General features: G+C 43.7%; 5 protein-coding genes across 5 annotated transcripts; 1 reads left to right on the top strand and 4 right to left on the bottom strand.

The window, feature by feature from the left end:
- Positions 1-41,599: 41,599 nt before the first annotated feature.
- On the top strand, positions 41,600-41,983 carry LOC310962487 (histone H2A; the record flags this gene model as incomplete). The annotated part of the gene is made up of 1 exon (XM_083934965.1): positions 41,600-41,983. The coding sequence occupies one exon, from the start codon at positions 41,600-41,602 to the stop codon at positions 41,981-41,983; it is 384 nt and encodes a 127-aa protein (XP_083791091.1).
- Positions 41,984-43,403: 1,420 nt separating this feature from the next.
- On the bottom strand, positions 43,404-43,814 carry LOC310962484 (histone H3.2; the record flags this gene model as incomplete). Its single annotated transcript, XM_083934962.1, has 1 exon — positions 43,404-43,814. One exon carries the CDS (start codon positions 43,812-43,814, stop codon positions 43,404-43,406), a length of 411 nt encoding a protein of 136 aa, XP_083791088.1.
- A 1,538-nt stretch (positions 43,815-45,352) lies between these two features.
- LOC310962489 (histone H2B-like) lies at positions 45,353-45,727 on the bottom strand (the record flags this gene model as incomplete). The annotated part of the gene is made up of 1 exon (XM_083934967.1): positions 45,353-45,727. The coding sequence occupies one exon, from the start codon at positions 45,725-45,727 to the stop codon at positions 45,353-45,355; it is 375 nt and encodes a 124-aa protein (XP_083791093.1).
- A 1,809-nt stretch (positions 45,728-47,536) lies between these two features.
- Positions 47,537-48,127, bottom strand: LOC310962663 (histone H1-like; the record flags this gene model as incomplete). Its single annotated transcript, XM_083935179.1, has 1 exon — positions 47,537-48,127. The coding sequence occupies one exon, from the start codon at positions 48,125-48,127 to the stop codon at positions 47,537-47,539; it is 591 nt and encodes a 196-aa protein (XP_083791305.1).
- A 2,015-nt stretch (positions 48,128-50,142) lies between these two features.
- On the bottom strand, positions 50,143-50,454 carry LOC310962913 (histone H4; the record flags this gene model as incomplete). Its single annotated transcript, XM_083935525.1, has 1 exon — positions 50,143-50,454. The coding sequence occupies one exon, from the start codon at positions 50,452-50,454 to the stop codon at positions 50,143-50,145; it is 312 nt and encodes a 103-aa protein (XP_083791651.1).
- Positions 50,455-67,500: the final 17,046 nt, after the last annotated feature.

Here is a 67,500-nt window from a genome sequence, read left to right as displayed (position 1 = left end):
CCTTTGTGTTTATTTTAATTCAAGATTCAAGAAGCTTTATTTATCCCGAGGGAAATTATTGTGCAACAGTTTCAATACAAAGGTGGGAAAGGATCAGAGTGACAATAAGCTTACATAATCAAATCAAAATAAAGCTAACATCAAATAAATCAAACAATAACTAAATGTGCAACAGACATTGTGGTTAAGCGTAGGTATATATAATATACAATACGCAGCGTGCAGTTTAGCAGCATGTTGAAATAAAATAAGTACAAACTAAATAAGTGATAAGGAGCGATAAGTGAAACAGTGTTGAAAATGTAGCAGTATTTCTGACAGAACTAAGTTACAGTAAAGTACAGTGAAGTGTAGCAGCCTTTCTTACTGAAGTAAGTTAGTTACAGTAAAGTACAGTGAAGTGTAGCAGCCTTTCTTACTGAAGTAAGTTAGTTACAGTAAAGTACAGTAAAGTGTAGCAGCATTTCTGACTGAAGTAAGTTACAGTACAACTAAATAAAGTGATGTAGTGATGATATAAAGTGACAGTGTCTCCACTGTTCCTTACCTGACCTGTAGATGAATTATACAGTTTGATGGCCACCGGAAGAAAAGACTTCCTCCGGCGTTCAGTGTTACACCGGGGGAGAATGAGTCTATGACTGAAGGTGCTTCTGCTGGAGGTCAGCAGCTGGTAGAGAGGGTGAGAGTAGTTGTCCAGGATGCTGTGCAGTTTAGACAGCATCCTCCTCTCAGACCACCAAAGAGTCCAGTTTGACCCCCCAAGACAGAGCCAGCCTTCCTGATGATCTTACTGATTCTCTTGGCGTCTGCTGCCCCAGCACACACATACATTGAATGACCGTAGCCTTCTCAGGAAATAGAGATGACTCTGGCCCTACTTGTAGACAGCCTCAGTGTTCTTGGACCAGTCCAGTTTGTTATCCAGGTATACTCCAAGGTATTTGTAATCCTGGACAACATCCACAGTCACGCCGTTGATGGAGATGGGTGTGGGGGCAGATTTACTCCTGTGGAAATCCACCACTAGCTCCTTCGTCTTGGTGGCGTTTAGAATCAGGTGATTAGCTGAACACCAGTGGACGAAGGAGTCCACAACCCCCCAACAATTGCAAAATCGTCAGCAAACTTCTGCAACTGTTGAATCCTCTCCTTCAGCTCCCTCTGGACCTGCCTCATCTGCTCTCTGTCCCCATCTCTGAAGGCCCTCTTTTTCTCATTCAGCAGGACCTTAATGTCGCTGGTGACCCTAGGGTTGTTGTTGGGGAAACAGCCTACAGTCACTGTAGGAACAACGCTGTCCACACAGAAATTAATGTACCCTGTTATGCAGTCCATGAGATCATCAAGGTCCTCTCCATGTGAATCACAGAGCAAATACTAGTCCGTAAGTTCTAGTCAGCCCTGTAAAGCTTCATTGGTCTCCTGTGACCATCTACTCACATTCCTGGTGGTCACAGGAAGCCGCTGGACTTGGGGCTTATACAGGGGCTGCAGGTGGATGAGGTTGTGGTCTGATCTTCCAAGAGGAGGAAGGGCAGTGGAGCTGTAAGCCTCCTTAACATTAGCATACAGCAGGTCCAGTGTCTTGTTTTCCCTGGTGGGACAGTCCACAAACTGCTTGAAAGTGGGCAGTTTTGCAGCCAGAGTGATGTGGTTGAAGTCCAATATATTGCAATGAATGCGTCTGGGTGCCGTGTCTGAAGGCCCCTGACGGCGGTGTGGATGACGTCACTTGCGCGCACCGCGTTTGCAGTCGGAGGAATGTAAACAACCAGAACGATCACGTTTGAAAACTCCCTCGGCAGATAGTATGGCCGCTGACTCACGACGAGCAGCTCAATGGCTGCACACACGCTGTGGGGATTTCAGGCCTCTCCCACATCAGCGCCCTTGGTATTAGCGACAACAGCTGTTCACGGGTCTAAACAATGGAGCCGCCGCATTGTTGCGTCCAGATGGAGACGTGGTCAGCGAAAATAGTCCCAAGAATGAGACAAATGGTCAAAAAACATGTAAGAAAGTTCACAAACATAGTTGGCTAGGGTTGGTACGACAACTTACAGGAAAAACAGCACAAATAAAAAGACAGTAAATAAGATAAAATAGTTGCTGGCTGCCGCTCGATACAGCGCCGGAACCAGAATTGTGCTTTATCAATAAAACTGGATTGGATGTTATGAAGAACTTTGCTTTGGCTTTCAGATCATGTGCCCCCCATTGACTTGTTTATTTCTGTTAATATAAAATATAACAACAATAAAGCTTGCCCTTCAAAGACTGAGACAATATATAGCTTTTATTAATGATGCACAAGCTGAGTCTTAAATGTTGGAATGATCAGATTTAATGCATGTGAAAACAATGTAAAACAAACAATTATTGTAAAAGAACACATGCAAACCCTTCATAAAACCTATCTGCATACAGGGAACACAAGCACACAATATATAAAACTCTATACAATATAATATATAATAACAATATAAATAATATATACAACTCTCTGCAGAACCTGTTCTGTACGTGGTCCCTAAACCTATTTCGCTGCTCTCTGTTCTGCCAACCACTCAGCAAAGGATTTGCCATTTGAGGCACGTAGACAGAAGGTGGCATTGCCATGACGACTGTGTCCAAATTCCTTGGTTTTGGGCTGCCCACAGTGGCCACAGGTGTTGTAGGTGACCTCTCTCACGTATTTCCTCTTGAGGACACCATTCTCCTACTTGAGGACTCGTCGGCGCCTGTTTCTCTGTGTGAACCGTGACACAGGAGCAGCAAATGTAGGAACAAGGGGAGCTGTGCCGGATGTCGACACGCCAGGTGTTTTGACACCGGGAGCTGCCAGCACGCATGTTAAAGTCCTTTCCGGGTTGAGGATGAAAGGAGCTGACACAAGCTGTGCAGTGGGGCCAGGTGCAATGCCGTGCTCCCTGGTGGTGGCAGCAGCATGCCGTCGTCCTGGCCGCAGCATAGGAGCCTGCCCTTCCAGATTTTGAGGGAGGACAAACTCGTGCCGTGGGCCTGTTGGTTGAGGAAGGAGCTGCAGTGGTTGCTTCGATGGTGGAAGCTGGTGAGGTGCAACAGCTATAGGTTCAGTTGGAGCCATACCCTGCGAAAGGACACTCATCTCCTGAACCTTCTGCCACCTTTGAAACCTGAGAGAAAACAATGTGTTCATGTGTTAGGTATGTATTCATTAGAGAACTATTCAGGTAATTTAAGGTAAATAATGTATGACCTACCACTGTATGAGTGTCCGCTGATTAAGCTCAAAGAGCTGGATCCTTGTCCCCGCCATAACCCTTGGACTGCTGAGGACCAAGTTCCGGATGTGGTGGTAGTCATGCAGAATCTTAGTCCATCTGGGGGCGGAATCTCCAGCCTTCTTGGTGGCCGTCTTGTGCAAAGTGCACAGCCTTATGCACATGGCTTCAACCAAGCGGCTAGTGCTGGGCCACTGAGCTGGTCCCCCAGGATGTCCTATCAAGCAACGCTTGACACTTTCTACACCTGGGGTAACTCCAGACCGCTTGGGAGCCTTAAAACGGCCACTCGTAAGCCGCTGCTGATGCCGAGGCTGGTAGTCAACCCACTCCTTGTCACCTTCAGGGAGCACTCTCCACAGCTGTATGACCTGGGTCACCTGAAGCTCAGTGAGATAAGGCGCCTCACGGAGACCCACCAGGTAAGCAACGAGATCCTGGACCTTGTCCCACCCAGTGATCCCATCTGGTCCAATGACTGCTCCCTAAAAAAATGGATTACTTAATATTAATAAATGGGAAATAAAAATTGTCATTGAGATTGGATTGAAATAGCCGTCTAAGTATCTTACCTGAGCGTGAGAGGGACCAGCGTGAGAGAAGCCAGTGTGAGAGAAGCCGGTGTGAGAGGGGCCAGCGTGAGAGGGGCCAGCGTGAGAGAAGCCAGCATGAGAGGGGCCAGCGTGAGAGAAGCCAGTGTGAGAGAAGCCAGTGTGAGAGAGGCCAGCTTGAGAGGGGCCAGCGTGAGAGAAGCCAGTTTGAGAGAAGCCAGTGTGAGAGGGGCCATGCAGCACTGAAGGGGTAGCGGTAGGATGTTTTCCTCCATCAGGTGACGTGAACGGCAGATCAGGCAGTGATGCAGGGGCCTGAGGTCTCGTCGTAATCGATGAGGGCCTGATCTCCACTTGACGATAGGGGTCATCCTCATGGAGCACAGGAACTGTGATGTCCTCCGTGCTCTCTTCTTCAAAGCCCTCATCTTCCACCCCGGCATCATTGACCTCTTCCACCAGCCTGTCCTCCTCCTCTGGGTTCTGGAGCACTGGAGTCAGTGTTTTGCCGGTTTGGTTGTACAGGTACTCCATTCCCAGCAATTGACCTGGGAAACAGAAAAAAAAGTATTATTATTATTATTTTATCTAATACATTTATGAATAGTCTTATTAAAAACCAAATTAATTAAGTAATTCTTTCTGATGTTGAATGAGGGATAATTGTTTGCCTGTTTACACTTCAGGGGTGCGATACCGCTCATCCCAGCATCTCCCTAGCACCTTTTGGCTGAGCTGGTCCACTGCCTCTCTCAGAGCACTGCCATAAGAGCGGGTTGAAGGTGTTCCTTTTACGGCATCCTGCATCCGGTCATCATTCCAGCACATCAGCCCTTCAAGGAGGTACGCCTGGAAATGTGAATCACTGGCACTGGTTACTGAAAGTTAGATAAACAAAGAAGGGTTTGTAACAGTTGAATAAGATAGTCACATGATGAATATGATAAGGCTGCCTTTCCTCCTTTTCACCTGGTCCTATTCCCATCATTGTTAAGGTATCTGTTTAATCCTTAGTTCAGTACAATGTTTAAGATCATTTGAAAATGATTAAATGATTTGTATACATTTTACAGGCCTGTAGTTGTTTATTTGCCTCAGTTTAATTTATTTGGAGTTGTTTTATTTTGTGCTTTGAGTAACCTTTCTCTTGGAACTAAATCATACATTTTTGCACCTATCCTGTGCCCAGACAGGAAACCCTTTAAAAAAAGTTTCTGGTGCACCAACACTTCATCATCTGAGTGAGGTGGCAACACCCGAATGAAGATGGTATGAAGAATGTAATAAAATTGATGTTACAACTAGACACACTGAGAAAAAACTGTAATATTGCTGTGAACAGAAACTAGTCACACCTATGTATGCAATACCTGGAATGAATCTGTTCAAGTGGAGGTGGAAGGACTCCAGGGAGGTAGAGCCATGGGCTACATGTAGCAGCACAGCTCCAGACCACCTTTCTTCAGGGTGCCCGTGTTTGTGTAGAGCGGGAAGTTCTCCGGGTCTTGGATGCAGCCCACGTGTCTCTGCTGCTCCTGCCATATCTGCTGGGTCCGTTCGTGGTCCAGCAGAGGAACGCCCAGAGTGTCCTTCCCACTTGCACTGTCAAACAGACTGATCAATGACCCAATCAGTCTGATGGTCTCCACCACTCTGGTCCTCCTCCTGCAGTGCAGTGCCAACTCCCTCCGGGTAATGCAAGTGGTCACCGCCTCCTCCGAGATGTGGCCAACCTTCCTCGCTACCAACACTCTGCTTGGCATGGCGAAGAGCGGCAACATCCTCCGGATCCCACTCAAAAATGCACGTGGACAGTCGTGCCATGAAAGTGCCATACAGGGGGTGAGCCTCCGTTGTGACGCCTGCAGAAAACCTGCACATGAAATGCCATATATCAAGGCACAGTTGAAGTCCATCCCACTCTGCAAACATGGCCTTCACCCGACAAAGGCCATGCTGACTGCAGCAGTCTTTGTCCACGTAGATTACTTTTGGTTGTGCCTCTCCTGCTACCCTTTACCGCTTCATTAGGCCAGCTGCCATAGCGTCCAGTGCTTGTCCCTCACCAGCTGTCGGGACCGAGACAAGAAAATGACCGTGCTCATTCCCCACATTAGTGCACAAGGCAGCTGTACCTGCAGCAGCACCAGCAAGCTTCTTGGTGACCTTTTTGGTGGAGTCCATCTTTAGGACAGAGCCAAAGATGGACATTATTTTGGCATGCATTCGCCCAAGAACATCCCTGGCATACACAGCTAACATCCGCTTTGGCTTGGGAAGGTCAGGGAAGACGGGAGGCTCAGCAAATGCAGGGGGGCGCACAACAGAAAGCCTTGTGAATGGTTCACAAGCTGTCAGGTACTGCAGGACACGCTGCATCCACGCCTTGCTGTGTTGTTCCTGCAGCTTCTTGTACAGCTGAATCACGCTGTTGCCCATAGTCCTCTCCCTCATCATCCTCATGAGTATATAAGGAAAGAAGAGTGTAAGAGCGGTCTAAAAAATAACACGAAGAATACAAAGAAAAGCAGCTAATAAATGACATTGATTATAAATTACCTGTATGTCAGCAAAGCTGGAAACTGGCTGCGGTGGCCCATATCCAGCTGTCCCAAGATGTCCTCGGACCAAGCAGGATATTTTTTAGAGCAGTGTTTGCACTCCAGGTAGACAGTGGCAAGGTTATACCACCCGTCAATGTCCAACACCCTGCGTACGGGCCGGTACAGACCTGCTGTTGTAAGGTTGTGCTTGCCACAGGCTGGACGAACACAGACGAGGGGAAACAGCCACATCTTACGGGGCATCCATAAGAAGAGAGGCCTTTGGAAGAAGAGGACAGGTGAGGCAGGAGGCTGGGTGTGAATGAGGAGGGGCTGAGGAGGATACCACCAAAGTTTCAGCTGGGCCACTTACTCTGGCTTGTCAGTTCCTGGGTTAGCCTTAATTAGTGTTCGTCAAATCCACTCCTGCTGGAAAGAAGGAAGTTGATCCTTCTAGTGACTAGGAAGTTCAGCTGGTGGCTGATGAACTACACGACCTGGTATTTCTGCTGGAGGGTTATCAGCACAGGCATCTTGATGCACAGCGGATGCAAGAGCCAATAAAAGAGAAATTAAGCAAACAGGCAGCAAAACAATATTGCTTCACTGTTGCATATGATTGTAATATGCCATGAATGCAGCTCACAAACAGGCAAAGAGCAGAAAGTCAACAGATAAAATTATTTGTACAGAAAAATATGTCTGAAATCTAAACATTTTTCCACAAAATATATTCTCAAAATATTTGCATTTGCGTCATATGTCACACCTGTATTTAGATGTGCATCATATTGTGATGCAGAAGATACCAGTTTCTCATCATCTGGCTCAGCGGTCCCTGGAGAACAGATGTTCAAACCATAAGGCTTACGGTTAATTCACAGAGAGACAAATGTATGCAAGATGGTGTATAATTACCAGCAAGGAAAAGCTGCCGTTTGGCCGAGTGTTCAGTCCTCTGTCTGGCAGGCGGAGCTGGAGCTGAAGCTGGAAAAAAAGTGGACAGGTCTGTTAAGTAAACTGGAAAAGTCCAAAATCCAAAATTCATACTCCTACTCACAGGATTTAGCTGGTGACATCAGCTTTCTTGCCAGCTGTGAGGGAGACAAATATTTGCCTAGCGCCAGCAGCGCTTTCACAGTGGCAGACTTCCATGCACCTGCTTGGATTCCTTCAGGTGGAGGTCCAGGCGAAGGGGAGGCTACAGAAGGAAGCAGAGAGGTGCTGGCAACTGCAGGTGGATGTGCAGAGGTGCTGGCAACTGCAGGTGGTGGAGGCAGAGAGGTGCTGGCAACTGCAGGTGGTGGCGGCAGAGAGGTGCTGGCAACCGCAGGTGGACGTGCAGAGGTGCTGGCAACTGCAGGTGGACGTGCAGAGGTGCTGGCAACTGTAGGTGGTGGAGGCAGAGAGGTCCTGGCAACTGCAGGTGCTGGAGGCAGAGAGGTGCTAGCAACTGCAGGTGGTGGAGGCAGAGAGGTGCTGGCAACTGCAGCTGCACGTCTCTTCAAGACATACGTTTTGAAAGGCGCCATGTTGGTGTTGGGCCGGGCATCTGCTTTTACTTGATAACCGATGAGGTTCTGGGCCTTGGTGGTCTTGTCCTCATAGAGCTCCTTCATTGAACGCCCCTGAAATTCTCCAAACTCCACTATCAACCAGCCGTTGTCTCCAGTTTCCCTCCCCTTAGCCTGCATCTCCTGCTTCCTTTAAACTTCTGCTGTTCCTCAGGCATCTCCCTGATCTGAGACATGTACTGCAGCAACAGTTGTTTGTTCTTGGACAGATGGCTGGCTGTTGCACTCTCGATTGAAATGCTGTGCATTAAGTACAGTGCATATCCAAGATTGTTTTCCAGCAGCCATATAAATCTCTGGCCCTGGGAATGTCCAAACTGAAGCTGGCAGTGAGCCAGTACCAACAATTTGTCAGTGGGGTCTCCACCGTGGCCACTGACAAAAACACTAGCCTCTGCCATCACCTCCTCTTGAGGTTTTGCCCTTGTAGCAACACCTTTGAAGCCATTTGCCTCCAGTCAGGTTCAAGCAACCTAAAACATCCAAAATATAACAAAAGAGAGAAAGACAAGAGTTATATGTTTTACTTGCAAGGAGAACGGACAGAGATGCATTCAGTTACAATCTCCTACCGCTCTGAAACACATTCTGCCGAGCCCTTTCTTTTCGTTTCCTTTGGTCCCTAGTTACAATATGAGTTATAGCTGTAAGGGAGATTGGACACACAACAGCAACTCTTCACATGTTGCTCAATTCATAACCTCATGAGTTACATACTGTAAGGGAGAGGGGGCACATGTTGCTCGTCCTTGAAACATGTTCTGTCTTTAAACAGATGAGCAGTTTCTGTTTTTGCACAGATAGTTCTTTTGTAACTCATCAGCAGTCATGCTTATCTCATTTCTTCTACCTGCAAAACAACTCTGCACAAATTAGCTGTTCACACACACCAAGTAAGATTAGTTTATATGTAAAGGCAATTGGAGTAAATATTAGATTACTTTATGTACAATTATTCCAACACCTCCTCTGAGGGCACCATCAAAAGTCGGGTTGACTCGGCTGACTGGCTGCGAAACCCTGGATACGCATGCATTTTCTGAATAAAAATAAGAAAAAAGACTGTTACCTCTAATCATCTAAAAATACCTGTATATTCAAGTGTGTAAATTTAACTTTAACAGAGGTTGCCTGCCCTCAAAAGCATCATTCGTTCATTCAAACAATGGCTGCTGCTAATGCTAACGAACAATAACATGTGTGTTAACACATGCGTTTGCAAGCTATGTCCACCAAGGCATGTAGCAGAAAATGTGTTTCTTACCTTTATTGATAAATGGATGATATCTGTTAAAAGAATCATTCTTTCATATATTCATTCATTCAAACAATGGCTGCTGCTAATACTAACGAGCAATAACATGTGTGTTAGCATGTGCGGTTGTAAGCTATGTCCACCAAGGCATGTGGCAGAAAATGTGTATCTTACCTTAATTGATAAATGGATGATATCCGTTAAAAGCATCATTATTTCATTCATTCAAACAATGGATGCTGCTAATGCTAACGAGCAATAACATGTGCGTTAGCATGTGCTTTAGCAAGCTATGTCCACCAAGGGATGTAGCAGAAAATGTGTATCTTTCCCTTACTGATAAATGGATGATATCCGTTAAAAGTATAGTTTGCAAAGAAACAACAGCACAGACCGTCTTTGTCTTCTTTGTCTGTCTGTCTGTCCTCTTCTTCGTCTTCGAGTTTTGTCGTCTTCTTCTTCAAGGTTTCTGGCAGCAACTGAAAGTCAACGACCTAACAACTCGATAGGTCAAAAGTAAGCCCAACTAGAGAAACGTGATTGGTCAAAAGTAAGCCCAAAGTAAGCCCCACGGCAAAACGTGATTGGCATGTGGGCTTACTTTGGCGGACCTGCTGGAATACAGTAAGTGCAAAGTGAGAGGTAGCGGGATCAACGCCCGCATTCTCCACAATACTTTAGTATCAGTTGAGTGAAAAACAGTGTGATACGATGTTGGATGGACAGTGACTTCCTCAAGCCATTGGTTTGCAGAGCTGATTCCTTGTAGTATGTACTTCTGACAAGAATCAAGTCCGGACATAGGGTGGAGTTTCACTTTCACACATGATAGCACACAACAGGAGATAGTCTGTCTCAGATGCGTTCTCACTGACTGAAAATACTGTTTGGTTTTAGCGAGGGGTGGCGTTGGTTTGAGCATGCAGGAGGCAGGACATGGCCGCAAGAGAGTGGGTCCTTAGCGACAGAAGTTCCCAAATCCCGTCCTTCCACAATTTAGACAGTTCATTGTAGGTTTGTAGTACATGTATGAATCGGCTGCACATTGCTCTCTGGTTGAAAGGCTCAAGAATGTTACACTTAAAGAGGGCAAGTTGGTTCCCTGTGTGGCAATACCAGTTGAACTGCGAGTGGCAGATCTAGAGAATCAATATAACACCGACAACGCCACCTTAGGACTTGCACCTAAAGAGTATACTCCTTTAACTTTAATTTCTCTGAGCATTTCCCAAAAACCACCCAAATACAGGTTCCTACACAAATGAATACAGGCACAATTTAAAATAATTTAACAACCTAATTAGTCACAATAAAACAATTTCATTTATCAAGTTACGTCTAAAATATTTATATCATTATTTTCTTTAATCTCTATCAAGTGATGTTCCACCTTCACCAATACAGTGGTTAAGTCAGGAACTGAAAGGCAGTACACCACGGCTAGCCCTGGTAGAGGCCCTTGCACTCAAATAATTCAAAAAGGAGATGTAGGAACCTCAATAGGAAGTGCTCTTTTGTGAACACACTCTGGACTCCCTTTCTCTGCTAAGCGTCACAAGAAGGGAGTGTGAGATAAGACGTTCTTATACTTGTTTCAATGTGAGATAAGGTGTTTTACAACCTCAAACCCTCCTAGGGTAATTCATTCCCAGGACTCCAGGACACTTCCTCCAGGATGGAGGACCCATTATCTTAAATCAACGTCAAATCTGATCGCAATTTTAACTGAAGGGTCGGTCTCTCTCTCACCCAGGAAACAGAGTGACATTCAGTGATAAGGACAAGAAACAGAGCTTGGAAAGTTTAAAAAACAGTTAAAGTTTGCTGTTTCATTGCAACTGGCTGTCCAAAGACATTCTTTCAAATGTGTAACTGTGTATGCATTATTTGTATATTGCTTGTGATTATGCTTATGTGGTTTCAGAAGTGCAAAGTCTCTGGCTAATTCCTGAAATATTCTGTGTTTTAATAATACTTCCCTTCCCTCAGTAAGGTTATCTGTTAAAACTGCCTGCCTAAAGATTTTGGTTAATTCGGATATCAGAAAGATTAATAACGGAAAATCACCCAGAGATAGTTTAATCTTCCCTTTTGGAATGCTGGAATATAAAGCAGCTAATTTGCTTAGAACCAGAGGGTTGGGTTAGGCCAAGACCCCCCTACTTTATCTTCACTTCATCTTCTCTTCAACTCACTCTCTCTTCTCTGCCCCTCTTCTCCCCCTCTTCTGCTTGCTGCATTTTTGTTTTACTTTTGTTTCTTTTGTTCAACTTTGTTGTCCAAAAGTTCGCAAGAGACGTTACTTTATACTTTGTTTTCTTACTAAAGTATTTTCGTTTATTAATCTATTTTTATCGTGCGACTTTATACGTTTTCTACGACACGTTTTTATCTTTTATAATCATAGTAAAACCCCTCGAGCTGTCTTTGCCTTTTTGTCCGGCCGGCAAATTGCATCGAACTCGTGACACCAGTCCACAGAACCGGTCAGAATCTTTTTGTCAACCAACAACAGCCAGAGGCAAGCGACGTGCAGAGCTGCAGTCACCTGAAGAGCTAAATCCAAGCCGGGACAGGAGCAGACAAGCCCCACCGATCCAACTGCTCAGCTGACCCAGTCTACAGACCAGAACTCAGGTCCGCCAAACACCGGGACTCGGACCTACGGAACCTGCATCGGTACTGTAAGACGCCATGGCGACTGTAATATCAACGGCAAAGTAAGGTTAGCCTTTTAATACAATTCCTGGTTGAAAACGTTGGTGATAATTAAGTTCTGATCCGAGTTCTGTTGACAGGCTAATTTGTCACAGCTCATCTCTGCCTCACACTCTGCACCTGCTTCAATCTGTCAATCAGACACACCCCCCCTCATCAAGCAAACTCCACTCACCTGTGCTCTCTGCTCTGGCTGCATTTAAGCCCCAACTCCACACTCACTCATTGCCAGATTGTTCTCGATGCTTGCATCAGACTCTCCAGCGTTACTCTGCCTGATCTCCCGGTTTCGACCCAGCCTGCCTCTGACTATCCTGCCTGACCGATCTCCTGGAAACCACCTCAGCCTTCCGTCCCTGACCACGATCCTCGCCTGTCCCCTTCTGGATTCTGCCTGTCGGCTCCTGTGGCTAACTGGCGGTTACCTGGTTCAGCTCTTCAGAGTGAGTGTAACTCAAGTCTCCTCTATGGCTACCTGCAGCGGCGTGACTGATTATTCCCTGCATCAAACCAATAAAGTTTGTTACCAACGATACCTGCCTGTATTTGTGCTGCTATTGGGTCCCAACCATACCCGTTACAGTACAATCTGGCCATGATCGTGGACCCAGCGCACAACCCGGATCCACTGGCTCGCCTAGACCGGGTGGAGACCCAGCTCCAGCACCAAGAGGTGATGTTAGCCTCCACCACGGCTAACATTCAGGTAGCAGCAGCTAACCAAGAGCAAGCGCTAGCCACGCTATCCGCCCAGGTTCAACAACTCACCGTTGCACTTGCCCAGTCCATCCCTCTGCCAGACCCCACGAGTCATCCTCCTCCACCAGCTCCGGTATATCCTGGTCCCGTCCTTGAGTCTCGAGTGGGAGTCCCAGAACGCTACGCCGGGGATCCAGAGGGTTGCAATCCATTTATCACAAACTGTTCAATCCTCTTTGCTCTGCAACCTCACACCTTCGCCTCCGAGGAAGCAAGGGTGGCGTTCACAATAAATAACCTGACTGGTCGCGCTCGGCTGTGGGGAACAGCCGAGTGGGAACGCCACACACCTGCTTGCCTATCCTTCAACGCCTTCTCCACCGAGCTCCGCAAGGTGTTTGGTGTAGCATCCAGAGGTCCCGACGCTTCTGGGGGTCTTCTGGGTCTCAGACAGGGAGGCTGCTCGGTGACTGACTACGCCATTGACTTCTGCATCCGGGCTCGGCGGAGCGAGTGGAACCAGGCGGCTCAGGTGGACGCTTTCCTGCTTGGACTGGCCGACTACATCAAAGATGAGCTGGTGTCCTACGACCTTCCTGCCTCTTTCAACAATATCATCGAGCTGGCTTCCCGTGTGGACAGACGGATTCAAGCCAGACACTGAGAGAGACGTCAGGGACGAGGGGAGGGGCTTCCGACTCCTCGTTCTCCAGCTCCTGCCAGGTCACTAACTCCGCTCACCAGCACACTCGGGAGGGATTCTGAACCCATGCAGATTGGCCGGGCCAGCCTAACCCCACAAGAGAGAGAGAGGCACCGCATAGGAAACATCTGCCTCTACTGTGGGCAGCCCGGACACTTCGTTTCCAGCTGTCCAGTAAAAGGTCAGGCTCACCAGTGAGGAAGGAGGTCCTGGTGAGTCACACCTCTAAACCCTCCTTTGCTTCACGTCCCCTGTGCCAGGTTCAACTACTGCTACCCCAAGGCTCTCAGACTTTTGCCACACTCATAGACTCTGGTTCAGACGCTAACATCATCGATAACAACCTAGCACTTCAGCTAGGCGTTGGTCGAATTCGTCTGCCAGTTCCTGCTCCCGCCAATGCCCTGGACGCTCACCTCCTGGGAACTGTCACCCACCAGACAGTGCCCATCCACATGCTCCTGTCTGGCAACCACCATGAGACTATCCAGTTCCATATCCTGCCCTCTCCTCGTCATCCACTCCTCCTGGGATTTCCTTGGCTCCGGCGTCATAATCCACACATTGACTGGACCACGGGGGCGATCCTAGGTTGGAGTTCTACGTGTCATCAAGTCTGCCTTAAACAAGCCACCGCTCCTCAGTCATCTACCTGCTCCAGCCCTGCTCCAGATATGTCGGGGGTCCCCGCTGAATACCTAGACTTCCGAGAGGTCTTCAGCAAAGCAAAGGCAACCTCTCTTCCCCCGCATAGACCCTACGACTGTGGCATCGACCTCCAGCCTGGTTCTGTTCCACCCAGGGGTCGCCTGTACTCTATATCCGCCTCTGAGAGAGAAGCCATGGACACTTACATCAATGACTCCTTGGCCGCAGGCATCATCCGACCCTCATCATCTCCAGCAGGGGCGGGTTTCTTCTTTGTGGCTAAGAAGGACAAGACGCTCCGCCCCTGTATTGATTATCGAGGACTAAATGACATTACGGTGAAGAACCGTTATCCCCTGCCCCTCATCGCCTCAGCGTTCAAGCTCCTGGAGGGAGCCACCATCTTCACTAAGCTCGACGTACGCAATGCCTACCACCTGGTCCGGGTCCGAGAGGGAGACGAATGGAAGGCGGCATTCAACACCCCTACCGGCCACTACGAGTGCCTGGTGATGCATTTTGGCCTCACAAATGCTCCTGCTGTCTTCCAGGCCCTGGTGAATGACGTACTCAGGAACATGCTCAATAAGTTTTACTTCGTCTACCTCGACGACATACTGATCTTCTCCCGTTCCATAGACGAACACATCCACCATGTCCAGAGGGTTCTCCAACGCCTTCTGGAGAATTCTCTCTTTGTAAAGGCTGAGAAGTGTGAATTCCACGCTACTTCCGTCTCCTTCCTGGGGTACGTCATAGGGAAGGGGACCATCCAGATGGACTCTGCCAAGGTCTCTGCTGTCACCTCCTGGCCCACTCCAGACTCCGGTAAAAGTTGGCAAAGCCCAGAAATCGTTGAAGCTGCTTACGGGAGGTTCATCAGAGGGTACAGCACGGTGGCAGCCCCTCTCACAGCCCTCACCTCCTCCAAGGTGCCCTTCCAGTTGTCTTCGGCCGCCAATGAGGCTTTCCGGTCCCTGAAGACACGTTTTACAACAGCCCCCATCCTCGTAATGCCTGACACCGAACGACAATTCGTGGTTGAGGTGGACGCCTCCGACATGGGAGTAGGGGCTGTCCTGTCTCAGAGGGCCGCCATCGATCAGAAGCTTCACCCCTGTGCCTTCTTCTCCAGGCGGTTGACCCCGGCCGAAAGAAACTATGATATTGGTAACAGGGAGCTACTAGCAGTGAAGTTGGCTCTGGAGGAGTGGCGTCACTGGTTAGAGGGGACCAAACTGCCGTTCCTGGTGTGGACGGACCACAAGAACCTGGAGTACATCCAGTCAGCCAAGAGACTGAACTCCCGCCAGGCCCGGTGGTCTCTCTTCCTCACCAGATTCAACTTCTCCCTCTCATATCGCCCGGGGTCCCGCAACGTCAAGCCTGATGCCTTGTCTCGGCAGTTTCAGGAGGAGTCTGTATGTTCCACCTGACCTCCGGTCCGAGGTCATCCAGTGGGCTCACAGCTCCAACCTCACCTGTCACCCTGGGATCCAGCGGACGAAGGAAGTTGTGCAGCGTCGCTTCTGGTGGTCCACTCTGGCCGAAGATACACGGAGCTTCGTCAACGCCTGCCCCACCTGCAACCAACATAAACCCACACTCCAAGCTCCTGCTGGTCTTCTGCACCCACTACCATTACCTCATCGTCCATGGTCACACATCTCCGTGGACTTCGTCACCGGTCTACCACCGTCCAACGGCAACACCACCATTTTGACGGTGGTGGACCGGTTCAGCAAGATGGCCCACTTTGTGCCCCTGCCCAAACTCCCTTCTGCCAAAGGGACTGCAAGACTGTTGCTTAAACATGTTGTCCGCCTCCATGGTATCCCAGTAGATGTGGTTTCTGATCGGGGCCCCCAGTTCGCCTCTGTTTTCTGGAGAGAATTCTGCTCACTCCTGGGGGCCACTGTCACACTGGGGATGGTATCCTGATGAGAGACTAACGGTCAGACGGAATGCAAAAATCAGGAGATGGAGACGGCACTCCGCTGCATGTCATCCCAATCCCCCTCATCTTGGTCCGAACAGCTCCTGTGGGTGGAATACTCGCACAACACCCTGACCAGTTCCGCCACAGGCCTCTCTCCCTTCCAGTGCTATGGCTACCAACCACCTCTGTTCCCGACCCTGGAGAGAGAGACTTCTTGTCCGTCCGTCCAGGCCTTCATCCACTGCTGCCGCAGGACCTGGATCCGAGCTCGAGCTGCCCTCCTCAAAGCCGCTGGACGCTATGCCTCTGCCTCTAACCGCTACCGCTCCCAGGCTCCAGAATATCAAGGTCAAAGGGTTTGGCTCTCCACCCGTGACCTTCCCCTGAGGGTGGAGTCAAAGAAGCTGGCTCCTCGCTTCATTGGTCCCTTCGAGGTGATCAAAATCATCAATCCCGCAGCGGTGAGACTCAAACTCCCCAGATCTATGCGTGTTCATCCCACCTTCCACGTCTCCAGAATCAAGCCGGTCCGAGAGAGTGCCCTGGTCCCCGCCATCCCACCTCCTCCACCTCCTCGTTTCATTGACGGAGGCCTCACCTACACGGTCCGTCGTCTCCTGCAGTCCCGCCGACGTGGGAGGGGCCTCCAATACCTGGTGGATTGGGAGGGATACGGCCCCGACGAGAGATCCTGGGTTCCTGCCAGACACATATTGGATCGCCAACTTGTCAGGGACTTTCATCAGCGTCACCCCGATCAACCCGCCAGAACCAGTTACATCCCCAGACCACGGACTCCACCTTCCCGGCCACTCCATCGATCTGAACAATTGGATGATGAGTTCGATAACCCACCCTCGGATGCAGATGACGCATTCCCTACAGTCAGGGATGAGGGGATGGAGGTGGACGTCTCTGACGAATATTAACCCTCCTCCGGACCCCCTCCACCCACCCGGCTCTGCATTGGGTTGTTTGGGTCGCCAGGAGTCAGCCCCTTAAGGGAGGGGTTCTGTCACAGCTCATCTCTGCCTCACACTCTGCACCTGCTTCAATCTGTCAATCAGACCCCCCCCCCCCCCATCAAGCAAACTCCACTCACCTGTGCTCTCTGCTCTGGCTGCATTTAAGCCCCAACTCCACACTCACTCATTGCCAGATTGTTCTCGATGCTTGCACCAGACTCTCCAGCGTTACTCTGCCTGATCTCCCGGTTTCGACCCAGCCTGCCTCTGACTATCCTGCCTGACCGATCTCATGGAAACCACCTCAGCCTTCCGTCCCTGACCACGATCCTCGCCTGTCCCCTTCTGGATTCTGCCTGTCGGCTCCTGTGGCTAACTGGCGGTTACCTGGTTCAGCTCTTCAGAGTGAGTGTAACTCAAGTCTCCTCTGTGGCTACCTGCAGCGGCGTGACTCTGATTATTCCCTGCATCAAGCCAATAAAGTTTGTCACCAACGATACCTGCCTGTATTTGTGCTGCTATTGGGTCCCAACCATACCCGTTACATAATTAGAGCCAGTTTAAGTCCGCCAGTAATATTATAAACCAGCCCCGTAGGTCTGAATCAGTCTGGTCTTAAACTTTTTATATCCACATTTAACCCCTTTTCACTCATCTATTTTAGTGTTGCACTACTCTGTATTATCCTTGTTAGTTCACCAAATAAATGTTTATAACTTTACGTTGTTGTGAAAGTATTCCCTTCTGTGCAGAAATTGATGGTCCCTGATAAGGCTGTGGTATGAACTAATGCGTTCGAGACGAGACTGATAAAATTTAAACAGACCCAATTACTTTAAATTACTAAACCTTCACAAAAGTTTAGTAAACATCCTGTCTTATTTTGGTGTGGTGCCCTACTTCGAGGTAAATTAAATCCTAAATTTTAACGAGTCGAGTTAACTCATAATTAATTCAGCGACTAATATATTCTAGCCATAATACTTGTAGGCTTAGTCTCCTACAGAGAAAACAAAACAATATTAATGCACATATCATTGCAACTCAAAATGGAAGGGGGAAAAACCATACAAAAAAAAAGTATAAATGTGGCAGGTCCTCCACTATAGCTGCTGCATTAACCCCACCCACCCCCACTGACGTCTCGCAATCGGATTGGGGCGTGGCACACGTGAACTCACCTACACTCCAGAGATTTAGCGAGTGTCTATACGAAGACGGAACAACTGTTTCCTAATTAGCAAGGCAAGGCACACAGAGAAAGTAGAGAAGTTGGAGGCAAGTTAGAGACAAGATAGAGACAAATTAGAGACAAATTAGAGGCAAGTTGGAGGCAAGGCAGGGCAAAGAGCAGCCTAACACCAAACAAGCTGGATCCTGCACACATCAGTGCTTGTAGCTGCTAGTGGCTACGGCGGCAGTGCTAGAGGACGCAGACGGCACATACACACCACCCCGGCCCGACACGTCAACCTGTAGCACTACAGGTGCCGGTAAGGGGCGTGTTGCACACCTGCCACGATCGCCATACGTGCTGTAAAATAAATAGAATGAGGGACACCAGGTAACTGAAATGCATACAGAATAAAAACCATTTGGTTACACCTGCAAGATGTAAAGATGCAGGGAGCATCTTGTGAGAGTGTTCATCTTTCCTTCATGTCTGGACATAGGCCAGAGTTTTTCCTTTCACACATGGTTGCACACAACAGGAGATAGTGTGTGACATGCATTCTCACTGACTAAAAGTACTGTTTGATTTCAGCGAGGGGTGGCGTGGGTTTGAGCATGCAGGAGGCAGGACATGGCATGGATTACACCATGGTTACATTGCTGGTTAGTACCTTGGTCACAAGCAACCAAGCCTCTTGCCGTTACTTGAATTTAACTGACGATTTCAGGGTGGGTCCTTAGCGACAGAAGTTCTTGTCCTTTCTCCATTTAGACAGTTCATTGCAGGTTTGTAGTACATGTGTAAAAGGGGCTGCACATTGATCTCTTGTTTAAAGGCTCAAAAACTTAACTCTTTAAGATGGTAAGTTGATTCTCTGCAATTTCAACCTGTGATTGAGCAGACAGCATCTTTTGAGAGTTGTCATCTTTCCTTCCCTACCTTTTTTGGATTATTGTGAAGATTACAAAGTATATCAAAGATTTCCTCAAACACAAAGCAACATTGTGGCCACTGAGGATGCAGCAGTGTGGCGACGAGGTCATTACTCATCTGCTGTTCAGCCCAGTGTATCAGTTAGAACAAGAGCAGTTCTGTGGGAGAAACATATCTTCCAATGGAGCCAGTTATATTGCAGGGTAAAGTAAACAGAATTTGTTTCTAATTTAACATCAATTATGTCTGGCAGAGGAAAAGGAGGCATTTTTGATTAACTGAGTTCTATAGTGCCACACAAAAAAACTGACTCGCTCTTGGGAACTTTACCTCTTTCCGCCAGGCTGGGCAGAAGCCAACATGGCTCCACAATACTCCTCAAAGTTCAGCCAGTTCTAGGTGCGTCTCAGGTACACCGGAGAAGGCGAACCTCCTGGCAGGGAGGTTCAGGCCTTGAGCGCCTCGGACTCCAAGTGGAGAGGCTGGGCAGTTGAATCCTTGGTCAAAACTGACATGATAAATGTGGTGGTTAAATTATGGACAGGCCGCATACCTGAGCAGGACATCGAACTGTATTTGCACAGATATGGGGAATTATACAACCCGTAATTAAGCCTGTGGACAAATTCGGGATCTGGTAAGGTGTACGTAGAATCAACGTTCGTCTGAAGAGAGATTCAGACGGCCACTTACTCCAGATCCCAAACTCCATCTCCCTCGGTCAGTACAGCGGAGGTATTATTTATCCCGGTGAGTCTACGTCCTGCTTCACCCGCGGCTCCACAGATCGCCAGGTGAGGCAGTGCCCGAGCATGAAATGCTGGAGGTGTAGCAGCCTCGGCCATAGATCCAAGGACTGCTCCTCCGAAGCATCCTGCAGTTTGTGTGGCGAAAAAGACCACACTTTCGTCACCTTTCCACAATCCTTCGTTAATAAAGCGAAGAGCTCCGCTCGGCGGGGAACCCTGCCGCTCCTCGCTCTGCCCCACAGGGTGATCCCCAGTCTGAAGCCCAGCAGCAGCAGCAACCACAGCAGCAGCAGCAACGACAACAGCAGCAGCGGCAGCAACAGCAGCTGCAGCAGCAGCAGCAGCGACAACCTCAGCAACAACAGCAGCATCCGCGAAAATCACAGCAGCGCCAACGACAAACGCAGCAACGAGAACCGCAGCAGCTACGACAACCACAGCAGCAGCAACAAACGCAGCAGCATTAGCAGCAGCAGCAACACGCACCAGACGTCCCATGACAGCAGCAGAAATCTCATCTGCAGCAGCCTCGAGGCCAGTCCTCAGCCAAAGTGTCTCCACCTGATCCCGGCTCCCGACCAGAGTCCCAGCAGTGAGCCCACTGCTCCCCCACCCGGCAGCCTGCAGATTCTTCTCTGGAGGACTCCAGCCCGTCAGGTGAGGGCAGCTTAAAAATTGCAAGCGATTGTGAAAGCAGTTTCAGCGAGAGCCGCAGCTCTGACATCAGCTCCACCGGGCTGACTGAGGCTCAGCGAGCCCGCGGCTCCCCGCTGCACCTGCAGGTTGAAGCAGAGAGCTCCTCTTTCTGCAGCAACTCAGACTCCTTCTCTCCTACTCCTGATTTCCCTCCTGAGCGAAACGATAATAATGATTATGATGATGAAACTCCATTTGTAGAAGAAAAAAAGAAAAGAAGAGCTCGTAGCTCATGTGATCAAACAAATAATAAGCGTCGCGATGACAAACCCACACCATAGTTTATTTTCTCCCTCTAAACATCCATGACCTTCTTTAAAGTCTCATCCTGGAATGCCCGTGGCATCCAGTCCAGTTCTTTTAGACACAAAAAAATGAAATATTTATTAAAAACCGACTTTGATATTTTATGTTGTCAGGAACTGAGACTGACCACCAATACAGATGTAACGGAGGTATCCAGCATGTGGAACATAGGTTTAAGTGTTCTCTCGATTGGGGAAAGTAAAGCTGATGGTGTGGGGATCTTTTTTTAAACTAATGACGTCATTATTATCCGTAAAAGAGAACTAATTCCTGGTAGACTGCTCATGATAGATCTAGATAACAGAGGGAACTTGATACATACCCTGAAGGTTGGACAACAACAAATCCAAAATAAATGTATTAAATCCATAAAAAACTTAGAAGGTGATGTAATGTATGATATGAAACAAAAAAGACATGTGATCAGAGAATTATGTGCTGAAGCATATAAAAAAAAAAAAAAACCTGGTTGTGTAAATATTTTATGAGGAAAAAATCCCTCTTATTGCTCTCTGAATTTCACAGAACTCATAGGAAACATAAGAAAAGATGAAGTCATGCAGGCCATTCAACAACTGAGCGTGGGAAAAAACACTGACAATAAGATTCTAGCCAAAGTAATTATGAATAGATTAAATGATATATTAGATTAAAGTATGGGAAAAGACCAAACTTGTGGCATCAAAGGCCATTTAATGTGGGTCAATCTGTGCACATTAAGAGAAATGATAAATAAAAGTGATCAGAAAGACTTCTTTATAATCGGGCTGGACCAAAAGAAAGCCTTTGATTATTATTTCCAGAGACTATCTCTGGGCTGTGATGGAGTCATATAGTCAAGTGTCTGTATGTTAAATCTAATGTATGTGTTACTGTAAATGGTGTTTTAACTGAGCCTTTTAAAGTAGAGCGCGGTGTGAAGCAGTGCTGCCCTCTGAGCGCTGCTTTATATGTTTTAGCCATCAGTCCTCTTCCTTAAACTATAAACTCTGATAGCCTTATATCTGGTACACGTGTCAGGTGCGCTCCTAAAGTCACTGCAATGGCCTATTCCGTCAATGTAGTTATAAAAAAACAACCGGAGATGGATCTGTTAACTAATCATTTAATCCTGTATGAACTTGCTTCAGGAGCCAAACTAAACCATAATAAAACAGAAGGAGTTTGGATTGGATCAAAAAGTAACAGGAGAAATATTAACATTACAACATAACAAGTAAACGATGAGATTAAAATTTTGGGTTTGACCATCTGTAAAAAAAAAGACTGCAGTGAAAGAAACTGGAAGGGCAAACTGTCTGAAGTTAAATAAGAGGTGAAAATAGGAAAACAAGAACACAAATTACAAATCAAGAGTTAACATTGTTAAAACCTTCATCCTTTCCAAACTCCTGTTCCTAGCCAACATCTTTCCTCCATCGAAAACAATGATAGTGAAACTAAACAAACAGTGTGTGAACTTATTTTGGGGACCAACTCGAGAAGTGACCAAAAGAGAGCTCCTGTTGAAAAGTAAAGAATATGGGGGGTTAGGAGCAGTGGAGATAGGATCAAGACTGTGTGTTGCCTTTGTCAAAAATGTCTCTGCTGCCATCTCCAGGAATGCACTCTGGGTCGGTGATCTCCCCCTGTGGAGAAAAAGGAGAGGGAGAGCTTGAATAGCTCCAGAGTACAAACTTATTTATGGTGATTTCCTCTCTGAACATCAGCACCTTTAAATAGACTGGACCGGCCTCCCGAGTAAAATAATAATAATAATAATACATTTAATTTGAGGGCGCCTCTCTGGGCACTCGAGGACACCGTACAATTGCAAAATAGATAAAAATAAATAAAATAGATAAAAACACTAAGAAGGAAATACAAAACAGATAAAAAAAGACAATATGGATGGTTAAGTGGGGTAGGCAGTCCGGAATAGGTGAGTTTTTAGTTTTGATTTGAAGTGTGTGAAAGAGTCCAAGTTCCTGAGATCCGGTGGAAGTGCGTTCCAGAGTTGGGGGGCAGAACGGCTGAAAGCCCTGCTCCCCATGGTGACAAGGCGGGCGGGGGGGACAGAGAGGTGGACAGAGGAGGCAGATCTGAGGGAACGGGAAGGGGTGGTGATGTTGAGGAGTTCAGACAGATAAGGAGGGGAGAGGTTGTGGATGGCCTTGAAGGTAAACAGGAGTATTTTGAATTCGATGCGGAGTTTGACCGGGAGCCAGTGGAGTTGCTGCCGAACAGGGGTGATGTGGTGGATGGAGGGGGTTCTGGTGATGATCCGAGCTGCAGAGTTCTGAACCGGTTGGAGTTTATGGAGGTGTTTGTAAGGTAGACCGAAGAGAAGGGAGTTACAGTAGTCGATACGGGAGGTGACAAGGCTGTGTACAAGAATTGCAGTGGAGTGAGGAGAAAGGGAGGGGCGGAGGCGATTAATATTGCGTAGGTGGAAGTAGGCAGACCGGGTGATGTTGTTGATATGGGATTGGAATGATAACGTGCTGTCGAGAATGACACCCAGACTCTTAACCTGAGGGGAGGGGGAGACAGAGGAATGGTCAATGGTGAGGGAGAAACTGTCAGTTTTTGAGAGGGTTGATTTGGTGCCAATTAAAAGGAATTCTGTTTTTTCACTGTTGAGTTTGAGGAAGTTGGAGGTGAACCAAGATTTGAGCTCGGTGAAGCAGTCAGTAAGGGAGGAAGGTGGGAGAGTGGAGTTTGGTTTGCTGGAGAGGTAGAGCTGGGTGTCATCCGCAAAGCAATGGAAATTAATGTTGTATTTACGGAAGATATTGCCAAGTGGAAGGAGGTAGATGATAAAGAGAAGGGGCCCCAGGACTGAGCCCTGGGGCACACCAGTGGTGACGGGGGATGGGTGGGAACTGAAGGATTGGAGTTGGATGAACTGAGTGCGGCCTGAGAGGTAGGATTTAAACCAGTCAAGGGGTGTGTGAGAAATGCCAGTGGAGATTAATCTGTTGAGGAGGATAGTGTGAGAGATGGTGTCGAAGGCCGCACTCAGATCGAGGAGGATGAGGATAGTGAGTAAACCAGAGTCGGCTGCCAGAAGGAGGTCGTTTGTGATTTTGATTAGTGCAGATTCAGTGCTATGGAGTGGGCGGACACCAGATTGGAATTGTTCGTACAGGTTGTTATGGGTTAGGTGAGAATGAATTTGAGAAGCAACAGTTTTTTCGAGGATTTTCGAGAGGAAGGGTAGATTGGAGATGGGGCGAAGATTATTGAAGTTATTGGGATCGGCACCAGGTTTTTTCAGTATTGGAGTGATGGCAGCAGTTTTAAAGAGCGTGGGAACAGTTCCAGTGGAGAGTGAGGAGTGGATGATGGCAGATATCAGGGGGAGGAGAGAGGGTAGGCAGGCTTTCACCAGAACTGTGGGGAGAGGATCTAGCTGACAGGTGGAGGGCTTGGATTGTAGGATGAGGTCTGAGATATCCGAGTCAGAGGGAAGCTGGAAGGAGGAGAATGAGTGAGACGTCAGGGAGGGTTCAGGGGAGGTGCTGAGGGAGGAGCTTAGGCCAAGGTTCAGGTGGATCTGATGAATTTTCTGGTTGAAGAAGGACATCAGGGAGTTGCAGGAGGCAGTTGAGTAAAGGTGGGGGGGAGAGAGGCCGGGGGTCTGAGGATATTGTTGAGAAGAGAGAACAGTGACTTGGAATTGCCTTCATTTGAACAGATTATGCCGGAGTAGTAGTTGAGTTTTGTTCGGGAGATACAGTCCTTGTAGTGTAGAATGTGGTTTTTGTGCATATCCTTGTGGACAACAAGACCAGTTTTCTTGAACTGTCGTTCGAGTTGTCGTCCTTTGGCTTTCATTTGCCGTAATTCAGAGGTGAACCAAGGGGCGGAGGTGGTGAAAGAGACGGACCTGGTTTTCAGTGGAGCGAGAGAATTAAGAATTGTGGTGAGGCCGTTGTTGTAGTGTGAAGTCAAGTCGTCGGGGGAGGATGAAATATGAGTGTTCAGGAGACAGCTAATACGAGAGGAAAGAGCATCGGGATTAATTTTTCTAATGTTGCGGAATGAAATGGCACGTGGGGGCTTTGTTGAGGACAGAGAGAGTTTGACAGTAATTGACAGGAGTAAATGATCAGTTATAGGAAGTTCATCAGCAATACAGGTGGAGGGAATGAGACCAGAACAACAAACTAAATCCAGAATGTGACCCTTAGAATGAGTGGGGAAATCGATATACTGCTGGAAACCAAAGCTGTCAAGACAGGATGCAAAGTCACGGGTAAGAGGGAGATTGATATTGTCCATATGAATATTGAAGTCCCCCAGCATTATTACATTTGGAGAGAGTGTGGTTAGGTGAGTGAGTAGAGCAGAAAAGTCATTAATGAAATTATTGTTTGCTTTGGGGGGACGGTAAACAGTTGCAACAATGGTGGGAACAGGACCAGAGAGTTGACATACAGTTGATTCAAACGACTTGAAGGTGGGAGCAGGTACTGGTAGGACCTTCCATTTCTCGCGGTGAATTATCGCGAGACCTCCACCGCGTCCGGAGCCACGAGGTTGGCAGGTGTAAACAAACCCAGGGGGCGTGGACTCGTTGAGTTGTGAGAAGTCGTTGGGTTGTTGCCATGTCTCGGTCAAGCAAAGAAAATCAAACTTACGGTCGGTGAGGAGATCCTGGATGAGATGCCCCTTGCTCGTAAGTGAGCGGATGTTTAATAGACCGAAGTGGACCGGGGTGGTGATGCAAATTCCAGTAGTGTTAGCGTTAGCCGACCTAGCAAGGCTGGCTAACACGGTGTGGTCAGCACCCCGGCTGGTGTTCCGTTGAGGGCATTGAGTGGAGGACCAGAAGGATTTTATTGGTTTGGAGTTGTCAAAGTGGAAGCTACGACGAGATCCGCGATGGATGTATCTCCGACGAGGCAGGAAAGCGATGTCCGGATGAAGGAGAATTGCCGGTGGAGGCTTGAGCGGGTGAAGACGGAGCCGATGGAGTTCCGCCGCTGTGTACTGGAGGAGTCCTGTCATGGGTTGATGCAGAAGCGACAGGAGAAACCAGACGAGGATCCCTGTAGAAAGCCTACGAGCCCACATTGTAGGCGGGGGGGCCGAGATGGATTAGGCCGTCAGGAGAACCGGAGAACAGGCCAGGTAGAGGCTTGGAGTCGAGGCAGTGGGCTAATGTTAGCTAGCTCACGCAGCTGTATAAAGATGTCTTCGATGGTGCGGGCAGGCGATCTGTCTCTTGCTTGAGTGTTGATAGCAGTTGCACAACAAGCTCAAGAGTGTACACGTTTAAAAGTAGAAGGTTAAAAGTTTAAAAGTTATCGGCGAGCAGCGGCAGCAGCGGCGCCAGCGTGCGCTCGTGCCAACACACACACACCTGTCTCTTAGCTACATCAGAAAACAATGAAGTTGTGTGTCGGTGTGTGTGAATGATCCATAACAAAACCATCAATCACAGATATGGTGGGTACATTATTTACAAACATATAACTCAAAATGAAGGCACAGAATTTTTGAAAACTGTTAAAAAATAAAAACCTCTCAGAGAGCATCCGAGATCTGCGCTGGCTTATTTCTGTGAATAGACTTGCAGTCAGAGCTTTTGTGTCTTGGAGTTGTCACGTTAAAACAAAAAAAAAAACTGGACAACTGCAACGATGATGAGACACAACAGCATCCATTAATGGACTGTTACAGAGCAAAAGAGGTCTGGGAAAAACTCAAAGTGTACGGTGTTAACTTTGATCTGTCATATAAAGCTTTCATGTACTGTGTCTTGGAAAACAGCCCCACAGCAAAACACAAGGAACTGATACACCTGATCATATGCACTGGAAGACCAGATGCAAAATGATCTTCCACCAGATTGTTATAGACAGTGACTCAGTATGCAAACAGGTGCTTACTAAGCTCCGGAGGAGAAAAACCCTGGACAAGAACCAGCTCCTTCCATGGAACCCTTGAACTTATAACACACAGCACTTTATAAAACGTCATGGACTTAATAAGCACTTTTACTGACTTTGCACTATTTTGCACCTGTAATTGTATTTTTTCTGTAATATGCACTGTATGTTTCGTCTTTGATAGTATATAACTTGTAAAACTGTAAATTTCAATAAAGCTTTTTTAAAATAAAAAAAAGTAAACAGCATTATGATGAGGATGGGATTCAGACCCACGCATGCAAAGCACAATGGATTAGTAGTCCATTGGCTTAACCATTCGAACACCTCATCCTCCTCTTCTTGCTTTCTAACAATAAGTGTCGGACCCAGGTCCGAAAAGTGTGGCATGGGGGGAGGGAGAGGGGGAGGAGGCGTCGACAGTGGGGGAGCTACACAATGATTCCATATATCAGGGAATTAGCTCAGAGAATGTTATGCCACAACTAAAGGCTGTTAATGCACAGTTTTTACGTAGCTACTTGATTTTCCACAAGGTAGAAAGAGAGCGCACCATCCCGGCAACAAGCCTGTGAATGTTCTCATTCGTCCAGGTCATTGTTATCCTCAAAGCAATTTCAGTCAAAAAACAACTGGACTGGTTGTTTGTCTAGGAAGACGTTTCACCTCTCATCCAAGAGGCTTCATCAGTTCATGTACGCATCTGACCAGGCTGGGACTGGTCCAACTAACTGGTGTGAGATCCAGGTATTTAACCTCTCACAAGGCCGATGATGTCACTGAAACCCTTTGTGCTCCAAATGCCCACGTCCGTCGTTAGAGTGACAGTCGTTGGTGGGCAGTTGGTTTCGACTTCGTTAGTGCTCTATTGAGTCTGAACGACAGTCGTTGGGGTCACACAGGGCCATGTGTGAACAGTTGTCCTTTGAGGTTAGATTGTTGAATCTCCTGGGAAGGAATGAAAGGGCAGCATTGTAAATTGGAGATAAGTGGTGTCTCAGACCTCCTCCTCTGTTTAGCGATGGTTTCTCCACTTTTACATAGATGGCTTCTTTTACTCCTCTTTCAAACCATCTGTCCTCTCTGTCCAAGATTTGGACATTGCTGTCATAAAAGGAGTGGGCTTTCTCCTTGAGGTGTAAGTGGACAGCGGAGTCCAGGCCTGAGGAGTTAGCTTTCCTGTGTTGGGCCATGCGTTTTTGCAGTGGTTGTTTTGTTTCTCCAATGTAAAGATCTTTGCATTCCTCGTTGCATTGGACAGCATAAACCAGGTTGCTTTTGTGGTGGTGTGGTGTTCTGTCCTTCGGATGTACTAGTCTCTGTCTGAGGGTGCTACCGGGTTTGAAATACACAGGGATGCAGTGTTTGTTGAAGATCCTCCTGAGGATCTCCGATACTAAGGATATCAAGTTTTTCTGTATAGCGCCTCTTCTGTTCATTTTTGATCTGGTTAATTTATATGATCTTGGGGCACACAGCGTTTGTATACTATACTGAGCTGGAAAATGCTCCACAGGGAGCGCAGAGAGGTGTGTAAGACTGCCACTCTGCTTTCTGGGCACCTTTGATAAGGGCAGCGCAGAGAGGTGTATTAAACTGTGACTCTGATTCCTGATCCCAACACTGGGTTGGCATGCTTTTAGACCGCTAACAACTGCGTCCAGGTTCTTAGATATGAGAGCAGCTGCCTCCAAAGTAGGATGAATACCATCTCTCCTAATAAGACCAGGTTTTCCCCAGAAAGACTGCCAATCATCTATGAAGCCCACATTATTTACCGGGCACCATCTAGACAGCCAGTGACGGAATGATGACATGCGGCTATACAAGTCATCTGGTGTCATTGCCGCCGCCGTGAATAACAATCTTATAATATTTACGTTTATTCTTAGCCAGCAGTTTCAAATAGGACTCAATATCGCCCGCTCTAGCCCCTGGGACGCATTTTACTATGGTCCCTGGTGTCAATAAGTTCACGTTTCTCAGAATGGAGCTGCCAATTACCAGTGTTGTTTCCTCAGCATGTGTGTCACTGAGTGGAGAAAACATGTTTGAAACGTGAATGGGTGGATGGTTAACCATGGGCTTTGATTTAGAATTATGCTTTCCTCTCACAGTCACCCAGGAGGACCCTGGCTGCTCAGGGATTGCCCGGGAGGGTAAGCAGAAGCCAACGCTACACTATGTGGCTTTGCACCGGCTAAAGATATAGGTGGCCGGCTAGCTACCGTAGCACAAGACTGAGCTTCCATGGTTCTGAGCCGTGCCTCTAACTCCCTGAGCCCCGTCTCCGGTGCTACAAATACACAACACTTATTACATCTACCATTATCACTAAAGGAGGCAGAGGAGTAGCTAAACATAAGACACTCCGAGCAAGAGAGAGCAGGAGAGAGAGCGGGGGAAGCCATCACCAGCCGAGAAGCTAACTTCTAAGTTAAAGTGGCTAACAGCTGTGAGAAATAACCAAAGATTGACCTAACTTTTTTTGTAACTCTTTATTTATCTATGATGTAAACCCCTGTATGTTGATTAACAGTCAAGCTGTGAATGACTGCTGTGGGTGATTTTGGATAGGAGTCACAGGGGGTTTGCAAATGGTGACATTCGGTGGTCGTAAAACACTGATAACATCCACTGGGGTCATAGACATTGGTTAGGGTGTTTTTGTTACTTTGATGTCCTTGTGTTTGTAAGATGCTTTGATTTGAGTGTATATCTGCTGAAGAGATTTTGAGACAGGCAGAGATCATTTGAGACCTGGTTGGGTAGACTCTCTCCTGTATGCATGCAGTATTTAGTAAAGACATGATTTGAGAAACACTGAGGACTCCAGAAAATTTCTTTCACATTTGGCGACGAGGATGGGATGGACGATCCGCTGATCAGGCCTGAGTCCTGACTGAAGGTTAAACCGGTAAGGAAAAATTCCGCTCCACCAAGGAGGACAGGATTCCGCCTGTTGTCAGGAACGGGTGCTGGACAGCGGACGCTCCATCCATTTTAAACGTGAGTAAAGTGTTTTTTAAATCATATTTTGTGTGTAATTTTGAAGACAAGCTTCATTTACTTGTGGGGTTTTTGAATTCCAGAAGAAGGTGTGTGAAACCTAGGCGACAGTTCGAGAACCTGTGTGTGGTCTGCTGTCAAAAAATTTTCTGTAATTCCTGTGAGTATGAATATGAGGTCCGACGAGTCCTTTTTGGGGGAGGTCGTGACCGTCTTCATATGTCCTTTGTGGTTTTGAAGACTAGTTTCATTTTCTGTGTGATTTTGAGGCTCTGAGAAGGCGAGGTAACCTAGGTGACAGTTCGAGACAATGTGGTCTGCTGTCTGATATTCTATAAATGCTATAGGGTTGAATATCAAGGTCCAATGAGTCCCGTTTGGACATTGCGACCGTCTTCATATTTTCTGTGTAATTTTATTTTGTAGACTAGTTTAATATACAATAATATATATATGCACTTAAAGGTAAATAAGTGATGTCTTAAAATAGACATAAATGAGTATAATGTGTTGTGAGAGGTTGGTGCAACCTAACAAATGAGAGAAGTGTTTTAGAAAATACATAAGCATTTAGGGAGAAAATGAATGATTTCTGAATCAATTATTTAAAGGAGTAGAAATTTTTGAAATGCAAATATAATTTGCATGAGTATGAATGTGGTAAGAAAAATAAACTTTGGGGTAACTAATTTCAGTGTCTAAATATCCAGTTTGGACATTAAAGGGTGCGTTGCTCTGAACGAATGTGTCGTACAAACCACCTGGCTGAAAGATTATCCAAAGTAATTGTATGTGTGATAAGATCGAACAATGTTCGTATGGAAAGATCAGCATGTGTGAAATCTGTCTGAGTGAACAATAAGCCCATTGAAAGTAAAAGCACATCCCAGTGAGTCAATAGAAAAATGGGAAACAAAATGGGAAAGTTAAAATTTTTACAGATCCTGCTAAATTTATAGCAGATAAATGGGTTAAGGTGGTTGAGAGGTTCCATTTTGGCATTACTAGACTAAGAGGTTTTTTGTATTTTTTCGTCTTTTATTAGGCACATATTTAGGTACAAATATAGTGAAGAGGGTAAAGTGATGAGAGAGAAAGGGACAGCGAGTAGGGAAAGATAGGAGGAAAGCAAACTCAGTTATAGAAAGACAAGAAATTAAAGAAATAAGTATGTGTGACAGAAAGAGAAGTGAATGAATGATGAGGAGCAGAGATTAGGGATAAAAGACAGGGCTTCCTCATGCTGTCTCCAGGCCATGCAGCCCCTCCATCAAGCCCATATGCATATTCCCAGAAGGAATCTGACAATGAGGGGGAGGGGAATCTGAACCTGCATCTGATGTGTCAGTTGTCACAAAACCAGTGACTGAGGTAAACAGACTGAAACAAGGAAAAAGTTAGCATTGCTTCCCCAGAAAAGTTCTCTCTCCAAACAGCAACTTCTTTTTTGACTACTGGCCTGAAGAAAAGGAAACCTATGTCCACCGCACCAGATGTTCAGTTGAATTGAACACTTTAGAGCTTGTGTTCAGGACATGGCAGCCAGAGGAACTAAAAGATTGCAAGGAGGTGGAGCTGGAGAAGTGTGAACTCCGATGGGCCAACATTCGACCGGCCATTTGGTTCACTATACCAGCAGAATGGGGCACAGAATCCTGGACAAAGATGGCCTCATCAAGAAAACAGCAGAAGGAGAGAAAGAAGCAGACTTGGACAAGATCTAGAGAAACCCTGGTTGCATGTTTCTGCTTGGGGTTTTTTCACGGTTCCCCCATGAACAGGCCATACAGACAGCGGAGGAAGGTCAGAGCATTTGAAAATCCAAAATTAGAAATTAAAGATAAAAACATCCACACTAGATGACACCGTTGAACGGGGCCTGTTTCACAAAGCAGGTTTAGTGAAAACTCTGAGTCTGTTAACCCTGAAATGAGGGAAACTCTGAGTTTTCCGTTTCACAAAGGGAAGTAACTCAGACCAGAGAGAGAGGGGTAACTCTAGCCTGTTTCACAAAGAGAGGTAACTTAACCTCTCGGTCAGTTACCATGGTAACATGCTCTCTGAAACTAACCTGGTCGGGACCAGGTTTTTCTCAGAAAACCTTGAGTTTCTCTCTGTCTCCGCCCTCTTTCAGCCACACGGTGTTTGATTTCCTCATTCATTCAGTCAGCGGGCGAGTTTTGGCGTAGTATAGTTCTGTTTTTTTCAGAAAATCATTGCAGAAATCAGACATTAGAAGTCATATTAGGTGGCGACTATTTCACTACCATGGCGTGTCCTTTTGATAATGATCCCGTAGATGAAGGTGCAGCAATACTGCGCAGAGAATTAAATATTCGTCGGGAGATGATTATCAGACCGCGTATTGATGTTCTTGCATTTCCAGACATTTATCTTTTTGAGCGCTACCGTTTCACATCACAGTCCATCATTTACATACATAACCTTATCCATCCTTACATTTCAAACATTACCAGCCGCAGTCATTCTCTCACATCCCAGCAGATATTATGTGTTGCGCTGCGTTTTTTTTGCAAATGGGAGTTTTTTGTACAACGTCGGAGATGCAGAACACTTGAGTAAGGCAACTGTGTGCCGAGCGGTCAGAAAAGTGTGCCTCGCCCTGAAACGGCTGCTACCAATTTTTGTAACGTTCCCTGGACATAAACCTGTCAGAGCCATCAAGGAGGAGTTCCACAGGATTGCAGGTGAATGACGTAGAGATCTGTTAAATTAATATCAAAAATATATTCTGTTAATGACGTTGTGCTGCAACCTTAGACTGGGATTATTCATTTTAATTTCTTTCAGGATTCCCCAGTGTGATAGGCTGCATTGATGGCACACACATCCCCATCACAGTTCCATCACAAAATGAATCAGATTATGTGAATAGGAAGTCCATTCACAGCATAAATGTGCAGGTACATGTGGACTGACTACTGTTTTAAAATGTTAAAGACTGCATCATAGTTCAACATCTGTCATTCTCTGCACTGTCAAGATTGTAAGTGATGATGCATACATAATTTCCAATGTGGAAGCCAAGTGGCCTGGGTCTGTTCATGACTCAAGGATGTATCGGGAGTCTAACCTGAGTAACAGACTGCAAAGTGGTAAGCAGCCTAAGATTTGCATAAAGCTTCACTTGTCTTCCTCCTTTTAACCCTTGTGTGATGTTCATATCGTTGTAACTCAGCCAGTGTTTGTGGGTCTGATGGACCCGTTGCATTTTGTGGCTTTTAATGCTCACAATTGAACATTTTTATGTTAAATTTCTGAACAGATGTTTACCTTATCCTAATTACAAGCAGTTTAAACAATATATATGGTTAATATTTGCCCTTTACCTTTGTTAGGTCACATTTATAACTTATTATTTAAAACGTAATAAAGAAAATCAATTAAAATCAAGATATGAGTGGAAAAAATTTTACAAGTGAAGCAAGGTTTTTCAAAACTACTGACTTCTATTTCTTTGAACTTGAAATTTAACCCATTCAGGTGCACAACACAAGCTGAACACAAGAATACAGAGTAAACATAGTCAAGACAACACATCAGCCCCATTGAACACATGGCCTTTAGCGACTAGCCTATACAACACATGAGGGGCAGAGCTTTACTGTGTGTGTGTTGCAGATATACTTTTTGCACTTGATGCATTTATGTTGTGCTTTCCTGTCCATCTTGGGTCCGCACACTTCCCAACACTTCTTGTTGCTGGTGTTCACAACCTAGAATAATGAAAAGATCAAGAATTTTACTAACACCTCTCTTTCTCTCTCCCTCACAAGACATGAGTGCCAGACATGTACTGCAACAGCATCACATACTTACTTCAGGCTCTGCAGATTGTGGTTCTGTAGGTTGGGTGGACAGGGCACCAGCATTCTCCCCCTGAATCCACCTCCCCATGTCTGCAGAGGCTGGGGTTCTGGGGATATGTTTTCTTTTCTCGATTTGTGGTCTCACCAATGCCTTTCCAAGATCCACAAGAAAGAGCCGTCTTTTCTGGAGCTTCACTCGTTTCAACTCTGGGTTCAGTGCCATCCAAATGACAAAGGCATTGTACACTGAGATGTCCAACATGTCAAAGAATATCACCAGTGGCCAGCGTAGAGTCCTCCGTTTGCAGCTGTAGGCCGTCACCAGCTTGTCCATGTTGTCTACCCCTCCTTTTGTGGCATTATAATCCATGATGATCTCTGGTTTGTGATGTTCCTGGTCACAGATTCTTCCATCCCCGTGCAGTGTACTCATGAGTACCACATTCTTGCCTTTCTTTGGCACATGGGATACCAGAGATGTGTCAGCCGTGTATACAAACTTGGAAGACTTGACAGGCCTGTTCTTTGAAGTCAGCAGTTGAGGTGGGAGCTCTGACCTGTTTTTCCTTATTGTTCCCACCATGGTCAGCTTCCTCTTCAGGAGCTCCTATCCCAGTTTGTGCAAGGTAAAAAAATGAGTCCCTGAGACATGTCGAGGACAACTCTCATTCCTTGTTCTTTCTCGGGGGTCCTCCATCAGGTTTCCCTGTGTAGACTTTTAAGTTCCAAGCAAATGAGGAAGTGGCATCACAGGCATCCCAGATCTTTATACCATACTTTGAAGGTTTAGATGGTATATACTGCTGAAAGGGGCAGGGGCCCCTAAATGGCATCGGTTGTTCATCAATGCTGACATTTGGCCCAGGGTTGTACAGCAGGCGGAGGCGGTGCACCCACTTGTCCAACACTGTCCTCCTCCTGTCTATGCCTGCTCTGTGTGTTTGTGTGTGTGTGTGTGTGTGTGTGTGTGTGTGTGTGTGTGTGTGTGTGTGTGTGTGTGTGTGTGTGTGTGTGTGTGTGTGTGTGTGTGTGTGTGTGTGTCAATTTTCCACACTTCTATTATCCTCGGACCCGGACACCTTATATGTAATAGAAATGTGTAGGGGGGGTGTATGGTGTGTGGTCATTAAAAATGTAATCTGATATATGTTCTTCACAGAAAATGAGCCAAAGCCAGTGAGTCTCAGTCTGAAAAATTAATTAATCCTATCATTTTTCTTTTAATGAAAAACGAAAACGGGTCCCACAGACCCGAACACCACACAAGGGTTAATATAATCTAATGAATCCACTATACATTGCAGGAGAGTTTGATGGCCATCTGCTGGGTGACAGGGGTTACCCATGCTTACCAAGGCTGCTGACCCCTTACCCTGACCCTGAACCAGGCCCCCAACAGAACTTCAACCTCAGGGCTCACTGCAGGACGAGAGCCCGGGTTGAGATGACCATAGGCCTGCTGAAAGCCCGTTTCCAGTGTCTACGTCACCTCAGGGTGACCCCTGGGAGGGCCTGTGATATTATTGTGGCATGTGTTTTTCTTCACAATATTGCCACTATTAGAGGAGAGCAACACCCTGCCCTACAAATTGAAGACCCTGATGATGACCCCATCCACCTGTCAGCTGTGCAGGACGGCAGAGCATTCAGAGACATCATATGCCGTCATCACTTTAGAGATTTAATCACCGTCACCACCATCACCACCACCACCACCACCACCATCACTACCACCATCGCTACCACCACAGCAGTCAAATAAAGATATACTACACATTTCATTTGGTCTTCTTTATGTCCTGCAAAATCAAGAGCTAGTTTAATTAATGTTCCAATATAGTTAACATACTTAACAGCATTCACATGTGACCATGCACCTACCTCTAACTTGTGCTCCAGTATTTTAATTTCTAGGTCTGCCTTCCTAATCTGCAGGTCCAAGAAATGCATTTCTTTGTCCGTTTTTTGTATTTTTTTCAGGAGGTGAATTTTGTATATGTCTTTGATTGGTAACTGGGAATACATACAAGGAGGACATTATACAGTTGCACATGAATTCCACAGAACGAATCTCTGGTGTCTACTGAACATCCATCTCACTGTGTCAATCAGTGGAGCAGTGGAAGTTGAGGGACCCTCCTGCTGCCCAGCCATGCCCTGTTAAAGGATGAGAATGTGTTAATACTTCAGTGTAGGCTATATGTCACTCTATATTCCACCAGAATGTTAAGAAATGTAAATCGGAAGAGAGCTATCAGTAACATATCAAGATGTTACCTATGTAGGCCTTTCTGGATCCCCCTCTGTAAAGGCAGCAGATAAAGTTTCCTCGTACTATTCATCCTAGATGAGTGATACTTTTCAGTATATTTAAACTACCATTTGACAAAATCTTTGATGTATCGCCTACTTACAATAAAAAAGTCTGTTGTGGCGGGAGGGGGCTCCACCAGGGAGACAGCACAATCAGAATCTGTTGGAACAAAAGTAAAAAAAAAAGTCATGAAAGGGAAATAAATATTTTTTATGAATAGGCTTGTTAGATAGATAAGGAGATATAGGTCTAGGCACATTACATTTTATAAAAGCACTTGAGTCTTGGGGGGTGAGCTCAGAGGATGAGCTTCCTCCAGGGATTCCCTCATTCACTGGCCTTCCTAAATTCTGGCTAAGGGCCAGCTCCTCTGCCTGCGTTAGAGGTGGAGGTGCAGGGCCACCACCCGTTTTACGGGCATCGGCTTTCTTTCTGTTGGCTGAGTAGAAGTCTGTGTTAGTTTAAATATGCTTAATTATTTAACAGAACATGATATAGATGAAAAGACCTTTATGTATGTGAAATTAGCATTATGTTGGGGATAAAACAACTGTACAGTCAAACAGCCATTTCTATTTTTTATTTCTTATCTTATTTTGTAATATGTTTCTGCTTGTAATATTCTGTTGCTGCTGTGACAAACGAATTTCCCCGTCTGCGGGACATTAAAGGTTTTCTGATTCTGATTCTGAATATTTACTTTATAATGTAAAACATGATCAAAATTAGGTACCCCCATGAGATTATGCCGAGTTCTTACCTGTTTGAACAATGTTTTTATATTTCATCTTAAGCTGCTGCAAAGTGCGCTTCTCCCCCGCGGGGTTCACCTAAATGAAATAAATTAATAGACTCCCACTCAAGCAGTTCCCTCCGTGATATTACTGTGATTGCAACAGGACCACATTTAAACTTATGCACTGACCCGAGCAGCAATGTTCTCCCACGCCGTCTCCCTCTCTTTAGCTGCTGCAGCGGTGTTACCCTTACGGCGAAAAACATGCTCATACTCACCGTATGATTCATTCATTCATTCATCTTCAACCGCTTTGTGGTGCACGCGCTTAACTCCAGGTCAAACTACTCTGAGTTGATCAACCTAACGCAAATCAGCTGTTCTGGAACTGAAAACTCAGAGTTTCCTATCTCAGAGTAGATCAACTTAGAGTTCAGGGTTAGACTCAGAGTTTGTTGAACCTGCTTTGTGAAACAGGCCCCAGGATGTTAATGTTCAATACATACATACACTTGCATATACATATAGGAACATTTATTAAGAATAAGTATTGGTGTCAATAGGAAAAATTAGGGTTTTGCAGTGAGAGTTGATCATTAGACAAACATAAAGTTAAGGTTTTGATTACTATGCTCAGACAAAATCTTTTTTAGCTCACATAAGAAAAAATTCAAGTTATTGAAAGCGACACTGATTATTCCTTATAATTTCTGGTGACTGATTTTAGAAAATGCAATATTGATGCATCACTGTAAATCCTGACTCATTATTCTGGGTTTTTTTGCTTTCACTCTCAATGGTATTTGAATTTTTGGAATTTGATGGTACAGTTTTCTGGGAAAACCTGGTTTAAAAAACTGCCATAGTGATGGTGAAGTTTTCAGAAACATACGTCTTGTTTTTGCAAATTCAAGATTCAAGATTCAGATTCAAGATTCAAGAAGCTTTATTTATCCCGAGGGAAATAATTTTGCAACAGTTTCAATACAAAGATGGGAAAGGGTCAGAGTAACAATAAGCATGAACATAAATCAAATCAAAATAAAGCTAACATCAGATAAATCCAGCAATGAACTAAGTGTGACAGGGTGCAACAGACATCGTGGTTAAGCGTAGGTATATACAATATACAACAATATGCAGCGTGCAGTTTAGCAGCAGATTGAAATTAAATAAGTACAAACTAAATAAGTGAGAAGGAGCAATAAGTAATAATAATAGTAATAACAGTGTTAAAAATGTAGCAGCATTTCCTACAGAACTAAGTGACAGTATAGCACAGTGAAGTGTAGCAGCCTTTCTTACTGAAGTAAGTTACAGTAAAGCACAGTGAAGTGTAGCAGCCTTTCTTACTGAAGTAAGTTACAGTAAAGCACAGTGAAGTGTAGCAGCCTTTCTTACTGAAGTAAGTTACAGTAAACCACAGTGAAATGTAGCAGCATGTCCTAAAGCACAGTACGTGTAGCAGCAGATAGTTACAGTACCATTAATAAATAAATAAAGTGATGTAGTGGTGATATAAAGAGACAGTGTGAAATGTAGCAGCAGTAAGTGACAGTACAACTGAATAAAGTGGTGCAGTGATGATATAAAGTGACATTTTCAGGATACAGTGTCTCCGCTGTTCCTTACCTGAGCGGGGGGAGATGAATTATAAAGTTTGATGGCCGCTGGAAGACAAGACTTCCTCCGGCGTTCAGTTTTACACCGAGGGAGAATGAGTCTGTGAATCAATCACTCTTTTGACAAAACCATGCGCACTTTTCACCTGTTTAGACACAACTTACCAACACATTTTCATTGTGATGCACCTGTGCTGCATAATGGTGAGCACAGGTGGCAAAAGTCAAACACAATTAAAGCACGGTTGTCACTACTTGAACACAACAACTCAAAATTGATCACACTTGTGGCTAATGATGTGAGAGAATATATAAAGCCAGTTCAGAGAACACTGATTTGTGAGGCACTACAATGGATAGAAATCTGAGAGGAAGAGTTTGTGTGAGAGGAGGTCGAGGAGGTCAAGGTGGTCAAGGTGGTCAAGGTGGTCAGCGAAGACAAAGAACAGTAATATCTGATGAAATCAGAGCTACTGTGATTGACCATGTTCTTGCCCATGGTATGAGCATGAGGGAGGCCGGACAAAGGGTACAACCAAACATCGGTAGATTCACTGTGTCCACCATATTCCGAAGATTTAGAGAAGAGAACAGGTAATTATCTTTTTTGACATTATAGTACAGTATGTAAATGTTGAGAGCAAATTACTGTATGACATATTACAGTATATACTGTACCACAGTATATACTGTAAGTACATATATGTTTCAGTACATCACTGTGCCAATGTACTGTAGTATTGTAATGGAGGGTTAGTCTAACTGTCTGTAGGCCTAGTATTCCATGTATATGTTTTGCATCTGCATGTTCTCTTTTAGTAGAATTGAAAGACTGCCACATGGGGGGTGGGAGGACAGGTGGCACATGTACACAAGTGGCAAATGCATACGATTTCTCTTTGTTTTGTACAAGTGCTGCGTGTAAATGCACAAGAGTTCTGTTTTTTGTCTTTGTGTAAAATGCTAAATGCACAGGTTTTTTCTTTTGCAACATGCATTCACCTTCATGTCCTGAGCATTGTGCTTTCTATTTTTCTATGTAGTGTTTAGTGACAGCTCAGTAGTGTTTTTAATTTTGATTGACTTGGGGCACGATTTGATAACAAAGTTCAGTTTTGGGCACAGATTGAACTGTTTTGAGGTGAAAGTTTGGTTTTGCAAGAAGAGTCTGAGGTTTTGTGAATGTAGCTTGACAATTGGGGTTTGTGTTCACAGTTTAGAGAAAAGGAGAGAAGCTTTCAAGAAATGTGTCTTAGCAATCGAGAAAAACTGTAATAGTTAGAAATTGTGCTACAAGAATCACGATTAGAGCTTAAGCATTCAGAAAAAAATATAATGCACTCTTGTGTGACATGTGTAGCTTCGGTGGGCGGAGTCAAACCCAGCATAGCCTCACATTATTTTCCAAAATGTAACCTTTTTTTTCTTTCCTAGTGTTTATTATTCATTTATGTAAAGAAAAGTAAATGATGAATAACATATGGTGAACAACTACGGTTCCTGTTCTTCCTGTTGGGAAGAGAATTTTTCTCTAAATAACTCTTTAAAGTCCTGTTAGTAATCATTTGACATGTTTCAGCTTTATTTGTGTTGAGTTTAGCAGCGACCTGCCTGCTTCAGTCTTGTTCCAGAAGAAACACTTGACTTTACATTAGCAGTGGAACACAATCAGCTGGTAAAGTGGTTCTTTGTTGGTATGATCCAGTTCACACAGAGGTTCAGAACTGCTGAATGTACCAGGCTGCTGAACACAAGATGGCCGCAGGAGATGACATCATGGTGAGCTGAGAGGGAATCATTTCCAAGTGGAACAAATCACAGGCTGCTATTCTCACTTTCTATGTTTGAACATGAAGCTGATGAGCAACATGAGGAAAACACATGAGAAGTGTTACAATCAGAATATCTATATACTGTACAGCTGCAGTCAAAAGTTCCCATGATGCACTGGAATGATTGGAAAATGTACTTCTATGTAATCACAGTGTTGTGTTTTCAGAAAACACAAAATCCAAACATCTGACTGCAACATATAGATCTTTTTTTTATCTATCCATGGAGATTTTATTACACTAAAAACACAGGACACTAGTTATATACATAGTTTCAAACATTTAAAAACAAAATACAAGTTACATTTTGGCACACCGGTGTGAAATCAAGGTTCCTACACCTTTTCCACATTCAAATTTAAGCACTTTTCAAGCTTTTCAAGGTGCGTTTGCAGCTCCTCACAGCTGTGTTGAACTACATGTTTGTGTCCAGAACATACTTTATATTCAGTTTACTTAATAATGCACTTGATCATCACATTAAATTAGATGTAATTGTGCTTTAAACAACCACAATTATGTTTCAGGACAACTCTCTACAAAAGGAATTAAGTCTCAAACGAAAAAATCTTAAAAAAGTAATTTTGCATGCAAATGTCAGAAAATGTGGTTTCCAGTCTCATTTTTTTGTTTTTTACTTAATAGTAAATATGCCATTCCAGGTGATCTGAATTTAAAGCACTTTAGAACAGATGTCTTTATTGTCTGTGTGGCAGAGCAATTTCAGTCAAAAAAAACATTGCATGGCCTGTGTGACCCCAACGACTGTCGTTCAGACTCAATAGAGCACTAACGAAGTCGAAACCAACGGCCCACCAACGACTGACACTCTAACGACGGGCGTGGGCATTTGGAGCACAAAGGGTTTCAGTGACATCATCGGCCTTGTGAGAGGTTAAATACCTGGATCTCCACACCAGTTAGTTGGACCAGTCCCAGCCTGGTCAGGTGCGTACATGAACTGATGAAGCCTCTTGGATGAGAGGTGAATAGACAAACAACCAGTCCAGTTGTTTTTGACTGAAATTGCTTTGAGGATAACGATGACCTGGACGAATGAGAACATTCACAGGCTCATTAGACATATTGTTCCTTTACGGATCATACAGAGGCTCTGATGGACTTTGATTTGGCCTCCATTAATACGACAGAATGACTCATAATCACCTTTATTATCAACAGGAATCATTTTAAGTATTTTATATATTCTCTTGTACTGACAGATTAGATAACTGTCATAAAACTATCAACATTGCAGATGATCGTAGGAATCAAACACTTTAAAACTGTTGTGCTTTTTGATTTGTCCGTCTGTGTTCAACTTTTATCCATTTCTAAAGAAGAGCGCCTTCATTTAGGTCTACTACCGTGTTTTTACCAAACACAAAGGAAACTTACAGAAGAAGAAAGGGAACAGGGTCAACAACAACAATAGGAAAATCATTCAGCTGTTTTCGGTTTAAACTGCAGCCTTTATTTTGAAACATCGTGCAGTATTTCCGGAGGTCTTGTGGTAAATACAGGAATTCACTGTCCTTCTTTGTGATTGGACGCTCATGGATACGCTCACTCTGACCAATCAGAGAGCAGCTGGGTAAATAAAGCAGCGGTTTCGGTTTCGCCGTAACATTTCTTCTCTCACTCGAGGAAACGTAAAGATGTCTGGTCGCGGGAAAACTGGAGGAAAGGCCAGAGCAAAGGCGAAGACTCGTTCTTCACGTGCCGGGCTCCAGTTCCCAGTCGGCCGTGTTCACAGGCTCCTGAGGAAGGGAAACTACGCCCAGCGTGTGGGTGCCGGCGCCCCCGTCTACCTGGCGGCTGTGCTGGAGTACCTGACCGCTGAGATCCTGGAGCTGGCTGGAAACGCTGCCCGCGACAACAAGAAGACCCGCATCATCCCCCGTCACCTGCAGCTGGCTGTCCGCAACGACGAGGAGCTCAACAAGCTGCTGGGCGGAGTGACCATCGCTCAGGGCGGCGTGCTGCCCAACATCCAGGCTGTGCTGCTGCCCAAGAAGACCGAGAAGGCCGCCAAGAAGTAAAGTGGACACTCGCTGACTGCTGGAAAACCCACACAACGGCTCTTTTAAGAGCCACAAACTACCACTAAAGACAATCCTCCTACTCTTAGCTTTAGTTAAACGTAATGTTATTGAGGGAACATTGTAAAATTAAAATCTGAATGCCATACCATTTTTAACTATCATATTACAATCATATTCTATAATATAACAGTATCCATGTAGTGTGGATAACATTGTAAATGGGCATGTTTTTATATGGAAAAAAATAATCTTATGTCAGACAAATTAATTTTAACGGAGTATAACGCACGTTTTCCTTTAGATTACAGTAGATTAGAGGCCCAGCAATAACGTGGATCAACTCGATGAAAGAACACGTTTCTGTCTACGAATGAGAAGTTACTACATTTCTTTGTTTTCTTATAATATAATATAATAAAGTGGCCGGTGAGTGCATTACTGTACTCTCCATGATTTAGAATATTTCCCACAAATTACTTTAAACTTGACTTAGCTCTAACACAAGATTTTATCCTAAATCACCATGGAAATGACACAGCATGACAGGTTCATTTATTGATAAAACAATAAACACATGTCTACAATCAGGAGTGGTTCCAGCAACTTTTGTATTTTTACATTAAACCGTCGATGTCCGCAGTGGTACATGAGTAGCGTCTAACCAAAGATGAGCACGTTCAAGTTAAATGTACTATACATTTGGCAGCACAAAAGCTATTGTGTGTGTATATGACGTCATGATTTCACTCCAACAAATTAATTTAATTTCACAATTGGCTTTTAACGCTCAGGCCATCATCCTCTACAACTCGTCCCTCAGGGGGGAGGAGGAAATGAAGAGGACGACAGGGAAGGAGTAGGAGCCACTCACTGTGCAATTACCAGTCTACTCATACACACCTGTACACGTAGCTTAATAGTAATAAATTAATGTTAGTCAATTTCTGTCATACATGTTTTATCTTTAAATGTTCTCTACATTTATCAGATTTGATTTTCCATGAATTGTATTTGACCTGGATTCTTAAATCTACCTCATGATTAACTAAGAGTTAAACTACTCACAATTTCTGTATCCATCAAGCTAAGAGTTTGTTATCATACTTGTAATACCTCCCTCATGTTTTATAAGCTGCTGGAAAATCAATTTTTCCTCGCAGGAGTCAATAAAGAGAAGCCCGAGTGTCTCATACTTACAGTCAGCAGTAGTTTGATTAACTATTGTTTTTATACCAGAGTCAGCAAACGGCGGATGTTCACAGTAGTAGATGTGTTCTGTAAGTTAAATATAAGTTTAGTTCTGCACTGATCAACAGTGTGATTCTATGTTATGGGATAATTCAGGTCTGTTGCTCTCTCAGTTTGAGTGTATGTGGCTCTTAAAAGAGCCGTTGGAGTTTGTGGAGCAGCGGACACTTTAAGCCCTCTCTCCGCGGATGCGACGGGCCAGCTGGATGTCCTTGGGCATGATGGTGACCCTCTTGGCGTGGATGGCGCACAGGTTGGTGTCCTCGAACAGGCCGACCAGGTAAGCCTCGCTGGACTCCTGCAGAGCCATGACAGCGGAGCTCTGGAAGCGCAGGTCGGTCTTGAAGTCCTGAGCGATTTCTCTCACCAGGCGCTGGAAGGGCAGCTTGCGGATCAGCAGCTCCGTGGATTTCTGGTAGCGACGGATCTCTCTCAGAGCCACGGTACCGGGCCTGTAACGGTGAGGCTTCTTCACTCCGCCGGTGGCCGGGGCGCTCTTACGGGCAGCCTTGGTGGCCAGCTGCTTCCTGGGAGCTTTTCCTCCGGTGGATTTACGGGCGGTCTGCTTGGTTCTGGCCATGGCGGCTTCTGCTCTCTGCGTTCAGCTGAAGAAAGAATGAAGTCTGCCTGGGAACAGCGGCTTTATAAAGGAACCGCCGGAGACACGGCACCCGCTGATTGGTCCAGCTCGGGTGACTCGCGCGCTGTAGCTGATCAGCTATTGGACAACAGGGACTGAACTAAAGCGCGCGCACAGCGGCAGGGAAAACGAGAGAGAGAAAAGTCCTGTTTCCACAGTTCTCACTTATATTTGAACTGTTCACACTTTTCTACTTTATTTACAGGTCTATGTGTCAGTTATTTTCAGATTCAATTTATTGACGGAGAGAGAAAATGTAAGGGAAAAAAACTATTATAATCTTTAACCATATTACTGTGACTAATAAATACAACTTATATAAATACGAAGGGTTTACAAAAGTTGTCTATATATAAGTTAAATACAAAGAAATGCTATAAATACACTTTATTAGTATTGGATAATAAACAAGGGGTTGAATATGTACAGTATAAGAATATTATATTTCTATATATTCAACTACAATGTTGCATTTGAATTGAATTGACGGAGAAAGTAAGAAAACAAAAAAATGTAGTAACTTCTCATTCGTAGTCAGAAACGGGTTCTTTAATTGAGTTGATCCACGTTATTGCTAGGCCTCTAATCTACTGTAATCTGGAGGAAAATGTGCTTTGTACTCCATTAGGATTAGTTAGTCTGACATAAGATTATTTTTTTCATATAAAAACATGCCCATTTACAATTTAATCCACTCAACATGGTTACTGTTATATTATAGAATATGATATTATTCCTTATTCATCACTAACATTTTACACATATGAGTCATATTGTGATTAATATGAAAGCAAGTTTAGATACTTTGTATACAGACGGCTAGATTAGCAGTATAGTGCTGCATCATATACAAACATGTCTTCTTGTAAAAAGGAAATGTCAAGTTTAAGCTTCTCAGCTTTGCCAGATAGAACGAAAAAGTCATGTTTAAAAAAAAAAAATCAATCTTCATTTTATTACCTGGTCTATATTTGATTTACTCCTGGGTAGATTATTTACCTGCCAATAACATTTGTTCAGTACAAATACATTCCACCGCTCCAAGACACGAGGTTCTTTGCTACTTTAGTAAATAAAGCAGATTTATTACAGCATAAACTCTTCACTGCATCAATAGTAATAGATTCTTATTCCATGATGTGTTCAGTGATCTACCCAATTTAGACAGTTGTTGTAAAGTAGATATGTTTCACATGTGTTCGCATGTGATTTAAAAAGTTTCATATTTTCAATGTGGGACCTCATGTACAAGTCAAGCACTTCAGGTTTTAAGTCACCAAGTAAGCTACAATGTGTGGAATGCAATGATATTTATCGCTATAACAAGTTAATCTCAATATGTAGTTCCTTTCTACTAATGTGACACTAAATAAGAAATATATTATATTAACAATTCTAAGTGATTAAAATCCTTGCTCTCAGTGAACTGTGTGTGTGGCTCTTAAAAGAGCCTTTGTGTTGTTGGTCCAGCAGCAGTTTTACTTGGAGCTGGTGTACTTGGTCACGGCCTTGGTGCCCTCAGACACGGCGTGCTTGGCCAGCTCCCCGGGCAGCAGCAGGCGGACGGCGGTCTGGATCTCCCTGGAAGTGATGGTGGAGCGCTTGTTGTAGTGAGCCAGACGGGAGGCCTCACCGGCGATGCGCTCAAAGATGTCGCTCACGAAGGAGTTCATGATGCCCATGGCCTTGGAGGAGATGCCGGTGTCGGGGTGGACCTGCTTCAGCACCTTGTACACGTAGATGGCGTAGCTCTCCTTCCTGCTCTTTCTCCTCTTCTTGCCGCCCTTCCCGGCGGTCTTTGTCACGGCTTTCTTGGAGCCCTTCTTGGGCGCAGGCTTAGCTGGATCAGGCATGATTGGGTTGTTCTGGAAACAGATGACACTCTGCTGCTCTGCTGCTGCTTGTATTATACGCTGCTATATGCAAATATCAGTGTGCTGTTGCGCGTCCCGGATTGGCTTAGCTGTGTGACCGACACTGAGCATGCGCCGACACCAACAAACCAGATGGTGATGAAAATATAGATCTTTATGGTTTTACATATGGAAGCCTATTTCTGCTAATGTGTTAAAAAAGTATGTTCATAATGAGAAACTTTCTCAAAATAATAAGTTAGTGTTTCAAAATATTAATATATAAAGTCATAATTATCATTAAGACACGAAATTCTCTCATACATCCAGTTATACAATTAGAACTTTTTAGAAATATCACCCATAAACAGATTCAGGAGAACTGATCTCATCTAATGCTAATCATTGACATATGGAAGATTGAGTTTATAAAATCCCCCAGCCACCAAACATTTGTTTAATGGAAAATAACTGTGTGGTTTTTTTTGTTTGTTTTTCATGAATAACAACAAATAATCAAACTGATAATTAAAGGGTTTGAGTCCTAAAAATGACCGAATGTTTTCTGAGCAGGGCTGAAATTGTTTTAGAGATTTATGCAGAAAATGTCAGAGCAGTTTTTGCCAAGTGGACACTTCCGTCCTTATTGAGTCAAGAAGGTCGTACATTTGTTTCAGTCTTCTATTGATCAATTAGAAGATGAACCCAAAAATAATATTACACAGAAGCCCTGAATGATCATAAATAACATACATTTCATTTCCTCTGTTTCCCCATGATAACAGGATTATTCATTTGATAATGAATGAAACGTGAGAGGCCTGAGATTTCCATCACACCTGACATGTGATGCCTCCTAAAGACTTCTCACATCTTGAAGAACACTGAGGAAAACACTGACACATGATTTCAGGTGATTTTCTGTTAAGAAATTAAACTGGAATCTGTTTATTTATGTGCAGCAGAAACTATGTAGTTAATGAGGACCTCAGGTTCTCTTCACCTGCTCCTCTGATGAAGCTGAAGCCGTACCAACCGTCTTCTTAGATGACGCACACTGATGTGAACATTCTCTGTAATAAGGTGCCATGAAGCTGTTTCATGTGTCGGCCTCGATTGAAGAGATTTGTGATGATGATCCATATTCTCCTGCTCCTCTGACATTGTTACACTGATTCTCCAACTCTCAGAATAATTATCTTGTTATCACGGAAAACAGATGAAATATGTATGTGATCCATGAGCTGTTAGGGCTCCAGTAGTATTAAGACACACACCAACAGAGCCAAACTGATGGCAGATGAAGAAGACACATTTTCCCAAATGGACACAAATGTCTGGAGTTCTCCTTGAGTCAGTGATTTGGAAGAAAACACTGTTCAGTTGTTTCTATGGTGGCTCTAAAAACAGATTCTGTCAGAACAGTGTGGAGTTAGAAAGGACGACTTTGGACCTTTCAGAGTCAAAATGATTCATTCACAGAACCCATCATCATCATCATCATCATCATCATCATTGTTATTATGGAGCCATCATTTGTTTTATGTGTTGTGTTACTGTGTTACCCACCAACATGTAGTGATGTCATGTACCATGTATCACATAATGGGTCTTTAACTGTGTAAAGGAATATTCAGTTTAAGCATTAACATGTGAAACTACACATGCTGATACTCTGAGATCTTGTGATGTAAATAAAGAAAAAGAGAAAGTGAAGAAGTTGTTGGAAGGAAAAAGCTCTTGAGTGAATCTGTGGTGGCTCTTAAAAGAGCCTTTAGATACACCGGAGTGCTGCATTCAGGAGCTGCTTCACTTCTTGGATTTCTTTGCTGCAGCTTTCTTTGCCGGAGCTTTCTTCACAGGGGTCTTCTTCACCACCTTTTTGGGGACCACCTTCTTGGGACTCTTCTTGGCTGCAGGCTTTTTCACCGCCTTCTTCACCGGAGACTTCTTGGCTGCCGGTTTCTTAGCTGCTGCTTTCTTGGCTGCAGGTTTCTTCACCGGGGTCTTCTTCGCCGCGGGCTTCTTGGCTTTAACGGGAGCTTTCTTCTTCACCACTTTCTTCGCCGCTGGTTTGGCGACCGCCTTTTCGACCTTGGTGAGCTTGAAGGATCCGGAGGCTCCGGTCCCTTTGGTCTGCGTCAGAGTCCCTTTGGTCACCAGAGAAGTCACCGCGGAGTTGATGCGTTTGTTGGACTTAACAACGTCGATGTTTTTGGCGGCCAGAAACTTCTTAATGGCGGACAGAGAGATGCCTTTCCGCTCCTTGGACTCAGCCACGGCGCTGAGGATGAGCTTCGGGAGGGAGGGTCCGTCACTCTTGGGGCGGGGAGCAGCCTTCTTCTTGGGGGATTTCGCGGGGGCTTTCGCCGGAGCTGCTGCTGGAGCTTCTTCTGCCATCTTCGTGTGTGCTGTGTTCGTCTGAGAGTGACTGAGCCGAGGGCAGGAGGTGGATTTATAAAGCACGTGAGAACCGTGGAGAGTCAACTCACACAGCCGCTCCGCCGCCCTGCCGAAATGTGGAGACACTTTTGTGTTTTCTCCGCCACAGTTTGGGGATTAAATTCATATAAAATAACCTTTTTAAAACGCGGTTTTTACTGTAGCAGCGAGAAAAGGTCCTTCCCTCCACACTGAGCTCGTGTTTGGTCACAAGGACTCTTTGATTTCATCTCAGGAGGCTTCAAACCTCTCTGATACACGCTCACTTTGGACAACTCGCGGCGAGTTTACTGCACATTTGGTCTCTGAAAGGGTGTAAAAGTGATCTGTATCACATGTTTCAGTGTTGTTGCAGTTAGCAGAGACGTGTCTGGATGTAACAAAACCGAAAAAACGTCAGTATTGTGATTTATTTCGTTTGAATAAAGGACTTTTCCGGTGGAGGTAAACACACGGTCCGTGCCTCGGCCAGTTGGACAGTTAGACTCCTGTTCCAGATTGAGTGTCTGTGTAGATTTACCAGCCCAATTCAACAGGTTCATAATGAAAGATGTGTGAGATAAAGATGTAAATAAAGTCACATTCTGAGTGAAATCAATGTGATCAGCTTCAGTTTGTGTGGAGACCTGCGGCTCTCTGGCTGGAAAAGTGAAGAAGGAAATACAGAAAACACTTTCATGTGTCTCTAACGCTGAGGTGCTTTCTATATTTCATTATTATTATTTCTAGATTTGATTAGATATCATTATTACACATAACTACTTGAAACAGTGAAAGATGAATTTGTCTCATTAATATTTGTTCCTTAGATTTTGTCCAGTGTTTGCTCCGTTCTCCTTAAATACTTGTGACTTTACTTTGTAGGATCTTACAGTAGATTCCCCTTCAACTATTATTCTTTCTATCACTTGTATCGTTTCACAAACGTGTAGAAATGAAGACGTCCTTTCATCCATGTTGAGAAGTACAGATTTGATTAGATTCAACCCTCAGACTCTCAGCTGAACCTGAGCTTGGATTTGATCTGTTCTGATATTTTGTGCACAGAATGAAAGTAACTGTTATTTTCTTTCTTTTCATAGTTTCTTTAGTAGATTCTGCGTTGTCTGTTGGTTATTTGTTTTCTATTGTTTTTATGTTGTTGATGAATTTGACATGTTCGTATTAAATAAATACACACAAGCATGTTGACCATTCTATTTTTTAAAGTAAAAAATGCTAAAAGTATTTGTTCTGTTGGAATTTCAAACAGTTAATTTAATCTAAATATAATCTAATGTATCATTACATTTAAAAACGTCAAGTGTACAGATTACACATGTGAAATTATAAAAAAATGTCTCATTTAATTCAATGTATGGCGTGAAATTGTGGAACAGTCTGCATGTCAAACTCAAGCAGTGTCCACACATTATCCATTTAAAAAGACAGGATACAGATATGGATGCTCACTAAATACAGGTGTGTGTGTGTGTGTGTGTGTGTGTGTGTGTGTGTGTGTGTGTGTGTGTGTGTGTGTGTGTGTGTGTGTGTGTGTGTGTGTGTGTGCATGCTATTTAAATATGCAAATGTTAATATAAGAACAAACATTCATAAGATGGATCTTTCACTAAACAGAACAAACTGTTTTGTCTTTTTTCTCTATGCCTTTGTATCTTATAAAGTATTTATGTAATGTCCTTATAATTTAATGTGTATTGTTTACTGAAAGGAGAACTGACTCTTTACACACACTTCTATCTTTGTCAGCATGATGCCATACTGTTCTGCCTGTGTTGTGTTTGTTCAATCTGCTAATAAAGTAATAATAATAAAATTAATTAATGAAAAACAGTTGGGACTTTCCTATGTGTTCAGTGAAGAACCAGAGGTGACGGAGTTGGATGGGACTGAGGAGAGTTAACGTGTCTTCAGATCAAGTGTGTGGCTCTTAAAAGAGCCGTTGGGTTTTGTTCCGTCAGGTCGTCATCGCTTTAACCTCCGAAGCCGTACAGGGTGCGGCCCTGCCTCTTCAGAGCGTACACCACATCCATGGCGGTCACCGTCTTCCTCTTGGCGTGCTCGGTGTAGGTGACGGCATCACGGATCACGTTCTCCAGGAAGACCTTCAGCACACCGCGGGTCTCCTCGTAGATCAGACCGGAGATACGCTTCACTCCGCCGCGGCGAGCCAGACGGCGGATGGCGGGTTTGGTGATGCCCTGGATGTTATCACGGAGAACTTTCCGGTGACGCTTAGCGCCTCCTTTGCCGAGTCCTTTCCCGCCTTTTCCTCTGCCAGACATCGTGCTTCTCAGTGTGTTTGAACCGAATGAAGTGATGGTGTCCGACCGGCTGTATTTACATCTGAACTGCGGACGCGATAGAGGACATGTGTCGCGAGCTTCGGTGGGCGGTGCCAAAGTCTGCAGCCCTTCTCCCATTCTTTTGCTTTGTTCTTTCCTTTTTGCTTCTTCCTTCTTTCTTGGTGTCCTCGTGTCTTCCTGCCTCTTTAGTGTCCTTTCATATTTGTGAGGTTCACAGTGAAGCTTTAGAGACATGGCTGCAGATCCTGCCCAATAAAAACACAAACCAAATATCGCACCCCGGGGTGCCGAGCCTTTGCTATTTTAAAAAAAAGGAAGACAAAATTTTTTAGAAGAAGAACAATTACTTTATTTATCCCGCAACAGGGAAATTGAATTTTTTCACTCTTATTATTAATCATGTTACACACACACAGGTCTGAAATACACACATGCACAGACAGGACCTATACATGCAATTAAGGAGAGATGTTAGAGCGAGGGGGCTGCCAGTGACCAGCGCCCCGAGCAGTTGGGGGTTCGGTGCCAAGGAGATGAACTGGCACCTCTCCAGCTACCAGTCCACGCTCCATACATGGTCAACACAGGGACTTGAACCAGCGACCCTAAAGTTCACAGCCAAGACACCTAAGGACTGAGCTTCTGCCGCCTTTACACGTTATATACACTCAAAAAAGAACATAGAAAAATAATTACATGTGCAAAGTTAGTTAAAGTGGGTATCAAGTCTATGGGGTTTTATAAAGTGCTGTGTTATAAGTTCAGGGAGCTCCATGGAAGGAGCTGTGTTTTGTCCAGAGTTCGTCTCCTCCGGAGCTCGGTGAGCACCTGTTTGCACACGGAGTCACTGTCAATGACTGTGTGGTGAATGCTCATGAAGCATCGTGTTTTCCAGAGTCTCATGCACACGATGCAGATGATCAGCTGAGTCAGTCCCTTGTGTTTCTCCGTGTGGCACTTTTCTAAGATACAGTACATGACAGATTTATAGGACACCTTAAAGTTTACCCCGTACTGTAGGAGCCAAATGCTTCCTAAGAGAATACATTTTTTGGTGCTTATTCATTTTATCATTTATTTTGGTATTGTTATTGCATATTGCATGCTTAACATGGGCCTGTCACATTAAGAACTGTCTTTTTCGATGTGCCGAAAGTACCGGTGTGCGAGTGCAGCGTAGAAGGAGAGATAGTGGTAAACTCTTTGGAAAGGTGGAGGCACGCGGTTTTCTGACCGTGTTAACACGTACTTTGGATGCTAGTTTGTGGACCTTTGGATCGTTGTTCTGCCTCAAGAAGCGGATGTATCGGTGTAGCGGTGTTGATCCATTTCATTCAAAGACATTAAACAAAGTTTACAACCATTTATGTCAGAACCAGACTGGCAAAGCTATAAATATGACTTAACATTCATACATGAACAAACACCATTACAACAATAAAGGTGATTGTATTTAATTGTGTCATAATAATGGAAGTAAAATCAAAGTACATCAGAGCCTCTGTTTGATCAGTGAAGGAACAACATGCTGCAGTCAAACGCATGGAAGCCCTAAATAGTCATACATACATTTTAAATCCTCGGTTTTTATAATAACACGATATTTTTCTACGTTTTCCCTTAATAACAAGTTTATTAATTGGATAATGAATGAAACGTGAGAGGCCTGAGATTTCCATCACACCTGACATGTGATGCCTCCTAAAGACTTCTCACATCTTGAAGAACACTGAGGAAAACACTGACACATGATTTCAGGTGATTTGCTGTTAAGAAATGAAAGTGAAATCTGTATATTTATGTGCACATTATTAAACTCCTCCCTGTGGTATTTATCTTGTAATATAATAATGTTGACAATAAAAGCTGTTTAAAAAATACACACATGCACACTGATGTGAACATTCTCTGTAATAACGTGCCATGAAGCTGTTTCATGTGTCGGCCTTGATTGAAGAACACAACACATAAAACAAATGATGGCTCCATAATGACAATAATGATGATGATGATGATGATGATGATGATGGGTTCTGTGAATGAATCATTTTGACTCTGAAAGGTCCAAAGTCGTCCTTTCTAACTCCACATTGTTCTGTCTGAATCTGTTTTTAGAGCCACCATAGAAACAACTGAACAGTGTTTTCTTCCAAATCACTGACTCAAGGAGAACTCCAGACATTTGTGTCCATTTGGGAAAATGTGTCTTCTTCATCGGCCATCATTTTTTACTCTGTTGGTTTATACGGCATAATATTATGAAACAAAGTCTCATGATACATTTTTGGTTCATATTCTAATTGATCAATAGAAGACTGAAACAAATGTACGACCTTCTTGACTCAATAAGGACGGAAGTGTCCACTTGGCAAAAACTGCTCTGAGATTTTCTGCATGAATCTCTAAAATAATTTCAGCCCTGCTCAGAAAACATCACATAATCAAACTGATATTTAAAAAGTTAGAGTCCCTAAAATGTCTGAATTTTACTGTTGTTATTAATGAAAGAAGAAAAAAAACACCAAACTGAGTTATTTTCCATGAAACAAATGTTTGGTGGCTGGGGGATTTTATAAACTCAGTCTTCCATATGTCAGTGATTAGCATTAGATGAGATCAGTTCTCTTGAATCTGTTTATGGGTGATATTTCTAAAAAGTTCTAATTGTATAACTGGATGTATGAGAGAATTTCGTATCTTAATAATTATGACTTTATATCTTTATTTTGAAATACTAACTTATTATTTTGAGAAACTAGGACTTTATTTTGACAAAGTTTCTCATTATGAACATACTTATTTTTATCACATTAGCAGAAATAGGCTTCCATATTGTTTGAAAGGCTTTTACTTCCCTGAGTAAGTGTCATTTAGGAGCCTCTACCCATACTTCCTCACCAGAGAGAATGGCGTCCCTGAGTTAAGTTTCGTTTTGTCATTGCCTGCTGAGAGTAAGCGCTGGAAAGCAGTGCGCATCATCTTGTGCCTATTATTCCTGTGCCCCCCCCCAGTGTAGGTATATACAATATACAACAATACGCAGCGTGCAGTTTAGCAGCAGATTGAAATAAAATAAGTACAAACTAAATAAGTAAGAAGGAGCGATAAGTAATAATAATAGTAATAACAGTGTTAAAAATGTAGCAGCATTTCCTACAGAACTAAGTGACAGTAAAGCACAGTGAAGTGTAGCAGCCTTTCTTACTGAAGTAAGTGACAGTAAAGCACAGTGAAGTGTAGCAGCCTTGTTTACTGAAGTAAGTTACAGTAAGTTACAGTAAAGTACAGGGAAGTGTAGCAGCCTTTCTTACTGAAGTAAGTTACAGTAAAGTACAGGGAAGTGTAGCAGCCTTTCTTACTGAAGTAAGTTACAGTAAAGTACAGGGAAGTGTAGCAGCCTTTCTTACTGAAGTAAGTGACAGTAAGTTACAATAAAGTACAGTGTAGCAGCATTTCCTACAGAACTAGGTTACAGTAAAGCACAGTAGTAGCACCAGTAAGTTACAGTACCACTAAATAAAGTGATGTAGTGGTGATATAAAGTGACAGTGAAGTGTAGCAGCCTTTCTTACTGTAGTAAGTTACAGTAAGTTACAGTAAAGTACAGTGTAGCATAATTTTTTTACTGGGATACGTTACAGTAAACCACAGTAAACCACAGTGAAATGTAGCAGCAGTAAGTTACAGTACCACTAAATAAAGTGATGTAGTGGTGATATAAAGTGACAGTGTAAAGTGTAGCAGCATTTCTTACTGAAGTAAGTGACAGTACAACGGAATAAAGTGGTGCAGTGATGATATAAAGTGACAAAGTGACATTTTCCCAGGATGCAGTGTCTCCACTGTTCCTTACCTGACCTGTAGATGAATTATAGAGTTTGATGGCCACCGGAAGAAAAGACTTCCTCCGGCGTTCAGTATTACACTGGGGGAGAATGAGTCTATGACTGAAGGTGCTTCTGCTAGAGGTCAGCAGATGGTGGAGAGGGTGAGAGTTGTTGTCCAGGATGCTGTGCAGTTTAGACAGCATCCGCCTCTCAGACACAGCCACCAAAGAGTCCAGGTTGGCCCCACAGAAGCTTTATTTATCTCTCGGGATAAATAAAGCTTCTTGAATCTTGAATCTTGAGGACGGAGCCATTCTTCCTGATGATCTTACTGATTCTCTTGGTGACTGCTGCCCTCAGTCTGCTGCCCCAGCACACAACAGAAAAGAAGATGGCACTGGCTACAACCGACTGGTAGAACATCCTCAGCATGGTGTTACATACATTGAATGACCGGAACCTCCTTAGGAAATAGAGACGACTCTGGCCCTTCTTGTAAACAGCCTCAGTGTTCTTGGAGCAGTCCAGTTTGTTATCCAGGTAATCTCCAAGGTATTTGTAATCCTGGACAACATCCACAGTCACGCCGTTGATGGAGATGGGTGTGGGGGCAGATTTACTCCTGCGGAAATCCACCACTAGCTCCTTAGTCTTGGTGCCGTTTAGAATCAGGTGATTAGCTGCACACCAGTCGAGGAAGGAGTCCACAACGCCCCTGTATTCCTCCTCCTTCCTCTCACTGACACAGCCAACAATTGCAGAATCGTCAGCAAACTTCTGCAGGTGGCAGGACTCAGAGAGGAGCTGAAAGTCTGAGGTGTACAGGGTGAACAGAAAGGGGGAAAGAACAGTTCCCTGTGGAGCTCCAATGCTGCTGACCACAGTGTCAGACACTCCATCCTGCAGTCTGACATACTGTGGTTGACCCGTCAAGTAATCTGTAATCCAGGAAACCAGGGGAGGGTCCACCTGCATCGCCGTCAGCTTACGTCCCAGCAGAGCAGGCCGGATGGTATTGAACGCACTGGAGAAGTCCATGAACAAGATTCTCACTGTGGTTCCCAGGTGGGCGCAGGCACGGTTGAGCAGGAAGATGATAGTGTCCTCCACACCTAGTTTCAGCAGGGCTGGAGGTTTGGAGGTGGATGGTTGTGGAGGAGCAGTGGGGGGGGGGTGGTCCAGAGCCCTTTCATCAAATCTGTTGAAGAACAGATTCAGCTCATTGGCACGTTCAGTACCACCTCCTACTGTGGAGAAACCAGATGGTTTGTAGCCAGTGATGCTCCTCATGCCGCTCCACACGTCCTTTAAATTGTTCTGCTGCAGTTTGTGCTCCAGCTTCCTCCTGTAGGTGTCTTTGCCCTGTTGAATCCTCTCCTTCAGCTCCCTCTGGACTTGCCTCATCTGCTCTCTGTCCCCATCTCTGAAGGCCCTCTTCTTCTCATTCACCAGGACCTTGATGTCTCTGGTGACCCACGGCTTGTTATTGGGGAAACAGCGTACAGTCACTGTAGGAACAAGGCTGTCCACACAGAAATGTATGTACCCTGTTATGCAGTCCGTGAGATCGTCAAGGTCCTCTCCATGTGAATCACAGAGCAAATCCCAGTCTGTAAGTTCAAAGCAGCCCTGTAAAGCTTCATCAGTCTCCGCTGGACTTGGGGCTTATACAGGGGCTGCAGGTGGATGAAGTTGTGGTCTGATCTTCCAAGAAGTGCATTTTATGACCTGCGAGTGGAGCCGTCGCACTCGTTTCTGCCTAATATGAACTGTGTAGCATACAGCCATGTTGTTATGAGTGAAGACTGTATGTAATTTAGGTTACCATTTTCCATTAGATAGATAATTGGAAGTATTTGTTTATGCTGAGGAGCATTGTTTGAGTTGATTGTGTATTATACTGTATAGTGAATTGTTTGTAATTTGTATACAGCCTTTCATTTCTTGTTATATTAATAAATTACTTAAGGTGATTATTTTTTTCTAGACTGATGACAATACAGAGTACTGGAGAATTGGAAATAAATACGGCTGGAACAGTCTAAGAAGAATTACATCTCCTTCTCTTCATTCCTGTGTCCTGATTGACACACCATTCTTGTTTACTGTTAATCGCATACAAGTTAGCGCTACTTTGTTACCTCCAAAACACATATATAAAACCATTAAGATCTATATTTTCATCAACATCTGGTTTGTTTGTGTCGGCGCATGCTCAGTGTCGGTCACAAAGCTAAGCCAATCCGAGACGTGATATTTGCATATAGGAGCGTATAAAGAAAGCATCTGGAGCAGCAGAGAGTCATCTGCACCAGAACCAAGCAATCATGCCTGATCCAGCAAAGCCTGCGCCCAAGAAGGGCTCATTCTGATGAGTTGAGTTTTACAGGTCCAAACAAAAAAACTGACTCGCTCTTCGGAGCCTTACCTCATTGCGCCCAGCTGGGCAGCAGCCACCATGGCTCCCCCACAATATTCCTCTAAGTTCAGCCAGTTCTTGGGGGCGGTAGTAGCTCAGTCCATAGGTGACTGGTGACTGTGTGTTTGTGTGTGTGTGTGTGTGTGTGTAAATTGAATTTCCCCATTCGCGGGACTAATAAAGGAATTCTTCTTCTGTGTCCATCTCAGGTACACGGGAGAAGACGAACCTCCTGGCAGAGACAACGTCGGAGAAGTCCTTCTCTTTGATTCATCCTGGATAAACCCTGTTGATGTTTATTCATTCATAGCACTTCCTAACAAAAAGGATTACGAGATCTGCTTCTTTAAGGAAGCTCCTCTGTGTCGGTTCCTCGAGGTTCAGGCCTTAAACGCCTCGGACTCGGGCTGGGCCGTTGAATCCTCAATACAAACAGACATAATTAACTTGGTAGTTAAATTCTGGACAGGCCGCATACCTGACCAAGACATTGAACTGTATCTTCACAGATATGGCAAAATCATACAACCAGTAATTAAGCCTCTTGACAAATTTGGGGTCTGGTACGTTGTACGCAGAATCAAAGTCCGTCTGAAGAGAGATTCAGACGGCCACATACTCCAGATCCCGACTCCATCTCCCTCAGTCTGTACAGCGGTCGCATTATATATCCCGGTCAGACTACGTCCTGCTTCATCTGTGACTCCACGGATCACCAGGCGAGGCAGTGACCGACCATAAAATGCTGGAGGTGTAGCAGCCTCGGCCACAGAGCCAAGGACTGCTCCTCCGAAGCATCCTGCAGCTTGTGTGGCGAAAAAGGCCACACTTTCTTCACATGTCCACAATCATATGTAAATAAAACCAAGAGCTCCGGTCAGTGGGGGAACCCTGTCGCCCCTCACTCCGCCCCGCAGGGTGATCCCCCGTCTGAAGCACAGCAGCAGCAGCAGCAGCAACCAAAGCAGCAGCAGCAACGACAACAGCAGCAGCAGCAGCAACGACAGCGGCAGCAGCAGCAACCGCAGCAGAAACAACAGCAGCAGCAGCAACACCCACCAGAAGTCTTACAACAGCAGCAGAAAAAGCATTCCGGAGACCTGCAGCAGCCTCGAGGCCAGTCCTCGGCAAAAGTGCCTCCACCAGATACCGGCTCCCGACCGGAGTCCCAGCATACTGGCCCGCGCCCAGTGCTCCTCCACCCGGCAGCCTGCAGACGCCTCTCTGGAGGACTCCAACCCGTCGGGTGAGGGCAGCTTACAAATTGCAAGCCAGTGTGAAAGCAGCTTCAGCGAGAGCTGCAGCTCTTACATCAGCTCTACCGGGCTGACTGATGCTCAGTGAGCCCGCGGCTCCCCGCTGCACCTGCAGGTTGAAGCAGAGAGCTCGTCTTTCTGCAGCAACTCTGACTCCTTCTCTCCTACTCCTGATTTCCCTCCTCCTGAGCGAAACGATAATAATGATTATGATGATGATGAAACTCCATTTGTAGAAGTAAAGAAAAAAAGAAAAGAAGAGCTCGTAGCTCATGTGGTCAAACAGATAATAAGTGTCTCGATGACAAACCCACACCATAGTTTCTCTTCCCCCTCTAAACATCCATGACCTTCCTTAAAAGTTTCATCCTGGAATGCCCGTGGTGCCCATCCAGTCCAGTTCTTTTAGACAGAGAAAAATGAAATATTTATTAAAAACGGACTTTGATATTTTATGTTGTCAGGAACTGAGACTGAGCACCAATACAGACGTAGCCCAGGTATCCAGCATGTGGCACAAAGGTGTAAGTGTTATCTCGATTGGGGAAAGTAAGGCTGATGGTGTGGGGATCTTTTTTAAAACTAACAACATCCTTATTATCCGTAAAAGAGAACTAATTCCTGGTAGACTGCTCATGGTAGATCGTTTTTACAAAAGGAGAAAAACATCAAATCATAAGTGTACACTGCTCCTGAAAAACCCAAAAAAATTCAACTTTTCAAAAGTCTAAGAGAACTGCTGCTGGTCGGTTACAAAGTCATCTTATGTGGCGACTTCAACACAGTGACTGACTTTAACGACAGAGTGAGTTCTACAGCCTTCAAACTGAGCCATGAAGGTAAACTTTTAAGAGAAATGTGTCAAGAATCCAAATTAATAGATGTTTGCAGATATCTTAATCCTGTTGGGATCGAATACACCCGGTTCGATTCTCTGACAAAAACCCGGATCGACCGTATTTATGTGTCTCAGCACTTTAAAGTTATACAGTATAAAACAATAATTAATGATTTCTCTGACCACATGTTGATCCAAACGTCCTTGTCTTCTGGAGCCTCAGAAACCAGAGGCTTCTGGAAACTAAACTCCCAATGTCTCAAAGATCCAGACTTATTAATAGAATTAAAACAAGAAATCCATAAAACAATACAATTAAAAATATTAACTAAATCCGACATTGAATTATGGGAAGTATTAAAACATTGCTTAAAAGATTTTTTCAAATTTAAATGTAGAGAAATAAATAAGATAAAGAATATAAAATATAACACTCTAATGGAACAATATATAAGTCTTAAAGAAAAGATCAATCTCTGATAATGAGCTTCTGTCAGATATAAAAACACAAAAATAATAATTCTTGATTAAAAGTATCTATAACATCTATAAACAGACAAATCTAGATAACAGAGGGAACTTGATACACACCCTGAAGACAGGACAACAACAAACCAAAAATAAATTCATTTAAATCCATAAAAAACTTAGACTGATTTCATATACAAATTTCAACACCTTAAAATAGACTAGACTGGCCTCCCAAGTAAAATGATCTTCAACAAAATCAACGATTACATATACAGAGGGTACATCAGTTACAAAAATATAACAAGAAGGCTCAAATTTTTTTTTATTTAAAAAAATAGAAACCTGTCAGAGAGCATCCGAGCATGCGCTGGCTTTTATCTGTGAACAGACTGGCAGTCCGCGCTGTTGTGTCTTGGAGTTGTAATGTTAAAACAAAAAAAATGCCCGATGGACAAATGCAACCAGAATGAGACATAACAGCACCTTTTAATGGACTGTTACAGAGCGAAGGAGGTGTGGGACAAAATTAAAGTATATGGGGTAAACTTTGATCTGAACTATAGATCTGTAAAGTACTGCATTCTGGAAAACTGCCCCACAGCGAAAAACAGAGAACTGACTCAGCTGATCATATGCATCGTGTGCATGAGACTATGGAAGACACGATGCATAAGGAGCATCCACCAGACAGTCATTGGCAGCAACACCGTCTGCAGACAGGTGCTTACTGAGCTCCGGAGGAGACGAACCATGGACAAAACACAGCTCCTTCCACGGAGCTCTCTGAACTTGTAAAAACAGCACTTTATAAAACCCCATAGACTCGATACGCACTTTAGCTAGCCTTGCACTATGTTACGGCTTCCAAACAATTAAATAAATTGAGTAGTGGCTCAAACTGGAGACCGAAACATAAAAGGACACCAAAGAGGGTAGAACTTTTAACGTTTTTTATTAAACAACTTCTCCCAACAGGAAACAAACATTCCTGAAGGACAACTAGCAAAATACAAATAAAGATCTTACCAAAAAAGAAATCAGCAAACCCAAAATGGGACCTGGAGATGCCGGCCAAACTCAGCAAAAATGGAGGGGGGACCAGGCCACCCCTTATAGGGACGTCAGAGCTGGCCCCCCTCCCTACCTAACAAAACCAAATTATAAACTAAAAACCAAACCAAGAAAGAAGGCTGCCAGCCAATCTCCAGGCCAAAAATAAAGCAACTACTAAAACAAAGATTTTAACAAATCATAATGTGGGCCCAAAGGTGCTGGTGGGTCTGTGTCTCTCAGGGGAATGGTCTTGCTGGCTTCATATAGCAGGTTGGCAATCAGGGAGTTGATTGGCTGCAGGTGTGTCAGCCTGATTGCCAGCCTGCTGAGAAAAGGGAAAACAGGTTAAGGCACATGAAGGAGATCTTTCATGGCCACACGCAACAAACTACTTTGCTCATGTCACTTAATCTTCTCAAGATTGTGTGTAGCCTTTGTTAAAAATGTCTCTGCAGCCATCTCCAGGAATGCTCTCTGATCTCCCCCTGTGGAGAAAAAGGAGAGGGGGAGCTCGACATGGCCCAGAGTGCAAACTTATTTATGGAGATTTCACATATGAATATCAACACCTTTAAATAGATTGGACCGGCCTACCGAGTAAAATGATCTTCAACAAAATCAACAATTACAGATAAAGAGGGTACATAAATTACAAACATATAAAACAAAAAGAAGGCACAGCATTTTTTAAACTGTTAAAAAATAGGAACCTGTCAGAGAGCATAAGAAACATGCTCTGGCTTTATCTGTAAACAGACTGGCAGTCAGAGCCATTGTGTCTTGGAGTTGTCACGTTAAAACAAAACAATATCCGATGGACAAATGCAACTATGATGAGACACAACAGCATCTTTTAATGGACTGTTACAGAGCAAAGGAGGTGTGGGACAAAATGAAAGTGTACAGACTAAACTTTGACCTGACTTATAAATCTGTCATATACTGTATCTTAGAAAACTGCCCCACAGCAAAACACAAGGAACTGTTACAGCTGATCATCTGCATCATGTGCATGGGACTCATGGGAACATATGCTTATATGGCACGTTTTTGGAATAAAATATTTATTATGAAAAATACTAAATATTACACTGCGGTACCGAACGAAATATTATACAAACCAATTGTCTGCTTTCATATTGCGTCAGTAAGAAAATCTTAACAACATGATTTTTTGGGAGTTCATATTGTAAGATTAAGCCGGTGTGGGAAATAGACTGTGGTAATAATCTGAAGTAGTCAAAGGCTGTCCACAGGAGGTTGTGAGGGACAGAGCCAAAGGCATTCCCAAGATCCAGGAACCCCACGTGTAGATCTTTCCCCTCCATCTTGGCAACCTGAATCTGATGCCAGATGAAACTAGCGTGTTCCACACATCCTGAGAAGCCTGAAATGCCTGCTTTCTGAATTGACTTGTCAATCATGTTTCTTTGCAGGTATCCTGCAAGCCTATGAGCAACCATGCTGAAGAAGAGTTTTCCCTCGAAATTTAAAAGGCTGAGCTGACGGAACTGGGCGATTTCTGATGAGTCCATTGCCTTGGGAATAAGGATCCCTCCAGCTCTCCGCAAGGATGTTGGTATCTACTTATTTTTCCACACAACGTTCATCGGACTTAGTTTCTCAGAACAATGAGTAAGTTTCTCAAAATATTGATTTAATTAATTAGGGTTTGGAGTTGTTAGTTAAAGCAAAATAAGGTACACTTCACAAATTTGCGTGTGGGCTCTGATTCTGTGGACCCTCAATCATGGTTGCAGATCACCAGCAGCTATGGAGGGAAAACTTGTGGAAAAGGTTGTTACTTTTGTGTAATCCCCTAACCCTAGGTTAGACAACCCTAACTATCTTTAACAATAAAAACACTAACCCTGACTAAATTTAACAACCCTAGAGAAACTAAGTCCATTTGAAGTAGTAACTCTTTAGTTTGTTAAAAACCTAACCCTACTTATTAAAATCATGATTTTGAGAAACTTAGTCTTTCTTTAGAGAAACTAACTCATGATTCTAAGAAACTTAGTCCTCATTTAGAGAAACTAAGTCTATTTTGAAAATAGTATGTCATTATTTTGGTGAAACTCTAACCAAATCTAAATAGCGATGTAAAATTGGAACGATACAGGGAAGATTAGCATGGCCCCTGCGCAAGGATGACACGAAAATTCGTGAAGCGTTCCTTAATTTGCTTTAACTAACAACTCCAAACCTCGATTCATTTAATCAATATTTTGAAAAACTTACTCATGATTCTGACAAACTAAGTCCATTTTGAGAAACTAAGTCATTAATTTGAGAAACTAAGACATTGTTTTAAAAAAAAAAAACAACTGTAATTATAAAAATAATTAATTTTAAGAAACTTACTCATTGTTCTTAGAAACTAAGTCTTTCTTTAGAGAAACTAATTTTATTTTCAAATACTTGGTCATTATTTTTAGAAAACCCTAACCCTAACTATTAAAATCAAACAATCATCATGATTTGTAAGAGGAGGAAAAGAAGCATCTTTGCAAAACTAGAGAAACCATCGCTAAACAGGGGAGGCGGTCTACTTATCTCCAGTTTACAATGCTGCCCTTTCATCGCTTCGGGCGATTCAACAATATAACCTCAAAGAACAACTGTTCACAAATGTCCTCCTGTGACTCCAACGACTGTGGTTCAGACTCAATAGAGCACTAACGAAGTCTCCACACCAGATAGTTGGACCAGTCCCAGCCTCACCTCTGATTCAAGAGGCTTCATCAGTTCATGTACGCATCTGACCAGGCTGGTCCTGGTCCTGGTCCAGTCCCAGTCTTGGTCCAGTCCCAGCCTGGACACGACATGGACACATGAGAACATTCACAGGCTGATTAAATTCATTATTTTGAGAAACTAAGTCTTTTTGCAAATTCGTGAAGCCTTGCTTCACGAAGGTTGCTTCTGTGTTAGTCCGCTAGCACATATACTAAAATTGGAACGATACAGAGAAGATTAGCATGGCCCCTGCGCAAGGATGACACACAAATTCGTGAAGCGTTCCTTATTTTGCTTTAACAACTCCAAACCCTAATTAATAAAGTCAATATTTTGAGAAACTTACTCATGATTCTAAGAAACTAAGTCATCACTTAGAGAAACTAAGTCTATTTTAAAATACCAAGTCATTAATTTGTTAAAACCTTAACCCTGTTTACGATTCTGCATGCTCACACTCAATAGCGCCACCTGTGGACACAACACATATTCAAATTACTTCACTGAAACGGGTTGTAGTCAACTTTTTGGGGAGTAGCTATCAAGTCATTATTAAGATAAACTAATTCTATATTGAAAAACTAACTCATTATTTTTAAAAACTAACTCATTATTCTGAGAAACCAAGTCCTCATTTAGATAAACTAAGTCTATTTTAACAAACTATGTCATTAATTTGGTGAAACCCTAACCACATCTAAATAGCGATGTTCTTGTGTCCAGATGACACGTTTTTTTCCACGAGTTTTCCCTCCATAGCTGCCAGTGATCTGTAACCATGAGTGAGCATCCACAGAATCAGAGCCCTATGAATACCCCTCCGATCAAGGTTGTTTTTTGGTTAGTTCGCTAGCACATATACTAAAATTGGAACGATACAGAGAAGATTAGCATGGCCCCTGCTCAAGGATGACACGCAAATTCGTGAAGCGTTCCTTATTTTGCTTTAACAACTCCAAACCCTAATTAATAAAGTCAATATTTTGAGAAACTTACTCATGATTCTAAGAAACTAAGTCATCATTTAGAGAAACTAAGTATATTTTAAAAAACCAAATCATTGATTTGTTAAAACCTTACCCTGTATACGATTCTGCATGCTCACACTCAATAGCGCCACCTGTGGACACAACACATATTCAAATTACTTTACTGAAACGTGTTGTAGTCAACTTTTTGGGGAGTAGCTATCAAGTCATTATTAAGATAAACTAATTCTATATTGAAAAACTAACTCCTTATTTTTAAAAACTAACTCATTTTTCTGAGAAACCAAGTCCTCATTTAGAGAAACTAAGTCATCATTTAGAGAAACTAAGTCTATTTTAAAATACTATGTCATTAATTTGGTGAAACCCTAACCAAATCTAAATAGCGATGTTCTTCTGTCCAGATGACACGTTTTTTCCACGACTTTTCCCTCCATAGCTGCCAGTGATCTGTAACCATGAGTGAGCATCCACAGAATCAGAGCCCTATGAATACCCCTCAGATCCAGGTTGCTTTTGTGTTAGTTCGCTAGCACATATACTAAAATTGGAACGATACAGAGAAGATTAGCATGGCCCCTGCGCAAGGATGATTGCAAATTCGTGAAGCGCTTCTTATTTTGCTTTAACAACTCCAAATCCTAATTAATAAAGTCAATATTTTGAGAAACTTACTCATGATTCTAAGAAACTAAGTCATCATTTAGAGAAACTCAGTCTATTTTAAAATACCAAGTCATTAATTTTTTAAACCTTAACCCTGTTTAAGATTCTGCATGCTCACACTCAATAGCGCTACCTGTGGACACAACACATATTCAAATTACTTCACTGAAACGTGTTGTAGTCAACTTTTTGGGGAGTAGCTATCAAGTCATTATTAAGATAAACATATTCTATATTGAAAAACTAACTCATTATTTTTAAAAACAAACTCATTATATTGAGAAACCAAGTTCTCATTTAGAGAAACTAAGTCATCATTTAGAGAAACTAAGTCTATTTTAAAATACTATGTCATTAAGTTGGTGAAACCCTAACCACATCTAAATAGCGATGTTCTTGTGTCCAGATGACACGTTTTTTCCACGAGTTTTCCCTCCATAGCTGCCAGTGATCTGTAACCATGAGTGAGCATCCACAGAATCAGAGCCCTATGAATACCCCTCAGATCCAGGTTGTTTTGTGTTAGTTCGCCAGCACATATACTAAAATTGGGACGATACAGAGAAGAAACTAAGTCATCATTTAGAGAAACTAAGTCTATTTTAAAATACCAAGTTATTAATTTGTTAAAACCTTAACCCTGTATACGATTCTGCATGCTCACACTCAATAACGCCACCTGTGGACACAACACATATTCAAATTACTTCACTGAAACGTGTTGTAGTCAACTTTTTGGGGAGTAGCTATCAAGTCATTATTAAGATAAACTAATTCTATATTGAAAAACTAACTCATTATTTTTAAAAACTAACTCATTATTCTGAGAAACCAAGTCCTCATTTAGAGAAACTAAGTCTATTTTAAAATACTATATCATTAATTTGGTGAAACCCTAACCAAATCTAAATAGCGATGTTCTTGTGTCCAGATGACACGTTTTTTCCACGAGTTTTCCTTCCATAGCTGACAGTGATCTGTAACCATGAGTGAGCATCCACAGAATCAGAGCCCTATGAATACCCCTCCGATCAAGGTTGTTTTTTGGTTAGTTCGCTAGCACATATACTAAAATTGGAACGATACAGAGAAGATTAGCATGGCCCCTGCTCAAGGATGACACGCAAATTCGTGAAGCGTTCCTTATTTTGCTTTAACAACTCCAAACCCTAATTAATAAAGTCAATATTTTGAGAAACTTACTCATGATTCTAAGAAACTAAGTCATCATTTAGAGAAACTAAGTATATTTTAAAAAACCAAATCATTAATTTGTTAAAACCTTACCCTGTATACGATTCTGCATGCTCACACTCAATAGCGCCACCTGTGGACACAACACATATTCAAATTACTTTACTGAAACGTGTTGTAGTCAACTTTTTGGGGAGTAGCTATCAAGTCATTATTAAGATAAACTAATTCTATATTGAAAAACTAACTCCTTATTTTTAAAAACTAACTCATTTTTCTGAGAAACCAAGTCCTCATTTAGAGAAACTAAGTCATCATTTAGAGAAACTAAGTCTATTTTAAAATACTATGTCATTAATTTGGTGAAACCCTAACCAAATCTAAATAGCGATGTTCTTCTGTCCAGATGACACGTTTTTTCCACGACTTTTCCCTCCATAGCTGCCAGTGATCTGTAACCATGAGTGAGCATCCACAGAATCAGAGCCCTATGAATACCCCTCAGATCCAGGTTGCTTTTGTGTTAGTTCGCTAGCACATATACTAAAATTGGAACGATACAGAGAAGATTAGCATGGCCCCTGCGCAAGGATGATTGCAAATTCGTGAAGCGCTTCTTATTTTGCTTTAACAACTCCAAATCCTAATTAATAAAGTCAATATTTTGAGAAACTTACTCATGATTCTAAGAAACTAAGTCATCATTTAGAGAAACTCAGTCTATTTTAAAATACCAAGTCATTAATTTTTTAAACCTTAACCCTGTTTAAGATTCTGCATGCTCACACTCAATAGCGCTACCTGTGGACACAACACATATTCAAATTACTTCACTGAAACGTGTTGTAGTCAACTTTTTGGGGAGTAGCTATCAAGTCATTATTAAGATAAACATATTCTATATTGAAAAACTAACTCATTATTTTTAAAAACAAACTCATTATATTGAGAAACCAAGTTCTCATTTAGAGAAACTAAGTCATCATTTAGAGAAACTAAGTCTATTTTAAAATACTATGTCATTAAGTTGGTGAAACCCTAACCACATCTAAATAGCGATGTTCTTGTGTCCAGATGACACGTTTTTTCCACGAGTTTTCCCTCCATAGCTGCCAGTGATCTGTAACCATGAGTGAGCATCCACAGAATCAGAGCCCTATGAATACCCCTCAGATCCAGGTTGTTTTGTGTTAGTTCGCCAGCACATATACTAAAATTGGGACGATACAGAGAAGAAACTAAGTCATCATTTAGAGAAACTAAGTCTATTTTAAAATACCAAGTTATTAATTTGTTAAAACCTTAACCCTGTATACGATTCTGCATGCTCACACTCAATAACGCCACCTGTGGACACAACACATATTCAAATTACTTCACTGAAACGGGTTGTAGTCAACTTTTTGGGGAGTAGCTATCAAGTCATTATTAAGATAAACTAATTCTATATTGAAAAACTAACTCATTATTTTTAAAAACTAACATATTATTCTGAGAAACCAAGTCCTCATTTAGATAAACTAAGTCTATTTTAACATACTATGTCATTAATTTGGTGAAACCCTAACCA

This window comes from Echiichthys vipera (genome assembly GCF_963691815.1).
Source record: "Echiichthys vipera genome assembly, chromosome: 20".
NCBI lineage: Eukaryota > Metazoa > Chordata > Actinopteri > Perciformes > Trachinidae > Echiichthys > Echiichthys vipera.
Note: the sequence above shows the minus strand (reverse complement) of the source record. Positions and strands in the feature narration are given on the sequence as shown.